Source organism: Pseudopipra pipra, chromosome 1, assembly GCF_036250125.1.
Source record: "Pseudopipra pipra isolate bDixPip1 chromosome 1, bDixPip1.hap1, whole genome shotgun sequence".
Lineage (NCBI taxonomy): Eukaryota > Metazoa > Chordata > Aves > Passeriformes > Pipridae > Pseudopipra > Pseudopipra pipra.
The window spans coordinates 67427560-67499648 of NC_087549.1; the positions used below are offsets into that span (position 1 = coordinate 67427560).

The 72089-nt window shown below is 40.4% G+C and overlaps 1 protein-coding gene across 1 annotated transcript; it reads right to left on the reverse strand.

Annotated features, from left to right (window-relative positions):
* Nucleotides 1-27975: 27975 nt before the first annotated feature.
* INO80C (INO80 complex subunit C) lies at nucleotides 27976-56953 on the reverse strand. Its single transcript, XM_064660094.1, has 5 exons — nucleotides 56743-56953; nucleotides 37870-37980; nucleotides 35180-35291; nucleotides 33426-33493; nucleotides 27976-28750 (listed from the first exon to the last, which is right to left on the reverse strand). The coding sequence occupies exons 1-5, from the start codon at nucleotides 56872-56874 to the stop codon at nucleotides 28619-28621; spliced, it is 555 nt and encodes a 184-aa protein (XP_064516164.1). The 5' UTR covers nucleotides 56875-56953; the 3' UTR covers nucleotides 27976-28618.
* Nucleotides 56954-72089: the final 15136 nt, after the last annotated feature.

Below are 72089 nucleotides of genomic sequence, written 5' to 3' on the forward strand. Positions count from 1 at the left end.
TTCCAAGTGTTTACCTTTGATGAGTTACGTCCAACAAAAAATTGTAAGTGTAGCCAACATAACTTAATTCACAGTGACACCCGGGGAGCTGTGGCGAGGTGCCAGAGGTGTAATGGAGAGCACTTTAGTTTCATGTGGCTTCCTGAAGCTCCCCAGAGCATACTGAAAACAGTCCAGACATTTTTTCCTTTTTATTTAAGGTAAAAATTATTCCCTTTCCAGCTGTGAAAGCAACTGCATAGGCCAGAACAGAAGGTGTTTGTGGTAAAAAGACACACAGGCTTAGCCAGACTATGTTGATCTTTTTTTTTCCTCCCTAAATTCTCCAGGGAGGAGAGATGCCAACATCAGAAAGCAGGAGAGACCTAGAGATTCCACTTATTTTCTTACTTCTGACCCAAGCCATGGAAGAAGTAAGGACTTCTGTCACTTGGTGTCCTCTCTGTCACTCAGTCTGAGACCTGAAGTCAGAAAGACTGTTCCTTGCCGGTGTGACTGAGACAGTGATCAGACCCAGTGAGGGGCAGGAGGGAGTTCTTGGGTCACTGCTTCCAAAACAAACTCTTGTCTAGAAGCAGTGATCCACACCATACCTGTTTCAGAGTCCCTGAAACACCATGGCCCCTACTCCCATGTGCTTCTTCCTCTCCACCATGCAGTCACCTTGCAGCTTCTCCTTCCCCAAAGCACCCACCCAGAAGCTGCCGTGTCAGATCTGGGGTTAAACAGGGTGAAAATGTAGGGTCATACAGAGGAAGCCACCCCTATAGACACCTATGGTGCTGCAATAAAGTCTCAAAAACAAGGTAAGGAAGAGCAAGTGTTAATTTCTGGGCCTGTGTAAACTGTGTAGTTTGCCACCTTGCCTATGTTTCTAGGTTTAATCCTCCACAGTCCTGGAGAAGAGGTAGGACCTGGTTCCCTAGGTGAGAGCACTGTGACAGTCACAGTGGGTCTGGACTTCCGTCACGCTCTCCCACCCTGAGTGCCTGATTGTGGGTGATTCTGGGTGCTGCAGAACCTGAGCCTCCTTCCCTGGCTTCACCCTTGAGGAAAGTCTGTCAGCATGGGCATCACGTGCATCCACAGGTGGCCTGGCAATATCAGACACAGAAAAGCCGCTTTCAAAATGGCATTTGGCAACCCTTTCTCTTCCCCTCTGCCCTTGCCTCAGAAACAGAGAACAGACACCACTGCAGGTGTTTTTCCTGTCTCATTTCAACATCTTTGTGAAGCGGCAGTGTCAGAGAGATGACTTTCCTGTGAAGGAACACCTCCTTTTCTGCTTGCTCCTTGACATTTCAGTGGATGAACTAAGAAGATTCTGTCCTCTATTTTAATCATGTAATACAGATTTCATTGTACAGGCTGGTCACCCTAGAGCTCACTACAGCATATGAGAAATGTCTTGTCTGAAACACAGACTTAAACCCAGCACTTACTGCACAAACACTGTTTCTTTCTGAAGCCCTATGTTTGCTTGTTTATGTGTTTCTGGCCTTCTATAATGTTGAGTGCTAAGCGTCTCCTGGACCAGACCTTCTCTGGTGGGTTGATCTTTCTCTGTCTTGGTCTCTAGACTTCTTGTGTTTTGCACACTAAGGGTTTGTCCGAGACACTCACGAAAGCCAAGACAGATCCTTGACAAAGTAATGTTTGTTGTGGGAATTGTCCATGGTTGAGTGAGATGAAACTGGAAGGGGAACTTTCTGTGAGCTTCATCTATCTAGCAAGGGCAAAAGGACTCTAGCCCATAAGTTGTCGAGGCTGATCAGGAGGGCTTTAAACTAGGTTTGAAGAGGGAAGGGGTTGAAACCAGGCTTTCCAGAGATGAATCTAAGGGTGGAAAGCCTGAGTTAGAACTGAAATCAGCCGCCCAGCTGAAGTGCATGTACACCAATGCACACAGTATGGGTAACAAACAAGAGGAGCTGGAAGCCATAGTGCAGCAGGAAAGCTATGATGTAGTCGCTATCACGGAAATGTGGGGGGATGACTCGCATGACTGGAGTGCTGCCATGAATGCCTACATGCTCTTCAGAAGGGGCAGGCAAGGTAGGAGAGGCGGAGGGGTGGCTCTATATGTTAGAGAGTCTCTTGACTCTGTGAAACTTGAAGTCAGTAACAATAAGGTTGAGTGCCTGTGAATCAGAATCAGGGGGAAGGCCAACAAGGCTGACATCCTGGTGGCAGTCTGTTGCAGACCACCCAACCAGGATGATGAGGGTGATGAATTATTCTACAAGCAGCTGGCAGATGTCTTAAAATCACCAGCCCTTGTTCTTGTGGGCGACTTTGACCTCTGAATGTCTGTTGGGAACTCCACACAGTGGAGAAGAGGCAGTCTAGGAGATTCCTAGAGCATATAGAGGATAATTTCCTGCTCCAGCTGGTAAATGAGCCTACCAGGGGTGGGACCCTGCTAGACGTGCTGTTCACTAACAGAGAGGGGTTGGTGGTAGATGTGGTGGTCAGAGGCCGTCTGGGGCATAGTGACCATGAAATAATAGTTTTCAATACTCAGAGACACAAAGAGGGCCATCAATAAAATTTCTACCTTGGACTTCCAGAGGGCAGATTTCGGCCTACTCAGAAGACTAGTTCAGATGGTACCTTGGGAAACAGCCCTTGAAAACAAAGGGGCCCAGGAAGGATGGACATGCTTCAAGAAGCAAGTCTTGAATGCACAGGAGCAGGCTGTTCCAGTGTGCCGAAAGGCGAGCTGGCAGGGAAGACAGCCAGCCTGGCTGAATGGGGATATTTTGAAGGAAAATAGGGGAAAAAAGAGAGCTTACTGACCATGGAAAAAAGGGCTGGCTACTCATGAAGAATTTAGGAATATTGTTAGGTCATGTGGAAAGGAAATTAGAGAGACAAAGGCACAATTTGAACTCAATCTAGCCACTTCTGTTAGGGAAAATGAGAAGCGCTTCTACAAATATATCAATAACAAAAGGAGGAGCAAGGAAAACCTCCATTCATTGTTGGACATGGAGGGGAACATTGTCACCAAAAATGAGGAAAAGGCTGAGGTACTTAACACCTTCTTTGTCTCAGTTTTCAACAGGAAGACAGGTTGTCCTCAGGACAACTGTCTTCCAGAACTCATAGACAGAGATAGGAAGCTGAATAGCCGCCCTCTTATCCAGGAGGGAACCTGCTGAGCCATTTGGATCCTCAGAAATCTATGAGACCAGATGGGATCCATCCTAGAGTGATGAGGGAGCTGGTGAAAGAGCTTGCCAAGCCGCTCTCCATCATTTACCAACAGTCCTGGGTCACTGAGGAGGTCCCAGATGATTGGAAGTTGGTGAACGTCACACCGATCCACAAAAAGGGCTGCAAGGAGGACCTGGGAAACTACAGGACTGTCAGCCTGACCTCAGTGCCTGGCAAGGTTGTGGAGCAGATCATCCTACGTGCAATCACACAGTACCTACGGGATGGACAAGAGATCAGACCCAACCAATATGGTTTAGGAAGGGCAGGTTCTATCTGACCAACCTGATCTCCTTTTATGATCAGATGACCCATCCGGTGGAAGGGAAGGCTGTGGATGTGGTCTATCTGGACTTGAGGAAAGCCTTTGACACCATGTCCCACAGCATACTCCTGGAAAAGCTGGCAGCCTGAGACTTGGACAGGGGCACTCTGTGCTGGGTTAGGGACTGGCTGTAGGGCCAGGCCCAGAGAGTGCTGGTGAACGGGGCTGCATCCAGGTGGTGGCTGGTCACTAGTGGTGTTCCCCAGGGATCAGTGTTGGGCCCGATTCTGTTTAATATCTTTATTGATGATTTAGATGAAGGGATTGAGTCCATCATTAGCAAATTTGTAGATGACACCAAGCTGGGGGGGAGTGTTGATCTGCTGGAAGGCAGCAGGGCTCTGCAGAGGGACCTGGATGGACAAGCTGGAGAGTTGGGCTGATTCCAACAGGATGAGCTTCAACAAGGCCAAGTGCCAGGTCCTGCACTTTGGCCACAACAACCCCATGCAGAGCTACAGGCTGCAGACAGAGTGGCTGGAGAGTAGCCAGGCAGAAAGGGACCTGGGAGTTTGGATTGACAGGAGGCTGAACATGAGCCAGCAGTGTGCCCAGATGGCCAAGAAGGCCAATGGCATCCTGGCCTGTATCAGGAACAGTGTGGCCAACAGGTCCAGGGAAGTGATTCTTCCCCTGTACTCAGCACTGGTGACCTCTGTACTCAGCGCTGGTGAGGCCACACCTGGAGTACTGTGTCCAGTTCTGGGCCCCTCAGTTCAGGAAGGATATTGAGGTGCTGGAGCAGGTCCAGAGAAGAGCAACAAGGCTGGTCAAGGGACTTGAGCACAAGTCCTATGAGGAGAGGCTGAGGAAGCTGGGGTTGTTTAGCCTGGAGAAGAGGAGGCTCAGGGGAGACCTCCTCACTCTCTACAACTTCCTGAATGGAGGTTTTAGCCAGGTGGGGGTTGGTCTCTTCTCCCAGACAACTATCAGTAAGACAAGAGGGCATGTTCTTAAGCTGTGTCAGGGGAGGTTTAGGTTAGATATTAGGAAGAAATTCTTTACAGAGAGGGTAATCAGGCATTGGAATGGGCTGCCCAGGGAAGTGGTGGATTCATCGTCCCTGGAGGTTTTTAAGATGAGACTGCATGTGGCACTTAGTGCCATGGTCTAGTAACCACAGCAGTGTTGGATCAAGGGTTGGACTTGATGATCTCAGAGGTCTTTTCCAACCCAGTTGATTCTATGATTCTGTTCTATGATTCTGTGTTCCCATTGACCTACTGGTCAGATGGTTTGCCTGCTACAGCCTGCTGCTGTAGAGGTTCCCAGGGAACCTTTCCTTGGGGAAAGTCTTAATGCATCTCCATATGCATGGCAGCTGTTCTTCTCTGGGCAACCAGAGTGTTCTCAAGCTGATTTTATATCATGTCCATTTTACTCCCAACCCCCCTCTCCTCTTGCACATACTTCTCCCTACACCTCTGTATTCCGAAAGGGACATCACCTTGCTTTACCTCCAGATTGTTCTCAGCTCTGAGGGTACCTGCCCTCAGGATTCCTGTGTGCCTTCTTGCTTGGTAGCAGGTCCCTGTCTGCTGTGCTGCAGCTGCAGGTAGAACTGCACCTTGGCCCCTTGCATTGGCTGCTTCAGCCTGTTCACCTGAATGGTTCCTCAGAAGTAAAAACCCTGTTTCTGTCTGAGATCAGAATACGTGAGCATGTTCATTACTGAAAATATTCCATATTCACAAGAAAAATGGGCATATGAAAGCTTTATGTTCTCACAGTCCTGATTCTTCTCTGTGTCCCTGCAGAGAGTACAAAACAATGCCCAATGCTATCTCTTGTATTTACTTTGTGAAGATGCTAATGACTGTGGGAGCAAAATGAAGTGGGCCTTCCCTGAGGAGATAATACCATTTTGTTCTAAGAGGCAGCACATAACAGATGGGATGTACGTGCACTTACTTTCTTGTGTGCGCTTCTCACTTCTTCTTTACTGTTTTTTTACAGAATCAAAGTTGAGTGACTCATACCAACTGATGGTTGTCTGCAAGACAAATATTTTCCTTTTTGAGGGTTTTGTAAGAGAAGGAATAGGAATCACAACTCCTCTGTAGCTCACATCACAGTCTCTCAAGGAGTGGTAACTTTCTTGCAGGTGATGCTCATACTTAATCTTAACAATAGCAACTTGTGATTGATAAATTAAAAGTCAAGTGATCCACCATCATAAAAAGAACTTGGAGCTCATTGGGATTCTTGCTTAGTTTCCTTTGTTGGCTTGTATAGTAGTTGGACAAGCAGTGTTTCCTGGTTCTGATTCTATGGCTCTGTATTTCACAGCTACTATAAAAGCAGGTACCGCAGTGATGGGAACCATATAAATACCTGGATAGATGATAAAAATATTGTTGCTGAGCGCTTCAGGGTGTGTTTTGTATGAGGAGACACTTAATCTGAAGAAAAAGGGATTGTTAACTTTTACTATACAGCATATGCAATACTAGAATTTATTAGTCTGTTGTTCAGTAGAAGCACAGTAACTGAAGCGGTGTTTCAGGTTGTTGTTTTTTTTAATCCGTAACATAAAAGAAGTTCCCTGTCTCAGTTTTCCTGCTTACAATGCTGGTGATACTACGTGAAAATGCAGTAAATTAAACAGTAGAACATAGGTGGAATATGATTCATGTGTGTCCTTGAAAAGATTTGGGTTTTCCCCACGTTAATAAAGGACTGATTTCTAGTTTAGCTACAGTAAGGTAAGGGCGTACAGCAGACACCACTTACAGCACTCCCCACATGCTGCATTTGAGAGTGAACAGGAGAGCTGGTCCAGGTAATCTGTACTGTGGCACTCTTCAAGTTGTCAGTAACAAACAGCTAATTAAACACTGTTGTGTGGATGTCCAAAGCTGTTCCCAACCAAATAACATGCGTGAAGCATTGATACAATCGCTTTTTGTGTGTACACAGGCCCTCAGCAGGCTGAAGCTCACACACCGCCACGGGCAGTCACTGCTGTGGGGAGCTCACTACTGCAATGATAACGGGAAACAAATAGTAAGAACAAAAACAAAGGCAAAAAGATGGTATTACCACTGAGACAATTCAGCAAAGCAGTCTCAGAGAGCTGAGCATTCATTACTTGCCATATACAATAGTAATTAGTAGAAAGTATTGACAACTTTTTGTTTTTTAATGAATGTCATCCAACACAATTTTAGATTTTTGCCTTTACATTCAGCTTCTGTTTTAAATTGACATGTTTAGCCCATAGCTGCTTTCAGCATGCTAGGAGAAGAGAATGCCATTTCTTTACCTCTCTGCCATTTGAGGGAAAAGCAGTTGTTCTTTACACAAAATCCCTACTGGTGGCAGCTTTTAAGGACTTCCTTGTGCGATGTCTGAATTTTTAAAAATTTTGAAGTGCCAGCTTTTTCTGCATAAAAGCTGCTTATCCCTCAATTGCAAGAACTTCAAACAGTTTGCTGACAGCATCTAGACAGCCTCAACTGAAATAATTTGAGATGGCTATAGCTTCTCTTGGCAAGTGGGGGAGATTAAGAGCAAAATCCCACAGTGATGAAGATCATTATGCTGAATTCTCTCTCTGCTGTTGATCTCTCCACATCTTTAGGCACAAACACCAATTCACACATTGCCCTGCCTTGCAGTGAGTGTACGTTGCTGTTGTGCAGATCCATCTGCAGCAGCAGCAGTCTGTCCCTCTCTGTTCTCTTGATGCTGGAACTTGACTCAGCCAAGAGGTAGCCGGTGCTCCGCAGTGGTGCTTACACATGGCTGGTGATTGTCTCACACTGCTTCATGCTAGTTCGCAAAGCTCAAGTGGTTACTTCACCCATTTCAGCATCTGACACTAATTCATCCCTCCTTCATGCCTCCAGAGTAGTAGAGGAGCACGGTCCATTTATGTTTTGTTAAATTTGCATGAGAGGCAGAGAGATGCATTTTTATTGTTTTCATCTGGATATGTGCCGCACAGACAGCGTATTGAATTTTCTGTTTATTTTTTCCATCTCTTAATGAATAAATCTTTTTCACTCAACAGCTGTATGCCCATAACCTCAGGCTCATCAATATTTGTCATCTCAGCTGACTCTTCCCTCCAGATTTCACCTACCTGTTTCATACCTTAAGGATCTACCTTTACTGTAGATGATACTCATAGACTTAAAATATAAGATATACATTGATACCACCCCCCCTGTTTTCTGGAATCTGAAAGGAGAAAGCCACTAAAGGAATAGGGGCCTGCAGCACATGGGAAGCTGACCCCTGTGACTGCAGCATGTATAAGATGCCTGAGAAATATGAAACTTGATGTCCGTGTAAATAGTCTGTTGCAAAAACAGTACCAGAGCCTATTGCATCTCTATCTGTCTATCCATGCCCTATTTCTACTGGAATAAGCAGAGGCTACATAGGTCAGTAGTTATGGGCAAGGAGTTTTCCACTGAGGGCTCTTGGAGGCAGATTTTGGATGCTGTTATAACACAATTTCCAGCAGCAGGTGCTAGTAAGACACAGCCATTCTTTCATCATTCAAGTTGGCATGCATGCACAGACAATGGGTGTCAAACAAGCATTGCAGGCTCAAAGCAAGCTGTTTGTCTCCTTTTCAACATGGTGCAAGCACTGTATGTCTAAGGAAATTAAAACTCCTTTCTAACAACAGGCTCAGTCACAAAAATTTGTTTGTATGGATCCCCAATTTAGAAACTGTATTTTCACCTGGCTCACGGGGAAGTCTGCTTTTCCACCACAGCTGGAATCAAGATAGACAGCTTTCACAAACCTCATGAAAACTTTACTTAGCAGGTAGACCAAGGACTAGTTGAAGACTGAACACAGAAAATAGTTTTTGAAAGGAGTGAAAATGCTGTGAGGTGGGACACTAGAAGATGTGGATGCCCTGCCACTGGAATCATTCAAGACCAGGGGAGGTTTATGTTAGATATTAGGAAGAAATTTTGTACAGAGAGGGTAATCAGGAATTGGAATGGGCTGCCCAGGGAAGTAGTGGATTCTCCATCCCTGGAGGTTTTTAAGATGAGACTGAATGTGGCACTTAGTGCCATGGTCTAGTAACCATGATGGTAGTGGATCAAGGGTTGGATTTGATGATCTCAGAGGTCCTTTACAACCCAGCTGATTCTATGATTCTATGATTCTATGATTCTATGATTCTATGATTCTATGATTCTATGATGTGTCCCTAAGCAACCTGCTCTAGTGGAAGGTGCCTCTGTTCACGGCCAGGGAATTGGAACTAGATGGTCTTTAAGGTCTCTTCCAAACCAAACCAAACCATTCTATGATATCTTCTGGTTTTCATATTTGAGCTGATAGTCCCTGCCTGACTCAGAGGACCCTGGAAAACTCCAGCAGACTTGCTGCAAACTATTGCTTTAAACCTAGAGAAAAATGAGCACCTGCAGCCTTCTGGGCCTTATTTTGTAACAGCTGCTGTTTGCCAGCATGCTCTCTCTTACAGCTTATGAGTATTCATTTCCTTTTTCCCCCTTGAGGTTACTTTTGGGTCCTTTCTTCTTTGTTTTTGTGCCCTCTGTGATTTAAAAGAATAGGTCATGAGAAAAGCAGAGGACACAGCAACTTTTTTTCCAGCATCCTTATGAGGCAGTGTGCTGGGAAACCTTTATGAAGCCCCTTAGCTCTGTCAGAAGATAAAGTTTTGTAAAGCACCAAGTCCCACCACACTTCTCTGCTTTATCTTCTTCCATGGGGTTGTTGGTATGAAGGTGGGACCATGAGCAAAACTTTCTTCCCTTTGAGCAACGTGGTGTAGTGCAAGATGTGTCTGCCCGTGGCAGGGGTTTGGAACCAGACCATCTTGAAGGTCCCTACCTTCTATGATCCTGTGATTTCTTCCCTCTTTGCTGGCAGCCCCACATGCAGACAACCCCAGCTACAGCTGTGCCAGTGCCAGCACAGGGGAAATCTCTGCACTGGCAGAAGGTAGTCCAGTAGTGTTTTTCCTTGTCAAGCCCCAAAGCATGCCAGTCACTGGTGGCAGGTAAATTGTGAAATGCTTTTCCTCTCTTTCTACCAACTCAACATATGAGATGGTGATACTCTTTGGGGTATTTTAGTAGTTAACAAACATTGTGTGTATGCTGTGAGGAAAATCCTACATGGAAATGAGATGGTGTATAACATGTGCTTTCCTTGACAGCACCTTTTGAATTATCCTTTTTTGTTCTAGGAATTCTGTGGAACTGGAGCATAACAGAGGAAGACAGGACAAGCTGAGACGAGCCAACTGAAAGGAAAATCTGCAAGTTTGTGACTATCAGAGCAAAAGGCAAAAAGGTAGAATTGCATCTATGTGGTTGTTAATCTTTCACCAACTCACACTGACTATAATGGAAATGTAGGTTCAGTCTGTGCCACTGCCATCAGATCCTCACTTTTTAAAGGTGGAAGGGGACATTAGAAAGCTCCAGAAATTCAGGGAGATGAGAGTGAGGCAAGCCAGCGAAGTCTTGTACTGCTCTTCATGTAAGCTGATCCTCACAACCACTTTCACCACCCCTGTGTCACTGTCTTTTGGAGACCAGCCCAACTTCACCACCAATTCACATACAAGTATGTGAAAAAAAGCAAACCCTGAATTTCTTTGCTGAAGCAGCTACCTCCTTAGTGTTCAAAATGGTGGCTTCATTTCCATGATGTTAGATGGCAGCATCGTAACCTCTAACAGCACATGTATCAAAAGTTGTCAGCTTTTCCTCTTCTGCCATGAGCCTTGTGATTCTTGCTGTGTGCTTTATTTTCTTGTGGTTAGCCAAAGCTTGCTTGCAAATTTTTCCGGTTTAGAAATGTCCATCATTTCCTGTGCTCTTTAACAACAGAGGAATGCCAGCCAAGTCAGGCAGCCTTTCCACGCAGCTCTTTGCTCATGCACACCAAGGGTTCTCTCGGTAAACAAGGTTACTGCCTCTCCCTGTCTTGAAGCAGACAGCAACAAGACTCCGCTTTATGCCTTTCCCCTGGTGGGAGTGGGGGACTGGGAGGCTAGAGGGGAAAACTGGCCTGAAAACATCAAAAAACAAACCAAACCCTAAACAACCAAAGAGAACTCCACAACTTTTTCACCAGTTGTCAAAAAAAGTCTCATATACTTATGTGGAAATTTTCCTATTACTGTTATTATTTCAGCTTGTAGTTGGCCATGGGAACAATTCCAAAGAAACCAGTACTCTGCGAAATCTTTTGTTTTCCAGAAAGGCTGTTATTCAAAAGCAATTAACATAAAAACATTAAAATTGTCTAACTTCAGAGACAGAAGAATGGAGGAAGGAAATATGAGAGTGTGTGTGTGTGTGAGCATGCAGGAGGGAATAGAGCTGTCTGGGGTAAGGTAAGAGGCAGAAGGGAGAGACCAGGGGGCTCAGGTCAGCATGGGATGGGTGCAATTGCCGAGGAGGGTTGGGGTGGTGAGATCCCACACCTGGGGGGATGCAGGAGCTGGGAGGACTGCTGGGGGCTGCTGTAACCTTGGAGGGTAACATAAGCCAAGGAGAGGTGTGGGGCCTGGGCCAGTGGGAGTCCGAGGAGTAAGGGTGGAGATGCCCAACTCTCTCCCCATTTTTCAGGCCAGGTATGAAATGTGTGTTATGTGTTTTGGCAGCTCTGAGTGCCTGTTGTGATGAGGTGCAGCTGTGGTGTCAAGACCAGGCTTGTTCTCAGCAGCCCAGGGCAACGCTTCCGAATCCTCTTGCTTTCCACTGACAATGCTGGGCCAAGGCATCAGCAGCAACAATGTTAGGGGTTTTATTTTTATTCATCACAATGCAGGTTTTCTCCACCATTTCTCTAGTGGGTTTTGAACCAGCTGGCTGATTTCAGTCTCACTTGAGAGGGCAGAGGGTCAGTAGATATTAAGGTATTGTCTATTTGTGTGGAAAGGGAGGACTATCAGGAATTTTCAGATGCCCCAAGGCAGATCTCTCTAACTTTTTCAAAAGAGTACAACTATTTTAAAATCTGAACTGCACCATACAAAGTCTAAAGTAAGGTGCTTTCTTTTGAAAGAAGGGTGCCACAGTTATGAATTTAGAGATTTTTAGGCTTTCTGACATTTCTATCCATCTTTCCTCCCCCTATGTTACCTCATCTCTGACCCTGTTCATGTCCACATATGTCATTCTCAGCCAGACAGAAACGTGGAGGAAATCTCAGTCCTATTCAAAGGGGACCTGAAGGACTTGAGAATCAGCCAGATGTAATGTTGCAGGCAAGAGATCTGTGGAAAGGAGAAGTGGCAGAAAATATTTGGAAGGTTGAGATCACTGGGAATGTGAGAAACGAACTAGAGTTGCTGGGGTGAAAAGGAGGGATGTGGAAGTTGATTAAATGTCCCAAACCAGCCAGGATTCCCAAGTTCAATGACACTTGAAGGAACCCATGTGTGTACCAGAAACACATTTGAAACAGAAATCCACAAAGACCTTTGATAAATAAAATTCTGAAATACAAAAGCTTGTTCTAAACTAGACACTAGTCTTGTGCTCTGAAAAACACAGAGAAATGGGGCAGGAAGTATTGGATATAAAGGCAAAAGGTGTGTGAACAACAGGGCTGGCAGAGCTGAAGGCAATTTCTAAAAAGCTCAGTGCAGAATGTCATGCCAGTGGAAGGGGAGGAGGCATCTGAAACTGTCCTTTTCCTGCTGCAGAAGGAGGCTTTGCAGGTTTTCAGGGCAATGTTTCTGTGCTGATGTTTTCCTGTAAGCTTTCCCTGCCATTAAAAGGGCAGCATAAACTTTTAATAGATCATCAGTAGTTGGTACAACAGGGTCTCCCCACTTCCATCCTTCTGACTTGTTTCAAGATCAAATTTTAATTGAAACAAGATGTGGCAGACAGGATGAGTGTCTATAAATAGGTTCTAAACTGTCATCTTAAGAGCAATGTATGTGACCCAGTTCAAATACCAATATGAAGAAAGAAAAATTGTTAAACACATACTCCCATTACACACAGGAAGGTCTCCTTGTAAATTGTTTTATTCTTTGACAGATACGTATTTAGGCTGGTTCCAGCAAATGATAACACATTTTCTGCTTTGGTGCCCAGTAAATGCATTTTGATAATAGAGTCCATTTATACTGCACTTTGTACTATCACTGAATTTATGGTACAGATAATGTGCACTATTACTAGTTTCTCCTTCTTTCATAATTTTAAAGAGTTTAGTTTATTTACACTATTACCTGACATGCAGAAGAAATTTTGATTGGGATTTTAACCGCATCCTTATTTAAATTACGTAATTTTTGATGATATAATATTCTATGATGACCATATGACTTATCTGAGAAACCTCTTAGAACATTGCAGAGGTTGTGAAACCCATGTAGGGTTTTATACTTTCAATTGCATTCATGTAACACAGTATTTAAGTTGTCTGAGCCTCCAGAAGATTACCTGCATAAGTAGCAAAGGCAGACAGGATTCAGCTTTTGTTATCCGATCTCTTTTCAACATATGAAGTGCTCTTCCAACAGCTGATTATGTAAAGCAAGGTTTGTCAAGGTTATATATTTCAGTGCTTGACTCTTGGGACTGAATATTTCTCATTTGTTATTTGCCTCACTTTCTGAGGGATTGCATGTATCACCCATATTGCTGAAGTTCTACGGCAGCATGTACATTTTGAGGAAAATATTTATTTGAAGTGTAAGTATGTTTTCACCATAAAAAATACAAAGCTAGGAGTGGCTGAAATAAGAGCCTTATATATATATATTTTTAAGTATGCTTATGCAAGTTTAAATAAATGAAACACAGACTTTTAAATTTTATCCATACTCACTGAGCTTGACGTGGTATTACTATAGATAGTCAGCACTCAGAGCCAGCTACCATTTAAAGACCAATAACAGTAATACTGTGTTTCCAGATGTTTTATTAAAATAAACTGTTCCTTATCTGTTCTATGAAGCTAGAGAAAACTTTACCCTGTACAACAGTGCTAGCTCTTTATGTACATGCTGCAGAACTTTTCAAATATTTTGAAGCCAGGGGGCATTCAGGTTGGAAAAAATTTCTTCATTGAAAAAGTGGTTAAGTATTGGAACAGGCTGTCCAGGTAAGTGGTAGAGTCTCCATTCCTGAAGAAATTAAAAAAACAAGTAGGTGTGGCACTTCATGATATGGTTTAGTGGGCATGGTGGTGTTCCCTTGAAGGTTGGATTTGATCATCTTGGAGATATTTTCCAACCTTAATGATTCAATAAAACCTGTGCTATATCAGCATAAAATCCAAGTAGTTGCATTACATCAAAGTTAAGAAACAACACATTCATAAATGCAGGTTGCAGGACTTAGTATTTAAACTATAGGTTTCTTTTTTTTTTTTTAAGTTGACTGGTGAATTTAGACATAATACTTACCCTAGTGGAAGCTGTGAACTTTAATATTCTAAGCAGTCTCTAGCATGAGAAGTCATAGAGCTTGAATTACAAGATGAAATATAAAGTTGCCTCAAGCCACAGACAGCAAGCAGTTTGTTTTGATAAGGTTTTTGAGGCAGGCTGACACTTTAGTTCATTGTCTTTGCTATTGCTAGAATTTGGGCATTAATCTTGATATCTAATGGATACATCTTAAAATATGTTTTAAAACTTCTAAGCCTGAATACCAAGGTATACAAAAGCAGGATAAGGGTATATGGTGGAGGAGAAAGAGGTCCTCTGCCTAAAAGCACGTATTATGTGTCCTCTCCCTCAAACACTAAACACATATTCTTCAGCAGCAAAACGCCAAAGACAGAAATCTCAGGGGAAAACAGTGTGTCCCTGTTTGACTTTCTCACTAGTTTGGAGACTTCCCTCTGGGAACCACATCAAAGGACCTCAATTGCTTCCACTTCATCATGGTTCCTTGTGGTGGCAAAAATTGAGTGATAGAGAACTTTGAGCTAAATGAGGCCTGAAGTTCCCAGGAACCTAGAAGATCCTTGGGTTCCTGAATGCTCTTGTGCACCTTACACACCTGGAAGTGCTGTACTTAGCCAGCCACACCACAATATAAAGCAGACACCATCCATTCACAGAACCCGTAAATACGTAAAATAGTATGATGTACCATACGAAAGTAAGCGTCTCTGTGAACCTTCAAGTTAGCATTTACATTTGAAAGCAGTAAACTGAGCTGTAGGCACCTTTTGCAATAAAAAACTCGAAGTATACAGGTACAAGGCAGGACTTGAAGTAGATATGTTGGATAAAACACCATCCAGACAGATGTATCTGCAAGTGTAGGAAGAATGTGGGTATTTTCAAGTCTGAACTGCATGTGTCTAGCCTTATATGAGGCATTTTCTTTTGAAAGAGGAGAGAAGATTGCTGAATTTTCTAAATTTGCCTCTCCCTATATCTCCTTTCAATGCCTTTTTGAATTTTCTGGCTAGTCCTGGCCTCTATAAGAATCTGGATAGGGAACAGAAACCATATTTTTTAACATGGGTAACCAGTTGGACGGCATATTTGAATCCTGAACAAAAACACTTGGAGATATTGGTACCATTCAGCGACCCATAGGCAAAAATTGCTTTTATTGAACCTCTTCACCAGATGGTTATAAGAAAAGACTGTAAAAAATGCTATCCATTTGTGGTCAGAAAAAGTATCAAGTACAACACATTACCCTTACTGAATAGTTCGGTTACTGTACTTGGCAGTGAATTTGCTTTAACTCCAGAAGAGCATTGCAAATGAAATCTTTAGAAGACATGTGAACCACTTGTGCAATACTGGACGTTTTGTTCCTCATGCCATAGTCCTGCTCTCTATCCCAGATTCACTGTGCCTACCAAGAAGTACACTCTCTTGGTAGCAACAGAAAATTTAAGCAGTTCCTAACTACAGAAGCCAGCATAGCACATAAGCTATTTGGGATGAAAACAGCATGGGACAACTGCAGTTCCAGCAGGATTTGGCTTGAAGATCATGTGGGAAGCCTTTCCATTGCCAGATCAGTGATGAAAAAGAGACAGGGGTGAGGGGCACACAATTTCCAAGTTGTGAATCACCTCTCGTGTTGACCAAGAAGTCTGCAGATGGAAAGAGGAGGGAACTGACCATTGAGGCTGAACATTGCAGACTCACTTTCCCTGCTTCCCATTAGGAAGAACTGTGCTTTGTTTCCCTCTCTGAGATATGCCTTCTCATACAGCATTCACCCTCATTAATTGGAGCATTTCCCTCCTGCACCCTAATCAAACAGTGCTGGCAAAGCAGAATCAGTATTAAGAGCTATATCTGACATGCTGGCCAAGTCAGTCAGTGAATTGCTTGCCTCAAGCCTGGCAGGTAGAGGTCTCCATCCAATTTTATCCAGGATAAAATTATTAACAGCAATGAACTGCGTGCAGACCATCCAGAAAAGGAAGGAGCCCCTGTCACTGAGAGAGAGCTTGACTCTTAGTTTTTAGTTTTCTCTCAAATACATTTAAAACACTGATGCTTTCTCCCACTGAAGAAAAATACCACCAGGTAAAAGATGGCAGAAAACATATTAAAATGAGTGTTACACCAAAAATCAAGAAGAGGTGAACAAAACAGCTGAGAAAGAGGAGTTCAAAATCAAAACTGCCTGTATCTGGAGATATCCCACATCCCAGCAGGTAAATCTTTCAGCCAGGGAGTTTCTAGTGCAGAGGACAAGTACCTGTTCAGCTCTGTGCTAGACCCAAATGTCCTGCAACAGGAGTCAGCTGGGAGTGGGGTTTTGCCTGGGTCTGCAGTGGAGGTGCATGTCAGCCACAAAGCATCTTCCAAGTCTGTGTTGTAATTTTCCCCAAATGTAGTACAGAAATTAGATTTTCCTCATTTTTGCCTCTCCCTGTTATTGGGGAATTTATCAAGAAATGCTAGGGAGATGCACAGGTACTCATGGAATGAACTTTACTAGAATTTAATTCCAGCAAGGGTCTTGCTGTTCACCCTGTTTCCTGGTCCCTAGAGAAACAAGTGGGGATAGTAAGAGAGCCTCTGCAGCAAACCTGACCCTGTGTCGTAATACATGGAACCACCTGTGTCTGTGTCACAGTGCCCAGGTCCAAGTCAAACAGCTCGCTTCCTGGAGTCCCCAGCCAGAGGGGAATGTCACGGTGCGTCACAGCTTGGAGCGAAAAGCGGATAGTGCTGTGGAGAGCACATGCTGTGACCAGCTCGGATGTAGGCATTGCTCCGGTGAGCTCATGGAAGCAGATGGCTCACTCTTGTACTTGATGGCAGGAGAGAGGCACGGAAGTGGGGGAAGGGACAGGTTATTTTCCCGGAAACCTATCTGTCTGGCAGATATCAAACTCAGTATCTGTGTTCTGGGGGGTTCAGATAGATGTGTTACACCACTGATTCAGCCCCTGGGCTCCCCAGCTGCTTGGCATGGGGACAGTCCTGTGTAAGCCTATTGCAAAAGTTAAAAAGCTATTTAATCAGGTCTTCCCGCTTCCACATCCCCTTGCCAAGGCAGCAAACCTCTGGTTCCTTTCTCAGAGACTAACTGAAGTTAGTTAGTTTTGCTCCACTAAAACTTGGCCACCGCGGAAAAGAAGGTATAAAATATAACGGTTATATAACAAAATTACTTTTCTCTAGAGAAATATGTTGCAGATTGGATGACAGTCTTGTTTCTTTCCTTTTTCTGTTTTTCTCTGTCTTAGCCATACACAAACATTTCTTCTGTAGTAGGGTTCCCACTACTGCAGTTTCAGGCAACCTCCATCACACAGTGCTGTGCTGGGGCTGGAGTAGGACAGCTGGCAGCAGACTAACTTTCTAGGACAGAAGCATTCCCCCTGTATGGAGAGGGAGAGAAGTTCAACATGCCTCTCTGCTTGTCTAAGTCAGCAGATGATTTAGACAATGGTTGGGCACACTGAAAAATGTGTATGCCTTTTAATCTGAGATCACCTGTATGGTCTGTGTAAAATACTGGATTTAGTGAGCTATGCCAGCTCTGGATGGAAAGGAAAAGATTTTGAGGTATTTCTGCCTACCCCCAGTTTACCCAGCCTGGCTCCCTGCAGGATAGTTGGTTTTAAGGTGGGTTTATGAACACCTCCTTCCTCTGAAGTTCAGTAGCTGGTTGATTACTTTTTAGTGTGAGAGTTCAGAAAAACATTCTTAAACCATGATGTCTCCAGAGGCCTGTGGTAAGAAAACAATGTTAATTTGCCCAGTCTAGAAACAGAATGATGAAAAAAGAGTAAAGTACACTGTGTTCTTTGTTCCAAATACCTGGAATTAGTGTCCTTGTTGGAGACAAGTACCATAAATGGCTTTAATGTTTGAGGTTTTTTTTCTCTCATTTATGGAGCAGTGCAGTACTGCTGCCACAGCACTGATGCACTGCACAGCACAATCCTCCTATTTTCACTTTTTAATGAGCAGTGACTCTAATTACTGTAGTTATTGCACTGGGTGTGCACTCATGTTTTATTGCAGTTTCCAAAGGGGAGTGTGTCATATCAGCTTCTAGAAAAGTTCAGGACAGCTGCCTGTGTCATGGAAAAGTAAGACTTGATTAACAGAGGATGTAGGAAGCCAAAGTAAATACTAGAAATGTGTAAAGCTGTTATGGTGGTGTAGATTAGCACATATGAAGGGATGTGTAAATATGAGTGCTTGGCATGATTGATTTTTACATCAAAACGGAAGTCATTGTGTTACTACATTTTTAGTTGAAAGTCCCTGCTGACAGTGTTGGAGCTATTTCAATGTCCCACTTAACTCCAAATCTCAAATATTGTGAAGAGTTGGGCCTGTATTCAGATCTTTCCTGAATTTCAAATATGAAAGGACAAGTAACAAGAGAGGAAATATGAAACTTTAAAAAGTGTGCCTGTCAGCAAAAAGCACTGGTGTGCAGTGCAGCAGCAGCTCTCAGTTGAACCCCATACCTCACGTTTAAAAAAATCTCCCCATGAGAGGTAGATATGATGGTAGCAGTGTAACAGGACTATTTAAAAGGCAGGAGTGCTTTGTGAGCCTATGAGTCTTGCATAGCGTTTGAGATGCTCTTACCCCTTTCTGTGTTGCTGACATAGAGCTGCAATACACACATTGCAGAAAAAAAGTAAGGTGTAAAGCTGCAGTTACTTAAATCACTCGCTGAGACACATCCAGTTAACTTGGTTATGAAGAAAGCATGAATTGTCATATTCTACTCTGTCATTTAAAGATAAATATTTTGCAGAGCAAACCCCATCATTATGTGTACATATTAAAAAAAGGGTTGGTTTTTGTTTGCTTTTTTTTTTTTTTTTTTGGGGGGGGGTTGTTGCTTTTACAGCAATCATAAGACTTTTAGACTTCCTAAGAAGTAGGTCCAACTTGTGGTTAAATCCTGCAGACGATAGTCTTGCTGATCTCAGGATTTTCCAAATATTAAAACACACACGTCTGGATTTCTCAAAACCCCACAAAACTTCAAATACATTAGACCCATTTCACCTTTCCCAAGATATCCAAGATGACCATAAACCACTGGAGCATCCTGGCAAGATTTCTTGTAATAGACAGTCTCTCGAATAGCTCCTAGAGGCTTATTAGCAATTTGACGTATTATATTTTGGCAAACAAAATCAAAGTTTATCCTTTAGCTTTTGCTTAACTACAATAAATTATTTATAAGGTGCAACCCTATGCAGGTGCAATAGTTTTTCCAGTTATGTTGTTTATATAATAGAGTACCATTAAAAATGTCATGTAGAGGGAGGGGGGTGTTCTGTATGGAGATGTGTTTTAAGTCTGAGCCAAGAAAAATAAATCTCCCAGTAAACCCTGGCACTCTTGTGGCAAGTGACCAGTGTGCCAATCCCCAGCGCTGCTTCCTACAGCAGCCTGAGGTCAAGGTGTAGAGGCTGATACCTGCTGGCTGCACAGCTCTGGATGTGGACTGACTGGTCTAGATGAGAATTTGTTTTAGCAGAATCAAATGGCAGTCCTTACCTAGAGATAAGACTGAAGTGCTCATGCAGTACTAAGTTCCTGGCAAAATCCTTTCGATGTACATATTTACACTCAGGGTTTGTATATAAATTTACACTCAGGGTTTGTAGATATAGTTACAGTGTGACAAATATCCCTAATCTAGCCAAGTTGGCAGGAAAGAGGCAGTGTAAGAACAGAGTAAGTGCCTGAGTACCTGCTTGAGTGAAAATCTGGAAGGTCTCAGTGTGTGCCTGTGTCTTTTTCATTTACCCAAGTTGGTTTAAGTTTCGCAAGTGGTAATTGTGAGCCTCGGGTAGCCGTACAGTTCAAGAAACAGAAATATGCTTGCTGAAATACAGTTGTACTATATTAGGACAACTGTCTGGCCCCATGGCAAAGTGTTCTTTATTTTCAGGCGAACTCATTCCATTTTAAGCTTTGCTTCGCTTCAATGGCCCTTTTAACAACTGTAGAGGATGCTTCTGGCTTTGGCCCACCCTGGTATTTTGTTTGTCCTCTGCAGAAGTCTGCCTTTTTGGCAACATAGACCATTACCTTTCCTCTTATTGGTTTCAGCTTTTCTTCTTGCTTTTCCACTTGGGATTTTTCTTCTTCTAGTGCTTCTTTTCTCTTTTCAGCAAGCAGTTTCCGCAGATCTGCAGGTGAATTCTGTTCATTCTATATAAACATCTTCTTTTTATTAAATTGGTCATTTATTTTTCAGTTGTCTTTTTTCTGATGAGTAGCACAGAGCTCTGTTTTCAGAGCAGGAAGGGGAAGTGAGAGGTGGAGAGAATCATATCTCACAGGGAGGGTGCTATTACTAATTATGCCTTGGAGATTATTTCTTCATGGCTCAGATATAATTACTACTTGATCAAACTCATATGTGCTATTTAGAACAAAATAAAGCCTCTCCTTCTATATGACCAAAAAAACAAGCTGTCACTTCAAATATTCATTTTTAGGGGTCAGGAAACTGCATCTGTAGTTCTTACATATCCTATAGCCCCTGAAATCTTTCCCACAGAGGTTACCCCTGCAGCCTCCTTCTTACCCTCTTACCTATAGAGATACAGATGTGCAAAGGAGGACTTTTAGGACACTCCTTAACTGCTGGATTCTGGTTGTTTTTTGAGAACTACTTAGAAATGTATGTTTTAGAACAAGATTTTTAACCTTGTTCATGTCTTATCCAAGTTGGAAAAAGCTGGAGGTAGACGGTAGTGCAACCTAGGTCACAAAGGTAGTAGGGACATGGCCTCAGAAGCGGAGAAATTCTGGAGGAATGACAAGAGGGCCCCTGTCTGCCCTTGATTATTTTCTTTCCTTCTCTAATGCTTTCCTTCTCTAGTGCTTTCATCACATCAGATCCAGTACTAGAAGCAATACCAGGTACCTTCTGGTAACAAGAAGTGCGTGCTAGATGAGCTGGTCAGGTGATACAGGTGCTGAGTCAAAATCCACTGAATTGGTAAGATTCATTCCCAAGTCTTCAGAAAGTTGCAGATCCCCAAAAGGGATCTGGCCTGAGTTTAGACAGTCTACAACTAAACCTCCCATCCTCTGTATCCTCACATGGCTGCTGACTGGATCCTGGATGGTTACCCAGACCCCTGAAGCTCTGCCTTTGAGCATGCCCAAAGTCATGTCAGCCTCAACATAACTGAGCAGCTCGGTGAGAGCCTCCTGCCCATGTTCTGTCCCACAGCAGCAGATGCAGAGCTTTTCTAGATCACACTGTTCAAAAAGGGCTGTTGTAGGCTATCGCCCTTGTTTGAAGTACAGCAGGAATGCCACAGTTCCTGTTCTCCTTATCCAACCACCCAGGGTGATGATGCTTCCCCCCCATCCTGCCTAGTCCTCTCACATAGGCTCAGTCCCTTCTTTCAGCTAACAGATTTAAAGCACCTCTCCCATTCGTTGGAGAATATCTGAACTTCCAGGGCGGTAGAACTGTGTGTAACTGTTTAGCAGTGGGTGCAACCCCATCATTCTTAGAGTTGGACGGGTTAATTGAACAACTGTTAAGCGCAGCAAGCAGAGCATGTGTGCAGAGGTGGGAAGAACAGGATTCCACTGCTTCTTCCAAAAATCATCCTGATGGCTTATGCATACTTTCTATGAAAGATACAAGCAGACCTTGGCATGACGGTAACTGTCTAAAGGCTCTGGAGAGGTCTGTGTGTCCCAGTGAAACTGTATACAGGAAATGTACAGGAAGAATGGCTTTTGCACTCTCTGTCCCAATGTGATCCTTCAGAAGGACATCTTAAGGTCCATGGAGAATTTGGCTTCCAATTAATTATTAGGTAAATTACAACAATGTGGAGAAAGCTGCTGAAATAAACTGTTGAAGGGGGGTGTTTCATAGTGGGGTTCAAAGTGCTGTTTCCCAAGGGTTAAGGAAGCATGGGGCCAAACCGGGGTACTGATATGGAACACCTCGTACTTCACTAAAATGGAGGCAATAGTTCTCAATTTACAAAGCTCATGGGAAGGGCTCACATAACACTGGAAAGGAGTTACTGGTAGTTATTTCTTAGCTCTATGATTTTGTACAGTCTGGCACAAGGGATGCAGCATGACAAAATCTTGGTTGTTAGAGGCGAAAAATGTTTGGTTGATTGTGCTTTGCCATCGGTTTCAGTAACAAAAGCCTGTTTAGTAGGAGGAGAACAAGGCTTGTATCTATTAGCTTCTGTCACTTGTGCACACAAGACTGATGGCAGCCATTGACTCCACATCACCAGCTATGACATATACACACCTTCTTGAAAGGCACAATTTGAAGTCGTGATTTATGCTCTATTTAAATTCTTTATTTCAAATATAAAGCCACCATAATGCCATATGTATTACTTCAAAGGATTACGAATCACCCACAGAATGTTCCATAGATGATTTCTCTTCAGCATAGCCTTATATCATCAGGGTAATCGCTTCTGCAGTCCCACTTTCAGTCCTCCCACCTTAGTCTAAGGCCAGCTCTTGTTGAAACCCCTGCGATTCTCTTTTATTAAGGTTATTATCAAACCAGACACTGCCACTGTTTTCCCCCATGCAAGAACTGCTATTCAGGCACACTCCTAGAGGCTACTGCCTTTTTCCAGTTGTTGGAAAGTGGGTGCCTGCACTTTGGTCCTGAGCTGGAAGGCTGACTCCCACCAGGAGATTGCCTGCACGTATTTATCCGCACCATGTCTGCCTATCGAGCTGGTGAAGGATGCAGGTGTAGACACAGGACAGGAGAGGTGCACGCTGTACTGCCAGCCCTACCATGGCCTGGAGGTTTCACACAATTAACTGCTCTAATCATTGGGCTGGAGCTCAGACCACAGAACACTCCTCTATGTAGGTAGGGTCATTCCTTCATGCCCTTCCATGAGCACACAGCATCCAAGCTGTCTAAGAGAGGATTTGGGTCCACAGACAATTTATTAAAACGTCCTTAATTCTGTCCCCTCTGTGCCATCTTTACGTATTAGTCATGGAACTAATGACCAGACATACAGTATGTAGGCAATGTGTGTGAGATTATGGTGTCCTTTTAGAGGCATCCTTTCCTCCTGGGAGAAAAGAATCAAGGGAAGCTGCTGTCCCTCAGGATACAAATGAGATCACAGACAAAATTCAAACCTCCCTATTTACCCTTGCTTACTCAGTGCCCAACATAGCTCAAGTATCAGCCAAGCAGACAAGGCCTTCATCTCTGCTCACAAGGGTTTATTGCTGTACATTTATCAGATCTATACATCAGCATTCGGTGTGCACATATACCATTTATTTTGATACGATGAGGCAGGAAACACTTTCTTCCCATGCACAGGTAGATAGCTGTCTTCAGAAATTCCAAAACCTGATGCTGAGAACTTGCTTGTGTGTGACCTCTGCTGAAACAGAAGTATCCACACACAAGACATTTATTCTTCTTTACCACAAACTATGCTTTGCATTCAAGACTTGCAGAGAAAAGGGACATTATTCTCATGGGCTATGCCTGGTTAGAGACTTGTAAATGATTTCTTCACTTGAGAGAAGAATAGTTTTTACATCCCAGATTTCGGACACTGGAGAAGAATTCAGATAGTACATGAACCAGATGCAGTTTTCTGGGTGCTGTGCTGGGCGCACTGGAGTCAAGTAACAGAGCCACAGCAGTCAGAATGTGAAAACTGATGGGAGCTCTTGCCTAGAGAACACGCTGGTAAACAGCAACCACAGCCAGCCCCAGAACCAACTTATTGTCTAATCCACTAGTATTATGGTTTTTTATGTACAGATTATTGATTTTAGGCTACAGTGTCAGAGACAGCAATGTTCTGTGCACGTGACCGCATAGGTCATAAACCAAGTGCAATTACATAGGCACTACTTACCAGTATTTTAAACAGTGTTTGTTAATTGTTATTATCTCTCACAAGAAATTAGTGCCATTGCTGTCTGTAGGCTGTGATTTACAGCAGTGTATTCATCTGAAAATATTGGATTTGTTAAGCTTCTCAGATAATACAAAAACAAGTCAAGCAATACTTACAGATACCCAATGGACTTAAAGAAAATGTTTTTCTTTCCTCAAGATGTATTATTTTATTACGTTCCAACCATCCACTGGCCAACAGGCCAAGTGGTCTCTCATTGGGAGACACATACTAAAATGAGAAAAATATGAAGGAATTTCTATGAATTAATATTAGTGGTATGATCATCTTAGTGTGTCTGAAGTGTTCAGTAACAATACATACACCGCTTGACTCTTCTTGCTTAAAAGTCAGGGTTTTTCTCCCAGAACCTCACATCAAGTCTGTGAAAGTCTTCTTCCTTGAAGTTATTCAGATAGAAAAACTGTGTGCTATTTGTTTTGACTATATAAACCATGTACATTGTTAGAGATTGCAAGAGGCCTTAAAACCAGTTGCTAAGTTTTCTAATAAATAATAAATTATTGTTGTATGAATTTATTAAAGATTACTTAGCCCTTCAGAAGAAGATTGTAATCATGCTTTTCAAGCTTTTTTCTTTAATAGAGTAGACTTAGAAAAACCTTTTTATGCTTATACTGGTTAATTTTTACTTTGATATTTTTCACTAGTAAAAAGCCCACCCCTTTGTTTACCTATATTTCCTTGTGGTTTGGTGGGGTTTGACACTTTCAGGCCTCTATCAAAGGAGATCAAGGCACATTTCCTTGCATGTGCCTGCTACTCCTATCCTCCACTGAAGCCCATATATAGAAACTCCATAGGGATCCAGGAGGTTAGGATGGGAGAAAGCCAGGAAATATGGGATAGTGAAATGCAGGGGCTACAGAACGAGCTGGCCCAAGGCCTCTCTGAATTGAATTTTGCTGCTTTCCAGGATGTGGGGCCAAGGTCATTCCTAGTACAGACACAGCCAGGGGAAGGGCTGGGGCAGGAAGTTTCCATGGGTACACACCTGCTGTTTGAACCAGCAGTGAATAATAAAGGCAAGAGCCCTGGAGCTCCTACACCCTGCTTTCCCATCCACTAAAGAGCATGGAGGCAGCAACTGCAGCTGTTGAGAGCTTCATTCCTCTCATAGCTCTCAGTGAACCCCTTTCCTTGGGAGCAGCTGGCTCCGCAGTCCCAGAGCCCCATGGGATCCAGCCTCTGCCCCAGCTCAGCACAGCATCCTTTCAGCACCAGGGTTTAGGCCACATCAGACAGTTCAGCTACAGAGGTTCTGCTGTCCTGGGGCTGACCACTGCAGAGGCAGTTGCCTGCTTTTTCCTGGCCTTTGAGAGCAAGCAGATCCACCCAAAGTATGGGGTAAATACAAGCTACTGCAGTCTTAAATAAAAACAGAAACCCCCACAGTAAGCTGGATGCAACACACCATCTCCAGTGTTTGCTGGACCAGTGGTGTGTGTTAGGTAAGTAGCTGCATAGGGAAACAGGAGCTTGGCCTCTGGGATAGGACAGATGAGGCAAGGAAAATATGTTTTCCACCTGCCAAAAAGACTAAGGCTAAAGCTTTGCCAGTTGGACTGCTCCTTGCAAGTTGCTGGACAAGCTCAATTCCCATTAATGTCAGTGGGATTTCTGTGGGAGCTTAGCAACTGGCGCACTGTAAGCCGTTACAGGGGGACGACAGGGGAACATATTAATGCAAATGCATGTGAGGCTGAAGCCATCCATGGTCTGTATTAAGTAATGCATTCAGGTGATGCTTCCCAGATAGTAACAGTTGTATTAGAACAGATTAGTCCTCACCCTGACTGCTGGCTTTCTGCTTTATAGATGTAGCAGTGCTATTAGTCAAAACATATTCTCCCCAAGTCTGAAATGGTATTTGTTGCTGCTTCTCTTTTCCTTTGTCCTTTTTTCAATTTAAATTCAACTTATGTATATTTATCTAGATAACATCCTGTTTATATATAAATGTATTTCTCAATTTTTACTTCTTCTAAAGCTGTCAATAAGACACTTTAGAACTACTCTGTGGCACTGATAAGCTTTTCACTTATCCATATTTTCTCTTATATAAAGCAAGGGAGGTGTTGGTCTGTTCTCTCAGAGAGGGCACTGATGAGAGCAGCAGGTTCACATGCTGTTCCCAAAAGGAACCCAGCTGGACTGAACAGCATCGTACATGTTGGCCGCTAGATCTATTCTGTCCTCAGCTTCCTGCTAAAACAAATTTGTTTTGATTGTTCCACATAGTAAACAGTCGTTGATCGATGTAATGCTGAATGGTGCTGGTGGCTGATTCATCACTCTTGGCTTGACTACTGCACAGTGTAAGGAGTAAAAGGGAAGTACTAACGACTAGGAAAAAATAGCCAACAATGGAAGAAACATGGAAAGGAAGAAAGGGAATCCAGCAGCCATCATATGGATACAGAGCATTGAGAGAAGAGTCACTAATATTTCTTCCAAATCTAAGATGCATTTACTTTATGATGCTGATTTATTCAGCACGACACTTAGAATTTGAAAATGAAATGCATAAATGCTGTGCAGCAGAAATTAGCCAAGAGGCAACATCTTTAATATAGAGTGCAGTAGTGCATGGAGCCCTTCTGATAGTGGAGGAACCTGGGCTCCTACACAGTCATTCCCAAAGAATGTTAAAAATATTTGTGGGAGAGAACAAGCTCATGAAATTGATTTTGTGAGCTGCTGTCTAGTTATTTAAAACAAAAATGATCTTACAGCAGTTCTATGTGTTTTTTCATATCAATGCTAAGCTTATCTTATAAACACATCTTCAGAATGTAAAGTAAGTTAAACACATCCATTATAAAACTCGGATGCAAAGAGAATGTGGCTTGGATGCTTACAGTAATGCAGAGAGATATCCAGTCTTATTCTTTTTTGTACTGTGATACAGTTGTAGCCTAATCTGATATCTAGGGCTTTGAAGGATCTATTGTAAGCACATCAAAGACTTAGAATTTGTTTTTGGCAATATTAGATCACAAAAACTGAGGAATGAGTCCCACCAACTTTCATTAAACAATGTATGCCATTATTGCTTTTCCTGGTTTGGAGTTGAAATTAAACTAGCATAATAACACTTTGCATATTTATTCTTTCAATGAGAAAAAAATAATCTTAATTGTCATATCTATAGAAATGTGCATTTAAAGTGCAGCTTAGAAACTAACTAGTCACTGCTGTGTGCTGCTTGGGCAGTCAAAGAGAAGAATGTGCCTTGCACAAGATCCTGATGTCCATGATGGAGCTTCTGTGTGACAGAAGTGCTGTCCTGTGACCAGCACCTTATCTCCTCAGTGACCTGGGAAGTCCAGAACTAACAAGCTATGGTACAAGACTTCCACTTGGCAGTTTTATACATGGGAAGAGAGCATTTCCAAAGCAAGGAGTAACTTGCCTAGCAGCCCTTCAGGCTAACACCCACTGGCTCCGAGAGATAAGGGAGGGAAGTGCCACAACTAAAGGGCAATTCACGGAGTATGGTAGTGAAGGCTGTGTGACTGGGGGCTAGAAGCAGTCGAGTCTGAACTTGGAGTCCAGGTCAAAACCCTACATGAGCCTAAGGCTGGGACAAGGATTCAGAAGTCAGAAGATATCAAATCAGCAGCTTGTCATAAGAAAGAGGACAGAAAGAAAGAATGGGCAGAAAACCCTCTGCCCCCTTGGCCCCTAGACTTTGTTTCAGGAAGTCATGGTCATTCTGACACTTGTCAGCCATCACCCCAGCAAGAGTCCAAACTCTCCTTCAGTCTCTTTCCTCAAAAATGTGACAATGTTCACTTGCTCTCAGTTATTCTTTCAGTGTCTCATGGCGCTAACTTCAGTGCTCTCATGTAGAAGGTCTTGCCTTTCTGAAGACCATCTGGGTAGCAGAACACGCCCAATGGACAGTGGAACTCCTGCTCTTTAGCATCTTTTTTTAAAAGTCTGGGATATAAGTACTTTTTTTCATACCAATTAGTACTAATACTGTTCCAACTAGGAAAGGTAGAATAGTGAGGTTGAGAAATGAAGCACTCAAAAACTGCAAAGTGTCACGATTAAGAGTTACCCAGTGATTTGATTTAATCCTGTTATGTGTATTCATTAGAGTACTTTACAAACAAGTATGAGTCCAACTTTATTTATGCTGGCAGTGCTTCAATGGAAATATTTGTGTGAAGCTGTTCATTTCCACAGTGTTCAGTACCATAAACAGTCATCACAATAGCAGTACTTGCCAGGTATTTTAGCTTCATTTTACAGATGGGACAAACTTATTTATAGCCAAGTGGCAAGCGCATCTGGTAGGGGGGTTTAGATGTTTGGGTATCTTGGTGCCTTCTCCTTAATTCAGATGAGGATTCCTTCTGAGCCAGGGCAGTACATAAAATATACAGGGTGGAGATGAAATTCTGTCTCTACAGAAATTAATATAAATGAGACATTATGGTGCAAATACATATCCTTAAGGTCTAAGTTATTCTGTTCACCAAACCAAATTGCTAACAAATTGGCAAACTAACAAATATCAGCATTTATGAAAATTAAGTCCATATGTTCTCAAATGCATGTATCATCAACTACTTCCAGATGTAAAAATCCATGGATTGTTTTAAAGAACCTCAGTTCCACAGTCAGTTTCCATCATGACGCTCAAAATTAGCACTGTTCACAAGCGATGTACGACAATATTTAGTCTCTTCAGGAAACAATGCTTGTTGCTTTCCTTAGAGCTAGGTATCCTGTAACCACATCTGAAGGGAGCATCCGAATATAAGCAAATTCCTCGATAGTACTGAACCTTAGCTTGCTCTGGGGATCTGTGTAATTTGCCTGAAAAACAAACAATGGTAGAGACACTATTCAAATAAAATTTCAAATCATAATAGTAAAAAAGTGTCTTAATTACAAGACCACAAAATAGTGAGTTTCTCTTCCCAGTAACAGCACTGCTGTTCTACCACGTGACCAAAAGTTTGTCTCTTTTTCTTTCTCCTTATGTCAGAACTTATGAGACGTTAACAGACCCCTATAAAATCACATTAGAAATGCATTAAACATAACAGAGGGCTGAAATAAGTTACATACAAAACACAGTGCAAAAGAAATTCCTCAATTCTAAACTCACCCTAGCAACTCTGTGCCTTGTGCAGTCTCTCGCAAGGCAGCTCTCCAAGCAGTCAGGCTGCTGCCAATAAATTACCCACAAAGAGGCTGAATTATGGGCGCTCTCATAGCTTTGGACTGCTTTTCTCTTGCTGCATACAACTTAGCTTTTAATTTACTTTAAAGTGGTTGTTAAAGCTAGGGAGTCTCAGCTTATGGTTCTGTGCCTGAACCGATAAGAAATTTGAACTCAGCACTGTGTTTTGCTACAGATGCCTGCTTTTAGGATAACAGCCTGGCCAGCTCACCCTGGGCTATGCTTGTATCCCCAGCTATATTTGGACCCTGGATGCCTGGGAGTGGTGCCAGTTTCCTTCTATCCTCTCCCCTTCCTTGTTGCTACAGAAACCTGGAGCTCGGATGAGCTCAGGGGTAGGCCAGGAGGCTGTGCTGGGAGAAGGCAGGTTTCAGGGTATTGCCTCTCCACCTTCAGTCTCCAGGACAATCATTGCCTGTTCAGCAATGGATTACCAAGCATCTCCCAAAACTTTGAAAGTGTTTTCCATACCGCTCTTTAACACGAGATGGTGGCAGGCTGCAAGGCACAGGCAGTTGAGATCCCTTAAGACATTGCTACTAAAAATAGAAAAGGCCAGGAAGAGCTGGAGTATTCTCCCCCTCCATACTGTTATAGTGCAGAGGCCTCTACCATTTTTATGTTGGGAAGCACCTGTTGACTATGGTAACAATCCAGTTAATCGTTCGGTGTGATATGACTCAGAAAATTTAGTGTTATTTGTAGCTTGTTTCTTTACAAAGAAATGCCACCAGGTTAATTAAATGTAGTCAGCTAACAGTCAAGTCATCAATTAATTTTCAAACATAGAACATTAGGAATAAATTTATCAGTGGTGGTAACTTCATGGTTACAGCAGGTCTAAATTTATTTTTATTTCAAACTTTACCTCTGGCCTCATGTAAGAAAAGGCTAACCAATTAGACAGCTATTCAAATGTGCATGATTCAGTAATAAACTAGTCAAGCAATATCTGCAATTTGTATTATGCACCAATCTAGGTTAAAAATACTATGGCAATTCTCCACCATTCTGATACTTTGTATTGGGCTGCACTGTTTGCAGACACTAATGTATGATAACTCATTTATGCCATGACTTCAGTCTGAAAACAAACTTTACCAATACTTCAGCAATAATTAAACATCTTGCTTTAAAGCAAGATGATTTGGCAAAGAAAAAAACTCTGTCATGTTTAAAAAACTAAGTCAAAGGCCAGAGAGACATACTCTTAAAACACAATAAACTAGTTATCTCAATCTGTTTCTATAGTAACAGGGCTCATCCATTTTCAGAAAAGGAAGAGAAATATAAACATTTGAAGTTTTGGTGGTTTTTTTTTAATCTCCTTTACAATAAGTTACTCTGTTTTGCATGTTAAAATATCTAAATACATATCTTGCAAGTTTGGAAATAATAGGTTTATTTTCCAGTGTCAATATAGTAAATAATAGCTTTTGAATTCTAAGCTGCCTTACAAAAATATATAGGCTGTTCTGCTGAGAACATTGGTAAATTTAATTCCATTTGTGTTACACATAGAGAGAGAAGAGGATCAGCAGAATTTAATTGTGGCATTTAATACAAGTGCAAGTATACTGATTGAGAGTGTTTTAATATATTTCTCTTTTTGTACCTGCTAGACCATTTAATTCTTCCCTAAATGGGTAATGCTAAGGAATTTATTTTATTTTTTTTTTTCCCCACGGGGAATCCAGCATTTCCATAGAAAATATATTCTTACACAAATGCTTTTAGATTTTACACAGAAGATACAGGGGCACTTTTCTAATACTAGATTTCTAAAATATTCTATTGTCCTACATATCTTTCCACTAGGAAATGATCTTGAAAGTGTATTTAGCACTTCTTATGAAACATTTCTAGACTAGCAATTTAAAGGACACACTGTCTCGGTTATTTTAATAAAAAAGATTTTTTTAAACACAGTAATTTTATCATAGTCTGGAGAACCTTGCAGGCCAGGTAAAATAGGAAACTTGACTCACAATGCAATTAGAGGATGGAAAATTAAGGAAAAAAAAAGTGGAAATAGAGAAGAAGGAAACAAAAGAAGCACTGAATGGATTTGTATAGAGTATTTATACTGAGCTAGAATACTTAGAGCACATAAATCACTGATGGAAAGCGGGAGATGGTAAAGAAAGCTGGGGAACTGAGAGAATGATTTATTTCCTATGACTAAACTGACCCTTAACTGGTAGGGATGTGGTCTCCACTCACATTTACATCCTGCATCATCACCTTGCTATAGGTGCGACTGACTAGTTTTGAAATGCATCAAAGGTCAGCGCTGGAAAGCATTATATCTCCTTGGAGATGGGCCAGTGAAAGGAACTTATGCTTCTATGCCTTCTGCCCCACAGCTTAGCCGCAAACAGAGCAGAGATGTTGCAACAACTTAATAACAGCTGGTGAGAGCACTACTAACACTTGCAAAGCAGCTCTAAGGGGAGAGGATAGAGAAAAGATGAGCACCACTAAGTGATCCAGTATAGAATTTTTGCTATGTTGGTGAAATCTGCTCATTATTATTTCATATGCCCACCTATCCCCCATTCCTCTATCCACTGCATCTTTATATAGAGCAGGGGTACTTATGCAAAGTGCTTTATTCAACTGATCCCTGCTCCTTCTCTGAAAACAAGCTGCTATTATATCAAAGCAATACTGCTACAAGTACAAGAATGTAAGTCTGACTGGCTGGAGGGAATTATTTTCCCTCAGTTTGTGAGCAGTCTCTTCCATTTGCTGTCTGCCTGTTCATCTGTGAGGGAAATGTTGCTTTCCCATTCCCTCTTGAACACCAAGGGTTATCATCTATCTGAGCAACCCACTCCATTTCCAAATCACATTAGGAGGCACAGGCTGCAAACATGCCACCTCCTAGGTGCCTTATTTAAATGTGTTAGTTATAAAATTAAAAAGTCAAAGAAAACACATGCTAGAATGTGCAGGATTACAGTTGGTGCTATAACTGTTCTTTGATGCCTTACACTGTGTATGTACTATAAGGCAGTCCTTAATTAAGGGCTCACTCATTTTGTTTCCTACTGAGGACTTTCGCCTAATTCAGTGTACAGAATGCAAATGGTATGTTAACCTGCATCTACATAACAAATTTGTACATTTAAAGACATCTCTTGTGAGGTGATATCAAGCCTGTGAAGGCGGGCTAGTGCCCTATGGATGAAAAACAGATTAAACCGGGAAAAGGGGCCCCAGAAATTCTGTCTAAGATTCTTTGGCATTATAAAGTCTTCATTACTGTAGTTAGCTAGTGTAACCATTACTTAAGCAAAATACAACATTCACATTCATTTCAATTGCAATAAATACACAGGCTTCTGCAAAATAAATCACCGGGAGCTGATGGTGAAAACTGAAAAGATATGCTGTTACTAACAACTGTTTTGTTTTAAGTAAAATTATTCATGTCACATAGGAACAGTTTCAGCAGCAGATACAAATTTTTTGCTGGGCAGAATTCAATGACTTACTCCTGTTTTGTGCCAACAGAATCTTTGGGGAATTCAGGCACCAAATCGTAACTACTGAGACTTTTTGGAGCATGTGCAAACTGTATCTAAGTCAAACGTGAGGGTGGGTTTTTTTCCCCTTTTTCTTTTTTCTTTAACAAAAATATGTAAAAGAGGCCATATGTGACACATAGGATATACATCTGCCAAACTCCAAGTTCCAGCTCTGAAGCATGAGGGTATTTGAAATTCTCAAAAGTCTACGCCAAGTGTCTGTTTCTGGCTGATTTGTTTGAGGAAAAGTTTGAGAGCAATAACAAAGATTTTTTTTAACCTGGGCCAATCAATATAATTTTGCCTAATCTCATTATTGAAAATTGCTGAGCCATCTTTTTAAACTTCCTCTACAAGATACAATGAAATAGATTGGCCTCATGCAAACATTCACATGGAAAGTTTCAGTTGGTGTGGTTATAGCTTGGCAAAGCTAGCAATCATGAAGACTGTGGACTACCAGCTTTCAGTGCAACGATCTAGAGAATTAGAAATGGTGGGGACCAATGTAGATTCTACAGCTGAGGAAATGGTGTCATAGGAGCCACCTGGCAGGACAAGCTATTTGATCTGTCCTGACATTTATTAACAACCTAAGGATTTTGTGAGGTAGTGATAGTAGCTGGGGTTTGGCCCTAAATCACTGGATAACTATTAAGACCAAGGCTGAATACGAACCTCAGCATGTACATCTTTTACAAAACAATGCACCAGCACTACTTCATTGTGGAAAGTGAGATGCCAATTTTGGAGGGAAAGATAAAATACTTACCGGAAGTCCTGAAATGTCAGAATATTTCTTGGCAGGCTTAAAGGAAGGAGGAGCATCAATATTAAAATCTAGAGACAAACAAAGGGATAAACTCAGTGTTTTATGTATATTTTAATACATAAACCTAATTTCTGAGATCTCTATTAATTAGCAAGACCAAGGCAAAGAAATATGAAACAGAATTACCTCTGAAAACATTTAGCCTGTAATCATTGTAAATCACAGCCTGATCCTGCTCATCTCTCTAATAGAGTTCAGCAAGCAGAATTTCCCTCCCCAAAAGGAAAAATGCAAGACCTATTCAAACTGTGTTGATTTTTTCCAAGTCTTAATGAATTCCCTTACAGTCAGTCACATGCAAAGAATAGCCTTTATCATATGCATGTTATATGTTAAGATCATGAAACATTGCTCAAGATCGAAGCTCTGAAATACTATAATCCACAAAAGCAAAGTAATCTTTTAAATCAGTTAAATCTTTAAGCATGTACCACTTTAAGCCCAGTCAGTGACCTAGAAAATTGTCTGAATGTTTAAATTAAGTGGTGGAAATTGCTGGTTTTTGGTGCCCTTTAGACGGCAACTCTCATTCATAAACATTTTTCAAGATACAGTTGGTATGTTTAAGCAGTTAAATCCCCAATTTTGGATGTTTACAAAAAAATCTTGTACCTGACTCATTTCTTTGTTCTTTTATGATCTCATTTGCAACTCATTCAGATGCTATGATCAATTCAAATGGTCCCTTCACATCAGATTTTTAACATATCATCTCATAATTCAAAAGACCCTAATGCCACAGACAGCTGGTTTTAAATATGAAACTGAATTTCTCCTTCCTCCTTTTTAAAAAAATCCTGTAAATTTATGGTTGCAAACAGAGCATAGCAGAAATAGCAACATCAGCAGATTGTCAGTTACAATAGCCAGGAACACACAGTAGTCTGCATTTTTCTTTAACAGTTGTGCCTAAAACACTTCAAAAAATGGCAAGCTATTTTTGGATAAAGTACCACGTCTGACAAAAAGTATATGCATATGCTCAATTCTGAAATGCCTCCACTTGCTTAAGTAAAATCTGAGGATCCCATTCTGCCTCCAGCTAAGTTCAATAGTATCCTACTTTACAAGTAGACTTGAAGTAAATCTAGATTAAGACCACTGCTGTAACTCTGCTCCTGTGGATGTACACCAGCTAGGACTGCTAATCAGGACTGATAATAATGTAGTTTCAGCTGTGCTGTACTAAAGAGGGGATGCAGGATTTAAATCTCCCAAGAATCTAGGATAAGGGGCTAGATAGGAAGCTTGGGCTAAGGTCTAAGCTTCTGCAGGTATGTGGCTTAGCAGAATCAATTTGAAAATAGTTCAAATATAGCTAATCAAATAGCAGCCACCCATCAGAAGACCTCTGGGCTGTATGCAGAGGAAGGGCAGGCTCCTAATCAGTGAAGAGGTGACAAAAACCAGATGGGAATAAGGGTTTGTGACCTGGTTTGGATAAATATATTTCTTTATTAAACTCTCTGTCCAAATGTATTTGAACTTTGTCGTGATACTCTAAATTATTTGCTTTCCCCTGATTTCCACTTGGGGCTCACCACTGTGATTGGACTAGTCTTAAATATAGTACTGACCCCTGTTCAAGCAGGATATGGCATGCACTGATGAAATAATTTAGATTTGTTTTAAAGAAAGTTATTTGTGAGGATTCTATTATTTATAAATACATGCGAAGCGTCTAAGCAGCTTACAGCTAGGATCATTTAGTTGCCATGGCAATGCCCTTTCAGAAGCAAGAATTTGTTTTAGGTTCTTCCAAGTTCTGTTCTTCTTGCCAGCTGCTGCTCCACCAATGCCGGAGTGCTAGAATTAAAAATATGGTGTTTAGAGAAAAAAATAAACAAAGAATACTAATAACACTTCTATTTCGTAGTCTTTCTGATATGTCTCATCTTGTCATGAACCATTTGTTATCCTCACTTATTTCATCAGTAGGATAATATACTGTGCACTTTAATCTTGGCTGCAAGAAAAACAAAGCTTTTTGGACTGTGTCAAAGCTTCTATGTTTTTGATTAAATGAGGGAAATTAAAATCTGCTCTTCACATGGAAATAGAAAATCAATGTGGTTAGGTTTAGCCTGAGATTACAGGATTCTGTATGTACTCCCTTCGTATTAGAACTTATTACTATGAAGCTGTGTCTGAAATTGTGATTACACAGCTAAATTTCCTCTCTCCTTTTTATGGCATATTACAGGTGAAACTCTAGCTCTTTTATAAATTATCCATGACTGTGGCAAACACAACTGATCTTGCAAAATGTAATAAATACTATGAGAAACTTTCTGGAAATTTTATTTTTCTTTCAAAGGATAAAAGACAGGATAATAGAAAAAGAATAATAAATAGAATGTTGGCTGCCAAGACAATTTTGCATTTTGAAAGGTACATTAATGGAAGGCTTGTCACAGGTACTATAATGGTATTTTCAGTTATCAAATGTGATTGCTAAAGACTAATTTATTTATGTCCCTCCAGAGACAGAAGCTGCGCAACATACTGTAATACTTTTAAATGATCAAAGGACACAGATTTATAGCTCTATGTCAGAAAAGAAAATGTTCTTACAATTGGGGAGTTGTTATTTCTGTTAATAATTACTACCTGCCACATGAGTCTCACAGAAACTCAGCAAAGTTCCACAGTCATCTGCTGTGAATGGTTTCTAAATTAACCTGTTAAATTGATGAGAATCATAGAAGGAAGGATTCAATGAGAAAGCTTTTTTTGTAGACATAAGATATATGACCTGAGCTACTTCTGCACTAGTGAAGTTCAGAGAAAGCTGGAGCTAGGACAGGTGGAGCTACTGCTCTATAGCAGATATTGCTCTATACAACTGTCAGAAAGTCTTCTTCCCCTTCCCCATTGCCAAGGGATGTAAATTCCACTCAGAAAGTTTAGGAAAAGGTAATTTCTTCTTTATTCTATGCTCTTAAGTATATCCTCTGCTGTGAGGTAATGGTTCAAACTTTGGCATATGTATGAGAGATAGACATTATTTGATTTATTTTCTTCCTTTTAATGCAAATTAGGTGAAAGGATGCAAAAAGTTATCCAAATTGTTACTACTAGGTCATACCAGTGAAATACTAGCTAAAACTCAATGCATTTCTTCTCAAATTAGTAATTGTATTGGAGAGGACAATTTCAGATTTTTTATTATAACTGCCTATTATTTCTGCAGCAGTTGCCAAAGGCCCTGTATATTCATTATTATGTTAAGCATGCAGACATTAGTATTGCCCCTTTGGAAATAGCGACATTCTCTAAGAACTGAAGGATCAGCGCAAGGCCTCTTGGCTATTTAAATCCTATATGGAAGCTACATGGAATGCCTCTGGGCACAGAAGGAGCTTTTCCAATAAGCCTCATTTCTCAAAGATGCTGGTGCTTGCTGGAGGATTAGTGAGTAAACTATACAGTCGTTTGAATGCCCCACTCATGACAGAAGTTGTCTGCAAAGCAGATATAGAGTGACTTGCATGTCAGAGGTAAATTTTATACCCCCTGCCAAACCTGTACTTAGTCAGCTGTGCAATGCCCAATTACCCAGGGTTTATGCTGTGAGTTATTGTATCTTATTCATACAGAATGAAATTTGTGATAAAATCCTTCTTTCTAAGTACTGGCTTAGGACCAGCAGTCTGAGAAGTTTGCTTGTCTAGAAAGCATTTGTACAGTGTGCCAATGAGTTAGTTGGCTTTGGCACAGCAAGATAAAAAGATATTAAAAACAAACTAGCAGTGACAGCATTACTAGCTGTAATCTTCCTTCACCTTCTCCCCCAGTTTAAACCTCAGAGTGTTTAGGAGCCTGCATTTCATCAGCTGTCAGCATTTACATGACTGAATGCCAGCAGGTCAGTCTTCAGGCATTTGCTTCTAAATCTAGCAATGACGGGAAGAAGACACTACAAGTCTGTTAAGAGTTTCAGGGACCAGAAGAGGAGCAAATGCCATTCACTATTGACTCTCTGGCTGATTTCTAGTTCAATTGCTTTGCAGCCTGCCTTGGCTGGGAACTGGAACATGGGATTCCTACCTTTCACAGCGGTGTTAATTGTTCCTCTCTAACTTTGGTAGTTTGTGAGATACCACATCATAAAACTTCCACACTTACCTGGATCTAGCAGGTTTTCTGACTCCATTCCAGAATTTAATATAGCTGTTCTATCTCTGGACCAGTGCCATTTTCATGTTATAATGTAGTCTTTGGACCAGAGAATTGAGGTAAATTTCTTAAAAACTGTCAACCTTTTATTTGGCTGTTAAGCTGATTTTGTTAATATTTACATTAGGAATACAGTTACTGGAATCTTAGTTAATGTTTTATGAGAAAAGTTTAGAATTTCAAATTGTTAAAATAATATACTTACGATGAAGTTTGGATCTTTGAATGGTAAGGGCTTGACGGTAGTTTCCACTGATCCTGTGCTGGAGTCTGTGTTCAGAAATTTATTTTCATTCATGGCCTCTCCCCCTGCACCCTGCAGAAAAAATACAATCTTACTGCTTGTTACTCTGAGCAAGTTTAACTGGAGATGGAACAGTCTGCTGTATTACCTACCTGTTGCCTTTTTAGCCTTCCTATGTCTTTTGAATCTTTAAAGATGTTGCAAGCCAAGAGTGGGGAAGCATGAAACAGAGCATTTATCAAGCAATTTACAACTGACACATAAAGGGGAGGAAGGGGATAGAGTGGCCAAAGCCCACTGAGTAAAAAACGCATTCAGTTTACTTCAGTATTAATGAAAGCCATCTCTATATAAAGTGCAAGATGGCATGTGCAACCCGAAACAGCAGAAATGTACACTGGATCTATTTCAGAATGTTCTGTATAAAGTATTAATAGGAATATATAAAATTTATAAAAAGTTTTTTCTCAAGATTCTAGAGAAAAATTGATCAATCATTTTATACTTCATCCTTGGCTTCAACTGTGCCTGAGTGAGGACTGAGAGAAAAAGTATATTATTATATATTATTTTTATATACAAGCCTCACAAAATCTACCTGTGTGCTATAGGGTTTTCCAGGCTTCTTTTATGGTTTATTTATTTAGCAGGAAGAGCAGTTGGAGAAGGTGTGTGTGTGACTGGAAAGCTAAAAAAATTGTGCGGTGTTCTAACCAATTTCTGATAGTTCTGCACGGCTGAGTTTGAGTTTTTCTTTTATTTTGTCAGTGACCTGTAAGTCTCCACACTACTAGAACTAGCCCATGCTACATACGTACATGTTTCTTTTGAAATCCTCATCTATAGGGAAGCCAATGAGAATTTTGTCTCTGAGTTTGGCATTTTAGTCAATAGGATATCATACCTTGATTTTTTTTTTTTCACTTGGAGAACAAAAAGCTTGGCTAAAAGCTAAGTCAATATTTACTGAATGGGTGGTTAAAATGCTCCTTTATATTACCTTCAGACAGATAATACTTAAAACAAAAAATATTTTCCTGTAAAAACCTGTATTCAAAACCTTTTGTGTTGGTACAATACTCATTTAAGTAGGAGAAAAAAGGATCATTATTATTGTGATTTATGGGAGTACTTCTAGACACTGAGACTATATAGCAAAGGCCATGATTCATCATATCCTTCTCCAAGTGATTATAAGGGAAGTGTTTTTACTCTTAACTACATGCATAAGTAATTACAGGATTAGGAACTAGGCAAGTTGAACTCTTCTTTGGGAAAATACTTCAATGATTCTGCAGTGCCTGTTTTTAACACAGCAAAGAGAGATCTTAAACATTGAAAGTATCGTATAAAACAAATGTTTCTAGTGCCTTATTCAAATAAAATATATTAATAGAAATAATCTATTTTCAAAACAATAGTCAGTCCTCTGTAAGTAGGGGGATACTGCCATAATAATATCAGTGGAAGCAAACTGAAGTCTGTACCTTAAACTTGATTCTTCCCTTAAGAGAACAGACAACATTAAAAGGCAGTGACTGTCAGAGAAACAGAAGAAATGCAGATGGATATTTAGAAACACATACATTATGTGGCAGTGAGCAGAGAAAATACCTTAATAACTCCTGAATAAAGTGGTTTTATACAATGAGTTTCTAGGTTTCAAAGTATATTCTTGCACATGCATGCTTCCAGCACTTCAGATTTCAGCAGCAAACGTTAGTCAGTCTTAAGAAAGACAAGGCCTGAGATACAAGATACTTCGGATGGAGTAATTATCTCTGATACTGCTCATTATCAGTGTAAATTCTCTAAGTGGAGGAATCAGCACTCACAGTTATTCTTCAAAGCATTCTTGCCTCTTCTTGGTACCATCTGGTCTGTGTTAAATCCAATCCCACAGATAATTACTTTATCACTTTTGTCCCTTCAGTGATCTTCTCCTAAGTATTCTGGTTTTTATGAAACAGGCTTTGAGTAGCATTTCACCCATATCTCAAAACAGTAACTAATATAGTGAGACAGAGCAAATAAAAACAGTTAAATAGTAAAAGAAACTTCCTTACACATATAGTCCTTAATTTCTGCAGCTGGATATACTTACATACTACACTGTGTGGATTCAGTGATAATCTTGCTAGTGCATTGGGAAGGAAAGTAAGGAATTCTTCCTGGCAGGAAAATTCCTCAATGTAAATTCTATATGTCATTTCTTTTTCGGACCAACTCCTAAGGGATTTCAGGTATTAGTGCTGCTAAGAGTTGGGCTAACTCTCATTACAGGCCAGATGTGATTTTGTTTCTGCCAGTATCCCTTGCACAGTGGCAGAGGCAGCAGGATCTGGAGCAACAACTTCTGCTTTTTTAGGTCATAAGGACACGCAAGTCATACTCCAGTCCCAGTGAGAAACAATGCCAGCAGTAGCTTCTGGATGTGTCATGGACAATATGAGAGCAGAGGTTTCCTCTCCAAGGCAAAGGGTGCAGGCTTGTGTGCAGGACTGTAAAGCATACCTGATTTCAGAGCCCTGTGATAGACTGGGAAGCAAATAAGACTGAGTACTATGATACCAGTTAATGCTGGGAATTGAGATAAAGACATACTGTAGGGCCATGCCAGTTCCCTCACTCAACATTGCTTGTATGAAAACTCTGATTTTTAGCAGTGGCACTATGGAAGAGACACACCCACCTAACATGCTTTTCGTTCTGGAAAAAACATTAAAGAGTTGAGAAGAAGCACTGCTTCCAGAATAATGTGCTACTGCACAGAGCCATGAACTCTGGCAAGTACAGAGCTTTGAAATGCTCTTTCCATGCAGCCTGCAGAAGTCTCCGCTGATATCCTCTGCAGCTTTATAGCCACAAACTGCAAGTGTCTCCAGAATCTACAAATCTGTCCAGCCTATGTTTTAAATGCCAGGATTTAAAGCACAGGAAACATCATGTAATGCTTCAGGACTTTTTTTGGAATGTTTTTTTAAAGTCAGGGGATATGGATCTATCTTTGTACTGCAAAACTCACATTTCCTGAAAGTGAATAATACAGTGATAAAACAAACCATTATTTACAGCCTGATGAAAGATTCCTCAGTGAACAATTACTGCACAGTAAAGGTAATCTTTAACTTTTAACATCAGTTGAACAAATCTCTCCCAAATGTGCTTGTTTTCTTGGTCATCCAGATTGGAAGACAGTACATTCTTCACTGTCATGTGCTGGGACAAACAAACAGAAAGAATTCAAGTCCCCTTTGTAGTCCTGTGAAGTGATGGTGGTCTCACGAGCACAGTGAGGAAGTGCCTGTCACCAGCGAACACACACTACTCAATGTGTGCTGTAACCCCCAGTCACACAGGGGGCAACTTCCCCTTCCTGCCCATTTCACAGCCAATCCCCAGAACATTTGGCCTACCCAGCCAGTCTCTTAGCTAACTCTGTCACCCCCAGAGTTCTAGGATAATCCCAAATGCTTTGCTGTGGGGCTAGAAAGAAGGTGTAATCATGTGCTGAAACTCTCAAAAGCTTCTTTAAAGCTTCTTTTTAACTGATCTTGTAAACAATCTTTATGGAGAATTCAATATACACTTCAAGGAGAGAGCAGCTTTTAACGTGCACTTTATAACTAAATTGTGTCTCTTAAATGGTGGTTTATGTAACTAGAGCTACAGGGAATTTGTGCTACATTAGTCACTAAGCAGTATATGTTTTCCTCCATAGTCTGTTGAAGATTATAGCAACAAAGACTTTGGAGTGGCTTTACATTTACAGGGTACACCTGCATGGGAAAATGAAAGTGTGATTTCAGTACAGCTGAACATACTTATGCTAGTTTTACCTCAGGTAATGATAAAAACACTGCAGTAAAGACTTCATCTAAGCCATCAGTAACTATGTTCATCCTCTCCCATTAACTCTTGCTCTGGCTGTTAATCCTCACTGAAGTCCATGCTGCCATATCTTCTCACGTTACCCTTCTCTGTTCTCCTCCTCCTCCTCCTCCCAGTATCCCCCAGGCATAGAGCAACCTTGACTGGAATAGTATGTATTAAAAATCATAGGCAGTGGGTCAATTACAGGCTTCTTACAGCAGCACTTGTGCAATTTTATTCCCTCTGTAAAGTTGTGTTTATGTGCTTTAGCTGAATTTTAACTACAACCACAGGATGACAGGTTGGCAACCCCTATTGCCTTGGACAGATGAGAGCAATAGTGAGGGGGTCAGATTCTATTCTGCATTTCTTTTCACGAGACTATCTATCGAGTATTCAGTGCATCCCTGCAGAATGGGACACTGCCCTGCCTGGTATGTACAAGGACTGGGTGACAGTCACCCAAGGGAGGAAGCTGGCTGAGGACTTCACTTGGTTGATAGCAAAAATTTGACAGTGAAAACCTTCAGCAAACACTTGGGAGTCCCAATAAGTTGGTTGTAAGAGCAGCCAAGCCTGGGGAAGAGACCTGAGTTAAGCTTTGCTACCTTTACACTGGTTTCTTTTGAGTAAAGCCAAACCCCAGGAATGAGCCTAGTTTGGACCCTGCTGTTTATGCTGTGGGAGAAACCACACTGGGAGGCTGCCTATTCATATACTACTTTCAATATTGGGTTTTGGTAGATCTATTAATTTTTTAATATATTTTGTTCCAAATTCCCTACTGCAGATGTTTTCACATGATTTCCAAAGATTGCTCCATCTGTCTGGTTTTATTTAGAGAGAGAACAAGCAAAACTTGTAGACCACAGAAGCTGAATTCTTTGTTTTGGCTATTTCTAGGTGGAATCAGCATTGTGGGGTTTAGGATGGGTGTCTGTGATGGGGCTAAATACCAGGTGGATTAGCTTATTATGAAAGTGCTTGTTTGACTCATGATTTATTTTTTTTTTTACCCAGCAAGGATTAAAACTGTGCAGTATATCCTGAAGTATCATTTCTTACTTATTTCTGTTTTGATTATATTCTGTAAGAGGTTTTTTTTTATTATTTTAGACTAATAGGATTTTATTAAGTATAAAAAAACCCTTAAAAATATGAAATAAAAAAGTCAAAGACATAAATATGTGCATTTCTGGCATCCTATCACTGCATACCATGCATGTCAAGGCTTAGAAAAAAAAAAGAATTTTCACATCACTGAAGGTACACTATGATCGCCAATGGCCATTTTCACTAGGTGTTACAGTTTTACGTGCTAAAACAAAATTTAAAAACAGAAGGCAACTGAACAGTGTGCTGGTAAATCAAAACCTAAATGCATAAATAAATTCCATAAGAACTGGAAAGGGAGCTTCTAGTTTATGGAACCAAAAAATGATACTGAAAACATTGCTGCAAATCATTCATCAGTTTTAACAATACTGGATATAATTCCTGGATATATATCCCGGATATATATCCAGGAATTATAGATGAAGGTGATTACATATGTTGTCTTTTGGTTTTGTTTGGTTTCTGCATTCAGTATTTCTGAAATGCTGGCTTTGTCCCACAGTGATGACTAGGGTGTTGAATGTCATTGCTGAAAAAAAAGTAATAAGAGGGGTCTGGTTCTAAATCAAGCCCTCACCCTTGGTGATAACTTTGCCCCAAGCAGCCAGTTTGGTTTACTGAGGAACCCACTTGTCTCCAACCTCTGTATGTGAAATTCAATAAACAGTTTATATTATTTTTACTTACTTTTGGTAGCTGGTTTTCATAATCACAATACTAGAACAATATTGTTTTAACTCAGCTTCAATAATGGCATATGTCTAATTATTCCTGTAGTAGGTTACTTCTAAAGCAGCAATATTCAACTTGTAGCAATTTACTCAGCTTTTAGTTGAGTGTAGGTTCTGTGATATCCTGACAGAGCTGTGGCATGCAGCCAGGGAAGAAAATGGTAATTTATAAAATCGATGGATAATACCTGTATTTTCACTAGCAGACAATTATAGTGAGTGAGAATGCCATGTGGAAACAGAGCACGAATGTCACTAGATGACAGCAGCAATGATATGAGCAGACATTTCAAAATTGGGAGTAGATCTTGAATGTCAGCTATTTAACGGACTACCAGCTAATACTGCTCATACTGGAACATATATTAAGCTGTTTGATTAATATATTAGCTCTCACTATAACAAGGCTGGCCCAGGCTCTTGCACATTCTGAATATTTAAATCATTTAACTTTGCATGATGACATGACAGGAGCCATTAAAACTTGAACACGTACCCTCTGGCAGACAAAAATGCAGCTCTTTACATTGCTGGGAATAATTTACAGAGAAAGGTGTCAGAATTAGATGTGCTTAAGCTCAAGCTAAAATGATGGCTAAAAAATTTCTCATTGCCAACATTCTTACCATAGTATATTTCTGAAAGCAAACTCACTGAAGACTCAGAATGTAAGAGTGAGGAAACAGCACTCTTTTGAACAAGGTTGACTCCATGTATGTGACAGAAGGGTTTGCTGGAAACTTACTCAGTAAGATATATAAACATGTCTTCCTCATCTGGTTGCATTTTACTAGTTCTTGGGTTCAGCAGGAAAAAACTTTTCGCTCTTCCTTCCATTCACTAAAATAAAGCCAAATAAAATTTCCCCAGCCTTTTCTCTCTCAGCACTGGTACATGGTAGCATTTTAGGAATGTTCTCCCTTCACAGAATGTCTTACCTTATTTTGGGATAGGACAAAAAATAGTTAAGCTTGAAAATGTTCAAGTGCCAGGAGGGAAAAAAACCCTAATTTTGCATATTCACAGCAAATTTTGTTCCACGGGGCAGTGAAAAACTGAATTTACTAAACAAAAATCCCTGAGTAGTAGCCAGCTGAAACCAGCTATGAAGTACAGTGCAGATCATTGTCCTTGATTTCAAGCAGCTAGTAGGACTGGCAATATATTCATGTATACGGTGTAAATTGGGAGTAAACTCATTTAGGTCAGTGGGTTTAATAATTATCAACTCGTCTCAAAAGACAAAGGTCCTGGTATAGGTTTCTGCTTCCACTGACATCAAAAGTAAATCTCCCAAAGGCCTGACAACAAAAATATTTTTTTTTAAATTACCACATTGTGCTCAGACGCTACTGCTGCTTTCACTTATAAAGAAAGCTGAAGGAAGGTTGTTAAAAACAAATATAACAACATAAATCTTGAAATTAGATTGTTGGATTATTATAATAATAATCTATAATTCCAAGTACGTGTCACTAAATGTACTTCTTCTTCTATGCATTCCCCAAAGGACTTCTGGGTCATGTGCCAAACTACTTATCTGTGCGAGACTTACAAAATCTGCCCTTCCTAAAGTTCTTTCTTTCCAGCACTTCTCTCCCTCTAGCTTGCGGAGTATTTCTGTTGATTATCAGGAGTTAATCAACTAAGCAAATTAACTCCAAACATGCGACTGAAATTTAGCTATAATCTCTGCTGTTAAGTATATAAGAGTTAGGGGGGAGGTTTTTGAAGCAGGACATGGAAAATATTCCAACTGCAATCTAAATAAACAAAGATAATACATAAAGAGACATACACTGTCCAGATAGCACTCTCTACCTTATGCTTTCAAACTTTTGCTGCTTTGAGGTGAGTTAAAACATCTCACATTTCAACTGCCTTAGAAAGGCTGAATAAAATTTTACTCATGCACTAAAAGATTGGACTGTCACAAAGTGATGGATGGCTTTCCTATGCTCTCTGTAGGGCATTTCAATACCATAGACTCAAAGCGCTCTTGATTAAAAGGCGACATTCTCATTTAGGGTCCTGTCACTGCCTGAGCTTCAAACCATTATCATTCACCTGCACTGGTGCTTCCAGTGACAAAATACTTACAAAAATGTATAAAATACTAATTACTTTAGTCACTTTGATAGAGATATAAAACACCCTAACGCAAAGCTCCATTATGCTGTGTGAGGGTTTGAATTGAAAATTAAAAATGCAGCCGAAGGGAGAGTAAGATTTTAATTACACTGCCCACCTCTCAAACATTTCTTAAAAACCTAGGGGAAAAAAATGTAGCAATTTCATGACACAGGATCTCCTTTCATAATGCTCACTTAAAAAAACCCCAAAATAATCCAGAAAAACTCAAGTTTACTTTCCTCTCTTCAAAATTATTACACTATCAAACACAGAAAAAGACTAACAAGCTTCAATAAAAAGCTTGGATTTATTCTCAGGGGATTTCAGATGCCAAACATGTTTTTCCATTTAAAACTTTCAAGTACTGTGATAGGCAAAGTTTTATAACTTACAGATATTTAAAGGAAAAAAAATTACTATTTCCTGTGGGGAAAAGCCTCAAATAAAATGTAATTGGGACGCAACTGTGAATAGCTGCATGCTATCCCAGAAAAGCTTGCTTTAATTTGCATTTGTCACAAAGCTGCCTTCGGCTTAAATAATTGCAAAGGATCTCTTACTTTTAGATTTCATTTGGCAGATTGGGATTACTCCTTGCTTATAAAGCTTGACAGTTTTCTTTATTAGGAAAATTGTAACTTTGACAAATTCACAAGCTGAATGGCACACTGAAGCACCTCTGAAGCTAAAACTTTCAGTATATGTGGAATCGAAAAGCACATGTTAGGTCATACTTTCACCAAGGGTAAAAGTGAGCCCAGCTAACAGAGTATTTTGATCCCTCTAGAGAAAAAAAAGGGCTTTAAATTGATGAGCTTTAAGACTGAAAATGGATGGAAGCATACCAGCAAAAAGGACTACAGTAAATCACAATTGAATTTTTATAAAAACTGCCAATACGTTCCTTTCTCTATCAGAAAAATTCAGTTCAGTCAAGGACTTTGGCTAAACTGCTTCTTAAAGTTTAAAATACATCATCTGATACATAACAGTTAAGGTCAAAGTACTTCTGGAGAAAAGAGCGGAGGATTACAATATGCTCATGTGCTGTTAACATTGTAATGCTGCTCAGGGAGCATACCAGAATCCCTCTGTCAAGTAACAGGCTTCAGCCAAGGCAGAAGAAGGATCCAAGTCCATTCATCTACATGTGACTGAATCAGCAACAAGCAAAGCAAAAAGTTATTGGCTCCTATGACTGATGGGAAAGTAATTTGATTCTGAAAAAAAAAAAAAAAAGAAAAACAATCAGTTTCTTGATTGTAGTTTATTCTGTAAAACATTATCCATTCTGACAGGAAACAATGTTTGAGTAACAAAGAAAAACAAAACAACATTTCTTCAAGGAAAAGCCATTAATTAGTTTCAAGTGAAAACAGAGTGTATCTTTCTTTCAGAGCTCCTATTCTATCTACTTTGCTTAGGAAAAAACACGCTGGGATTAGAATAGTCAAATTTTACCTTCAAGACGTTATGGACTAACTGGTCAAAAACCTATACAGAAAATGAAACTTTACTTTTGTATTTTTCCTATTTTTTTACACACTTTAGCACTTTCTTCTGTCTTTCTTGTAATTTTAAGTAGACAAAAATTCTAATTTTATTTCATTTCTGCTAACTACACTACTACTGCATTGCAGTCTAAAGTTACTCAGAAGGTTTTTCCATTTGTGTACAGTTACATAAGACTGTCATACCTGAAAACTATCTCAGAAAGACAAAGTTTAGGTACACTGATGTATGGAACATTCCACTTCTACAGGAACCAAGAGTAAAAACATTCTTTCTACAAACCTTCAAAAAGTTATCAAAGGCATAACGTATCAGAGAGTAGTAATTGTATCAGATGCCCCAAAGGTCTTTAAGGAAGATAAGAAAAGAAACTATACCTTAGTTTTAAAAATCCTTCAGACTACAAATGCCATCTTTTTTTGTTTGTCTCATATTATGGGACAAAAAATCTGGTTGCACATGCCCTGAATACTGTATTCACTTTCCTTCATCTAGTAAACTTAACACCAACCATTCCAGCTTGAAGAGCACACCAGGTCTCCTGTATTCAGCAAAATTGTAGGTGCATTATCCTATGGATACCTACATTTAATTGGATAAGGAAAAAAAACCCTGACGACTGAACCAAAATAAACATACGGCAAATTCTAATTTAGATGAAAATAAGGTAATACAAGTATCTATTGTAGGTTATTTTGAGGCAGCTCAGGAGGAAAAGGGAGGAGAGAGTTGTATGGTAGAGCTAATTTCAAGGCAAATTTCTGAAATATTTCTGCAGAAACATTTGTACAAGTAGGTGGTTGTTTACTCAACTATAAAAGTTCTGTAGCACTTCACCCTGATACTATATATTGAAGTTGAGGAACTGCAGCAGATCTGAAAAGCGCCAGACAGTTCAGTATTTTGCTTATACACTTCTATCCCGACTGCCTTTTTTGCTGGACTTGAAACAGAACAGAACTATTAAAAGACTTTTCCACTACATTAGAACTAGTGAAGTTTTGCTATCACATCCACTATCGTAGGTGAAAGGGAAACATAGTATTTCATATTTAGTGGTTGGTTTAACAGGATTCTATTTTAGAATATTTCCCACAATGAATTATTCAGCAAACAAACAAAATACCTTTTGGACAGATGAAAAGTATGCTAATAAAAAGGGCAATTCTATATCTGTATAAAAGGCAATTCTGGCTGCAACATATGGGTTTAACAAAAATTTACAAGAAAATGGAATTTCTGACTTGAGAAAATTCAAGGTCAGTAATGTGAGACTCAAACTAGCATTGCTAGTTCTAGACTATGTAAACAAAGGTAATCAATTTAAGGAATAAAGCCTTTCCAGATTATCAGTTTGGTTTGAGGAGCCTGAATACACAGCATATGTCAAGGAAAAATGGCCTTCTCCTATTTCAGTTTGTTCATTTTAACAGTTAATTTTGCTGTAAGAATATTGTCCTGTTCTTTCCAGGGAAGAGCAGTTCTACGAAAACTTAACCATTGTTACAGTGTAGGGAGAATTAATACTGTCTAAATGAAGCCATTGAATTTTGTGGTCATTTTCATATTTGAACCATGGAAGGAGTGTACAGCTGCTTGTTGTAGGTAGAGGACACACACATCTTAATCACATAAAGCAAATGTCTGAAAGTTGACATGGTAACACTAAATCACTGAAGCTGGAAGGAGTCTAAGGAGGCCACTAGCCAACCTGCTGCTCAAAGCAGGGTCAAAGCTGACCTTGGACTAGACTTATAGGGCTTTGTCCCAGCAGGTCCTGAATACTTCCAAGGACAGAGATCGCACAGCTCTCTGTGCAGCTCTCCATCTCCCTGGATAGAAATCAATACCCTATAAAATAGAAAATAGTGGTTTTATTAACAAAAAGATCTTTTCGTCATGAGCAGTCATATAACTCATGTTAATTACTGCCCTAATTTCTCTATGTCCCAATTCAGCAGTATTTTGCTGTAGTCCTGATGGTTTCAGGGCATAATTGTAACAAAGTTTTTAGACAGAGGGGTCATCTTTTATTAAATGTACCTGTTTATCTGGGAAATTAAGACAAGTTGCTGGATGGACTGCATACCAATACAACACTGACTCAATAGAGACCTTTTTATGGCACATAAATTTCACACAGTTTCCTAGTAGGTGTTGACTCCCTACTCCTTTCTGCTAAACGATTAGTGTTTTCACATAACTTTCTCCCTTGCCTGACAACCATCCCCTGTGGTCCTGGGACGCCAGTAACCTTTTCTTCAAATATGTTCTACTTGATACATACCTAACCAAACTTTAAGCAGTCATTCTATACTTAACTTGGGAAGTTGCTGTTTCAGATTTGAAAAAAGACTTGAATGCTTGCAGTGGAAAAGTGGTTTTCCTTGCCACATGGTCGTGTTTCTTTCTTGTGCTACATCCCTGTAGCACAAGACCTCCCTGTGAATCCATTCAGCTCATCAATGCAGCAGAGACAACGCAGTTTTCAGGAGAGGGGGAAAGTTTGGTAAGTTAGTCTTCTGACTGCTGACTTCTATCAGTGGGAACAGGTCTGGTGAGTACCAAAGTTGGCATGATGCAGGCAGCAGAACGCGGCCAAGACTTGTGGAGTGGGATAACAGTGAAGAAGATAGGAAGAGACTTGGACTCTTTCCTTTTTGATAAGAAGAAACTAATGCATTGCCTAACTGAGCCTCTGGAAGTTGCAGGAATGCTTTGCAGTGAGGCAACACATGCTGTTCATGGATATGAATTCTGCTGTCAAGACCAGGTGTATTTCACAACACAGTGAGTGTCACAACTTCACAACTTTTATGGCTTTCTGCAGGTCTAAATAAACAGCTAATCTTTCCGTTTGTTTTCTTGGAATGTTTGAAAAATGTGCTCAAAACCCTCCCAGGCTACCAAACTAATATTTCTATTAGCTTTTCTAATCCAAAATAAATACACTGATAAAACTACCAGTGCCTTGCTACAGCAAGAACTGAAGTTACTACCCAACACAAGTATTATACTTTAGAAAAATGTGAAAAACAGTCTGATACCTCTATAAATCTGCACTATCTAGACAGTTAAGTTATTCCACATTTTCTTTTGCTAATCTGAACCTTTTAAAGAACTAACTGGATTCTGAGACCATTTTTTAGCATTACTACCTCCCAGAAAAAATGTCATTCTAAGGTACATGCATGAGGTGTTTTACATTGCTCTTTCTTTCTCAAAAAATGACCCATCCTATTCTATCTCCTTACGATAGAAGCAGTGAGCCATCTTTATTAACTCTCCTAAGTTTCTTCCATGTTTATTATGAATCCTGAAATTAGATGTGATCACAGTAAGACTCCATTTCCGGTTTGCTAAAAGAAAGATTAAAATTATCTACTAGGATAAGTGGAGAAGAGTAAAAAAACCACGACACCAGCATACTGACACCCATAGTAAAAGCCAACACACATGTGCTTTTGCCTTTCTACAACATAACCCATCTGTGTTTACTCTAAATTTAAAATCTAATCACATTTGGTTGGGGGGTAGATAATTCTCTGAGACTGGCACAGTATGGTTTAGAAATTCACATACTTTTAAGATTGCAGACCATCTGAAGCCTTCAAAATGGGATACATGTCAAGTAAAGTCAGTTCTTAGCTCTGTTTTGACAGTGTCCATTTTAACCAGATTGCTCTATAAAAACAATGCCCTTTTTAAAAATGAAGCTAAACTTAAAATACACACAAATGTTGGCAGATTTCTCTAGAAAATCTGCTAATTGTCTTTTAATTACCATTTTTCCCCATCAGGCACAGAGAGATTCTGGATCTTTAACAGATTTGACTTCAAATGTGCAAGTGACAAAAACTGGATAATCCTGGCTCTCATTAGTGAACTGCCTGAAAATAAGATGTTTTTTGGGATGAGTATTTCAGCTATTCACTTTCAGCTTTGTTGCAGAAAGTATCTTTGTGGTGCAGCATCTGAAAGGATTGGGAGATGGAAGCAGTGACCCTCTGAGAACTTCATAGAGAGAACTGCAGGTTTGGGGAATTTTCAGTGCTCTGTGGTCTGGTGACATGCAGTGTGATGCCAGAGTACGTTACCTATGCGTAGGATAGCTATCTCAATTTAAACACTACATGCTCAAACTCTTGTTGAGACATGCCAATTTGTTTTAAAGTGGCTGCTCGTTTTGTAAGAGCCAAGACTCTTTGGTAGGGTTGGGAATAAGTGTGCAACTGGCTGAACTTGAAGAGCTCCCCTTAGCAGTTCTTACCAGTAACTAGCAATCACCTGCAATGTATCAAGATATCTATAGTTTATCAAAGTGTCATTTAAATCAATTTAATTACGTTTGAATTAACATCCCATGGGAACACATTATATCTTTTAAAGATATCACTCCAAGCAAGCAATAGCTTCAGACTGGCACTGCTTCATTGGTTAAATTCACATATTTTCAGTTACTGTCATAATTCTAAGGGCTGAGAGATGTTTTAACACAAAAAGTGTAGTCTAATGCATAATGACGATAGCTGCACTAGAGCAGATATATGTCCCAGAACATGGAGAACAGTAGTTCACCTCAGTAGTTGCAGTTGTACTTGCCAATTCTATAGTTAAACTCCTTCACCCTAACCTCGTTTTTCAGGAAATTACAGCCAGATCAAAGGGACTCTTTAAAACAAAGTAATTTTTAAACTGATTTGATGGTTTCCTACTAAAAGCGATAGGCTCGGTAAAATAGCGTAACAGGAGAATTGATTAAATTTACTGATGGTTCAGGGTCCAATTCTATGCTATTTATGTACTAGGGTAAGCTCTCTGTTTTTAGTGGGCAGCTTCTGAGTATGTAACGGCAACCATGTATATATTTAAGTCCACTTGTTGAAGTTACAGCTCTCTATCAGAACTTTGAAATCTGATGATCTTCAGTTTATGACATACAATCATAATTTAGTTATCTTTAAAATAAAAATGGATTTCTAAGAGCATCTTAGAGTCACTTGGGTTTTTTTCATGTTGTATATTAGAAGAGTTTATTTAAGAGGATGGTAACTTTAAAGCATTTTGATTTTATTTTCTAATATTGTTGTATAGCTTTTATTTTTAAGCATAGAACAAGAAATACAGAAAGTGTTAAGTATACAAATGAGAGCTAGTTACATAAAATGAAAGTTACTAGTATTGCTGCAATAATCCTAACTGTAGATAAATCCATATATTTAATAATTTAACTTCTAAATACCACTACAGAAGTTTGACCTTTATTTTCTAAATAGTACCAAGATCTGCTGTTATTACAGCAATGGAGAGAAGGGAAGCAAAAAATATTCTCTGTGTATTTCTGTAGTTTACAGGGCAGTTTACATCAATTAAAAATGTAAGACAAAACATGATGTCATTCTCAAAGTAAAGTGTTTATTATACTTCATCAGGTTAAGTCTAAAGTTGTTTCACAAATAACGCAAGCAAATATAGATTTACCAAAATATTTAGCATATTTTCTCTTTTTAATTGTCCTATGAAAAAATCAGAGTTTTTTTTTTTCCAAATCATTCTCTTATCTTACTGGAAATTTTATCTTTAAGCTTGTTGGATGTCACAGGCAAGCATTGTGTTTCATTAACTACGTCTAGAATATACTCTTTTTAAAGCTTCCTGTTGCTGTATAATTTATAAAAATAATAGTGTGAACATTAAGGTAGAAGAACCAGTGGCATTTTAAGATCAGTGTCCAAGATTCTAACCCAGGCTAAGTGATAGTAATTAATAAGACAGAAGACCTGGAGACAAGTCCGCACAAAAGCCAGCAATGGAGCTGAATCAGCACAGCAGCTGTTGGGAACCACTGGGCAGGGACATCTGACTGAATGGTGCTGTGTAAATCATGACACAGTATTGGTTTTGAGACATTAATGTTACCATTTAATATACATAATAATCCTCAACATTGCTGCAGCACAGACTGAGGTCTTTTTCAGTGGCACAACAGCATGGGAGGAATAATTGTGTAATGCTAATGAAAGTGAAGTAATCAATTTGCAATCATACTTTCCTGTAAACTCATTTTTAATTTTACGTTTGGTAAATACAGACATTATATCTAAAAAGCATGTGTCTCCTTCTGCTGACATGACTGACAAGCCCTACGTACAATGTGCTTCCAAAACAAACATGGCTCAATACCTTTGGGTCGGTAACTCACACAAATCCCACAGAATGTTCTGAGTTGGAAGGGACCCACAAGGATCATCGAGTCCAACTCTTAAACTGAATGGTCCATATGGGGATTGAACCCATAACCTTGGCATTATGAGCACCATGCTCCAACCAAATGATGAAGAATGTTTCTTAGTAATGTTCCTAAAGTGTGTCTTAGAGAAAGTAGCAATTCACATGCTGGAGAAACAGAATCAAATTGGAGTTTAAAAAAATCTGTATGCTGTGTAATTCTGTGTGTCTTCTTGTAGGATACACACAGTTACTCAAACTAGTTGATTACATTGCTATGCTTAAGCAAATTTGTTATATAAAAAATAAACACATTTTTTAAATTTACACTCTTACCAGACTGGTCTGTCTTTCAGGGTGAGCACTGTGATAGCTACTTGTAACATAGAGCGCACAAAAGAAAAAAATAAGTATGTGGTTTGCAGAACTTACAAAAATCTTTTTTTGTTTAATTTCACAATGATGGAATCAGAGATGTGGGTATGTTCACAGCTGGAACAATGTGAAGTGTATTTTCACATAGGTTGGCACAAGGTTCTCAGCAAAAGTTACTAGTTAATATAATGGAAAGTCCCCAGATTCTAAGTTGACCCCTGCAAGTAGTTATAAACCTCCCAGTAGGGATTCCCTTACCTGTAGTTTGTTACTTAACTAAGAAATAATTCACTATTTCTCTATCCCTTTCTGAATGTCAGTTTGCTTAAAATAGAAATCATTTAATGCTGACCTATGGCAGGACACATTTAGCTTCTAAAGGGCTGAAAACAGGCTATAAAAGGCTGTAAAATATCAAAGGGGTTAATTAGGAAAGTGAATGGTCAGAAGATTAACAAATGCTACCTCCAAACTTGTGCTGAAACTGGTGTGCATGAAAAGTGTATAATCAGGCTCCAGATGAATGCCACTTGTTTGGAGTTAAAAAACCAAAATAAAATAAAAATCCCACATGATTGGATATTTGGTATATAGTATATTCAGAAAAAGTATTTAAGTCATGGATGACCTAGTCCCTGACTGACTGAACCACTTAAAGATTGAGTATATTATAAAAAAAGAGAGCATTAAGTGCTTGTTGACTGGCTACATTTTGAATAGCTCATTAGACTAGAATTATTGTTTCATTGTGTCACAGGTTCCTTATCCAGAAAAAGTATATTACTCAGCAATTAACCAAGGTCTTTTAAGGACTGCTGGAGATTAAGATTAAATAACATACAGCAGCAGAAGGTGCTCGATGATCAATGTTTTTAAGTCAAAAAATGCAAAGTCCCATTTCATTTCTGTTTGAACTGCCTCACTCCAGAGCTAGTCAGCAACATTGAATGAGATTGCCAGAAGATCAACGAGCTGTTCCTTGTCCCACTCCTGAGGTTACTTTTTCTGAGACTCATTTTTTCTTTTCCTTATTGGATTGATCTGCACTGCTGAAGTCAATCAATGTATACGGTAACTCGGACGCAGTGTTGAGAAATTACATCTTTCTCCACTGAAATCACTTGTGAGAAAAATTACAAAAACTGTTTATCAAGCAGTATTGAAACACAGTTTCAGTAAGAAAAGTCTCATAATACTGGAAGCTGTCCACAAGCTTTAGTTTGGCATCCACTTCAGAAAACAATTTTAGAGGCAGAAGGGTTTGGGGAAGTTTTTTAAATATAAATGATTCTATACACATTTAAATAATATATAAATAAATAATGTTTTATATCTGCATACACATGCACACATGCACAGAGCAGCTTGCTCCACAGGGGAAAATCCAGATTGTTATCTGTATCCCACCTTGAAAAAGTTGTGAAACATGATGTGGTGCAGTTTGTTAGTGACTTGAAGCACTATGGTGTGTACTCCCTCTCCTAGGGATAAGCCCACCAGTCAAGAAACCATGGAACTGCCACAGGGTGAAAACAAGTGTTACAAGAGGATCATTCAAATGAGGAAGGGTTTCTGCCTGTGCTCTGGCATGTGCACAATGGCTTTTATTTGCCTGGAGAGAAGATCTGCTGAAAAACGCATAAACATTCCCTTGATCTGATGGTTCACGTGAAAATAAGCAACCTAACTAGTAGTAGGGCATACTTTGTAGCTACTGTTATAGTTCATGAAATATGACTGAGAAGAGTCATTTCCAGGGGAAAGAAAAAAGACAGCCATTTTTTCCAACCATCTTTTGACCACTTTAGCTACCAAAATCTTTCTTGAAGAAGTAATCTGAGATATATGGCATCTCAAGTCTATACAGGTGTCACATACTGATTCTGAAGACTTTCTGGGACTTAGTTTTGGAGCATGAGATGTTTCCCTTATCAAGAGGCAGATGACATTAACTGGGTGGTGGTGTCACATGATGCAGAAACAGTCTGTACCACCCGCTGTGACTGAGGGTTGGAGTTTAGAAGAAACTCACCTTAATAGCCCTTCTCCCTCCCCTGGCCCTGTTCCTGAAACTCAGGCTCTGAGGTTACATCTTCATTTCACGTTTAAGTCTTCTGCTCACTTAGCCCAACTGAGAGAAGGCCACCTGAGCCGCACACAGCAGAACTAGCAGCTATTGAGCTGTGCTCTGTCCAGCACCAGTGTCTGCTCCGTGACACATCAGCTACCTCGAACTAAAATCGCCATCGCGCGCGATCAGAGGTTTATGCGTGGGGGTGTGTGCACAGAGCTCAGGTACAAAGCTGAAGGCTGAGCGCGGGGAACAATGAACAGCCGCGGGGCGGTTTGATCAGAAAGTGTCACCGCACGCTTGTGTGACCACACGCTTGTGTCACCATACATTTGTGACCACACCGGACATCTCGGTGCTTCCAAACGCAGCTCCCACCGCATCCCGGTAAAGCGTTGCCTCAGACCCACACATCCGGTTGGGGAAGGCGTGAGAACGACACCACCAGTCCAGCTGTACACATCGAGGGGACACAACCTCCACGATACAGGGAGACGAAGGAAGCGGCCCGAAACTCGGCATTTCAACGCCTGGAAGGGACTTGTAAGCCCGAGGGACATGGCGGTCCCCCGGCAGGCACCCAGCGGCCAGCCCTTCTCTGGGACTCGGCAGCTTCCAGCGAGGAAGCAGGAGTGCCGCGGGAACCCGGGCGGGAGGCGATGCCGTGTCCCGGGATACCCGGCGATACCGGGAACGGGGACAATCCCCGCCGAGGGGGCGGGACAGGGAAAGGAAGGGAAAGTAAGAGAAGGTCACCGCCGCGCATGCGCGCTGGTCGCCCACTCCCACCATTACCTGCGAGCCACCCGGCGCCGCCGCTTTCTTTTTCTTGGCGGGACCGCCGCCGGTGCCCGGGCTCGACGGGCGCTTCTTGCTGCGGGACGGGGCGCCGGCGGGAGAAGCGGCGGCGGGAAGCAGGCTGGCCATGCCGCCCCGCTCGGCTCCGCGGCCGGCACAGCTCCCCCTCCCCGGGCGTGGTGGCGGCGCTGTGCGCGCATGCGCAGTGGCGGCGGCGTGCCCCCTCTACCCCCGGCTGGGCCGGGCCGGGGCGGGCGAAGCGAATGGGGCACCGGCCGGAGCTTGTGAGGGACCGAGCTCGGAGCCGCCGCGGCCGGGGCCTCGGAGGGAGCAGCTCGGCCTCCTCCTCGTTGCCCTGCAGTGTCGCAGGCCCCTCCTTGGAGGTCTTGCTGTGTCAGCAGAGCCGGCCCCGGGGAGCCCGTGTGCATGGGAGGTGACAGTGTGTCGAGGTGTGGGTTTGCTCGCCGTCGAGGGTGAGCGATGCTGGAAAGGGCGCTGGGTGTGAGTCTTGTGTGCCACAGAGACCTTTGCAGGTGTGCAATAAAGAGCTGTGCGAGACCCGGCTGAACTCAGGCTGTGGTTTCGGAGATGGGGACCTTGTCACCGCGCAGAGCGGGCGCAGCAGTGTGTGCTGGGCCTGCGGGCAGCTGCTGCCGTAACCTGCCCAAGGCGAGATAAAGCTTATCGAAACGCCCTCATAACGATGAGAATGGTGTGTGAGTCTCAGACGTGTCAGCTTTTGTTCCAGTTGCCTCAATAAAATATTCAGAGGGGTTTAGTTGCTCCCTTCAGTTCTCAGATGGTGAGCTCTGAGGACCCTAACCAGTAAGTGTTCCTTGTGGTCACCCACACTTAACTGTGTAAGCTGTTAAAATTCAAGTTGCAAGTAATTGCCATTGTCATTAAAAAATTCAGAATATAACTACAGATAGCTGGTACTTACTGCCTTTCTGGGTAATTCATACTGTTGCAGATTTGGTTGTTTCCACACTGTTTTGCCATAGCTATTGTCCTAGTCTGGAGTTTTTAACAGTTCTTGGAATCTGGAGTAGTTTTGCCCTGGGGAAACATACGAGAATAAATTTGAGGGGACTTGGACTATGCTTCAAAGTGTTTTCGCAGTCCTTTTACTGTCTGTGCTGTTTCATGCCATGCCCCAGAGAACTGGTTGGTGGTGATATGGGGTTGCACACAGTTCTTAAGCTGTTTGATGACTGAGAAAACTTTTTATGCTTGTGTGCACCTGCATTCAACATGCTGGTCAACTTATTACCATTTTTGTTTGAGCTACTTCAATGCAACGCCTGTCTTCTAGGTTTCTAGCTGCAGCTGTATGAGATCCTGCCCCAGCACATGCCTTGTGGAGAGGCAGAGGTCCAAGAAGTTGATATTCAGGCATAAAAATTAGGTCACATTTATAGACGGTGCTGTAATGAGGACAGAGCTTGGTCACAGTAGGGGTGCCAGGCAGTGCTGTGTAAAACAAAAGCTTTGAAGGTGGCCTGAAAGAGAGTTGAAGACAAAAGCCTGGACTTCCAGGCTGTGTTCCAGGCACCTGTATATGTAGCAGAAAAGCAGGACAAGATTTGCTTTCCAGGGGCATAAGCAAGGCCTTGTACAAACATCCAAGTCCCATATTCTCCTTCCCAACTGTAGTTGCTGTCTTTCTGTGTGAGCACACAGTCTGCCAGCAGCATCACAAAGAAAACTGGTAAACTCAATTGCATTTGCCCCTAGTGATTGTTTCAGGCTTGTGTGTGCTATGCAGTACATGTTGCTTCTCGCTTAAATAGACAGCCTCCCATTGCATGCTCAAGACAGTGACTTGAGTGTGGAATTAGCAGGGGCACTGGGAATTGCAGGGGAGTTGTGTCCCTTGACAAAGCCAGATCTGCTTTGCTGTCTGCTCAAAGTGTTGATCTTGTCTTAGTCAGCCTTTTCTTGTTGCCAAGGCTGGGGCCCATCTCTTTCCCATGCACATGCTGTGTGCCCAGCTCTCAGGCATGACCAATTAAATAGGAAGCATACCTTATCACAGGGATGTTTTTACTGAGAGGAGCATCGTTAATGAAAGTGCATCATGCAGAGAATTAATGTGCTGCATCAGTGAAAGTTTTTAAATAGCACTTAGCCAGGCATTTTCTTACCCGTGCCCACTTTTATCAGTTGGTTTACTAAAAATCACAAGGCCTACATGTATTGCAGCAATATTAAGTACAATAGAATTTTACACGATACCAAATGGTTTAAAGAATCACAGAATGGGTCCAGTTTGAAGAGACCACAGTGAGTCACCTGGTCCAACCTCCCTGCTCAAACAGGGTCATCCTAGAGCACATGGCACAGGATTGTGTCCGGATTGTTCTGGATATCTCCAGTAAGGGAGACTCCGCAACCTCTCTGGGCAACCTGTTCAGAATCACCTGCATAGTAAAGAAGTTTTTCCTCATATTCAGGTGGAATTTTCTGTGCATCAGTTTCTGCTTGTTGCCTCTTGTCCTATTGCTTGGTACCACTGAGAAGAGCCTGAATCCATCCTCTTGGCACCTTCCTTTCGAATACTTATAGACATTGATGAGGTCCCCTCTTGGTTTTCTCTTCTCAAGGCTGAACAGGCCCAGCTCCCTCAGCCTTTCCTCATAAGGGAGGTACTCCAGTCCCTTTATCATCTTCATAGCCCTCTGCTGGACCTGCTCCAGGAGTTCCCTGTCTCTCTTGTCCTGAGAAGCCCAGAACTGGACACAGCACTCCAGATGTGGCCTTGGGCAGAGCAGAGGGGCAGGATCACCTCCCTCCACCTGCTGTCAATGCTTTTGCTAAGGCATCCCAGGATACCACTGGCCGCCTTGGCCCCCAGAGCACACAGCTGGCTCATGGACACCTTGTTGTCCACCAGGAGCCCCAGCTCCTTCTCTGCAGAGCTGCTTTCCAGCAGGTCAGCCCCCAGCCTGTACTGCCTGGGGTTATTCTTTCCCAGGTGCAGGACCTTGCACTTGTCTTTATTGAATTACAGAAAGTTCCTCTCTACCCACCTCTCCAACCTGTCGAGGTCCTTCTGAAGGGCTGCACAGCACTCTGGGGTATCAACCACTCCTCCTGGCTTTGTGTCAGCAGTGAACTTGCTGAGAAAGGATCTGCCTCTTCATCCAAGTCGTTGATGAATAAGTTAAACAATGCTGGGCCCAGTGTTGGATCTTGGGGGACACCACTAGTGACAGGCCTCCTACTAGACCCTGTGCCACTGATTATGATCCTCTGGGATCTGCTGTTCAGCCAGTTCTCAATCCACCTCACTTACAATCCCAGAAGACCCATAACTCATTGAGAAATAGCAACAACGGCAATGTAAATGGTGAGAGTGTCTGCCGGCATGAGTAGGAGAATTGAGGATGGGAGAAGGGCTGTGGAGTTGCACAGTTCCTTCTCCCTGCTCCTTGATTGGCTGTCCAGAACCAGCCCTGAAAATTAAGAGATGTTTTTCTGCTGAATAAGTGCCGTGTGTATTTTGCTGGCTTCCTGTTACACGCTTACATAGGCAGTTGCTTTGTGATATGGACAAGGGCTCACCTGAAGAAGTGCCAATTGCAATTGCTAGTCTGGCTGGGTGTGACATGGCTCTTCCTGCTGTTCATTTTGAACCTGGCTTGAGATGAACACCTTTTCCCTTTCTAGTATGCAAGGTCTATTTTTTTATATATTACCTTTCTAATAAGAAAATTAAATACCGCTCAGCAACAACTCTGCACACTCTGACATGAGCAGTCACCCACCTGTAATAGCCTCAGGGAGCTGGAAAGGCTCCTGATACTTTCTTTCAGTAATATGTGGGGAAAAATGCAGGAATCTCCTGAATTAGGAAAGAACATCTCAGGGTCCTATCCCGGGTTTGTGAGGTGGGGGGTTGGGTTTTTTGTTTGTGGGGTTTTTTTTCACCCTTTGGCTGCATGAAAATTGACCACGATAGTTTTCTTATCATGCAGAGGGAGTTACTCCAGTGTGAAGCTTATTGAGGCATATGAAGAGTGGTGAGTGCCTCATAATTAGGATAATTTAAATCTTAATATTTTTAATGCAGGAAGAAAGTGATGAGAGAAAAAAAAATGTTTGGAAAACAAGCTGAAGGATCTTTATCGTGAGTTGGGATAAGTAGAGTGGAGAGAGCGAGGTCCCCAGCAGCTGTGAAGCCCCTGTGCAGGCTGTGGCCCTGGGCTGCAGGGGTCATGAGAGGGCTCTGCCACACAGAGGGCTCTTCTGTGGACTGAGAGGTGTGACATCAGCCACCAGGACAGCAAGGACCGACTGACCTGGAATGGAGGAGCATGGCCTACCAGTAGAGATGTCAATAATGTGTATCTGGAGGTGCAATGGCAGCTGATGGAGAAGATCCATAGGCAGAAATGGCTGGGGTAGCGTACTCTTGATCAGAGCTGCTCCCTGCCCCAGCCCCAGGTGCAACTTCCTAGTGAGGAGAGAGCTCTGCCAGTTCTCTTCCTATTGGGGAGCTGGCCCAATGGAGTGGCTGGGTGTGGTGGGATGCTTTCTGGCTGACACATTCAGGCTGCCTGGAAGTAAAAGTCTTGGATGCTTTCGGACCAAATGCATGGGTGCTCTTCAGCTCCATCAAAAGGAAAAGGCTGGTCTCTGAAACTGAGTTTATTCTGTTCCCAGCTTTGTTCTTAGATCTCTCTCAGGACCTAATTTACATTGCATCTGGCTGTTTAGCTTTCAGTAATCCTACTATTCATACTTCTGTCATCATGGCTAGGCTTTGCAAACGAAGATTTGGGAAGGGCTCTACCCACGTTTGTTGCAAGCGCGTTGGTACCATGAGAAAAATGGGTGGGTTAAAAATCATATTGTCTGTGGCTTCACTTGTTGGCTATGTTGCAGTTTGTAAGATTATCAGGTAGCTAAAATGGTGTGAGAGAATATGTGTAATCCCTCTGTATATAACTGAATTAAAGTGAAGGTTTTACAATTCTTACAAACCTCTTTCTGCGTGTTGGCTATTTTTTGTTTTTGTTTTGGGGTTTTTTTTGTTTGTTTGGGGTTTTTTGTTTGGGTTTTTGTTTGGTTTTTTTTGTTTGGTTTTGTTTTGTTTTTAATTTTGTTTTGGGGTTTTTTTGTGGGCTTTTTGGTTTTTTTTGCATATCTACAAAGTGGTAATAACTTTTTACTCCTGGGTAGGTTGAAATAATGCTAGGAAGTTGTCATAGTTGAGAAGTAGCTGCTAGTGATTGTAACATAGTGATTTGTACTATTACAATTTCCTAGCAACAGTATCCAACAGTTTCAGACAACTCTGTTAATCTAGGCGTCTCTAGCAGTGTTCCACAAGTGCAATTTGTGCTATAATTTCTAAATTTTTAATAAAAAAGACTTAGCTCTTATTAAAAAGAAGAACAGCAACTGTTTGGTTTTGTGTTTTGGAGTGTTGTTGGTTTTTTTTTTTTCCTTTTTGGTAGTGTATTTGTTTACTGGGTGTCTTTTGCATTTTAATAGAGGCTCTGGAAAAAGTAAGGATTAAAGTTGTTATCTTCACTGCTCTGTCAGGTAAAAAGCAATGGATTCCTGCAGGGTAGCTTGTGAGGTCTTGGTGGCATTTTGTACATTATTCTTTAAAAGTACTTGGAGGCTTTGATGACTTTTCAGAGTCTGCAGTGTGAACTCTTGTGATTTGCATTTGTTCCCTGCAATTTGCAGCTGCAGGCACTGCACTAGCTTTGTTTAAATATAATGCCAAATGCCTTTAAAATAGGTATTTGAACTGTGGATTAAGGAGACTACTTTTGTAATATTAAAGGCCTTTTTACTGCGCACATCAAATATCTAACATTCAGTGCAATCTTCTTGAAGCCTTTTCTATATTCTTAGCAACACAAAAAGAGAAGCAGGGTCTTTAGAAATGCCTTTTGTGTCATTTTCCTGGTAGCCTTTCCTTCTTAAAATTTGTTTTAAAATGTGACAAATTTGACACGTCAGAAATGAGCAATAAGAGTCAAAGTGCTGTTCTGCTTGCAGTTTAGTTGTACTTTACTTGAATTTTTGCTAGTAACTCAAGTGAAGTTATGTTGGCAGCACACCTGCCATTTACCAGGGTTGTTGCTTGAAGTGTGGACTACTGACCAAAAATTGTATTCATGCTGTGCCTGGCAAGTTTTACCAAAATATTGTGTAGGCAAGGGAAATCTAACCCAGAAGGTTTTGTTAAATACAGATTTCACTATGGTAAAATAGAGTTATATGCTGGGAAAAAAAATAAATTACATGTAGTATTTGACTTTGATTTTAGACATTATTCTCTTTGCATACACTGTGAAAGGGAGAAACTAGCCATTGTGCAAGTTAATGGAATCCTGTACTCTCTACATCCTGGATAATTAATTATTACACAATATTTAGCTTATTTACATAGTGTCTCAAAAGATTTGTGAATTAATTTATCATATTAAATTTAATCTTATCTTTTGAAAGTGGAAACGGGTTAAGAATTTCCTTATTTAGTTTGCATTCAGAGTCTGATGAATGTTTTCTGGAGTTATTCATGTGAACAAGTTCTTGATTTCCAAAATGCTCAGCTGAGAAAGATAAAAATGTCGTGATACTCATTTGCGTAATCTTTAGTGCGGGAACCACCTTGAAAATGCTGTGGATTTGTAGACTGAAAAAAATGTGGATTAGCTGAGTAAGTAATCTGGTTTATGAACATAAAATCTTGATGGGATGGCAAATAGTTTGCAAGCAATCTGGAGACTGAGTGTGGTCATGTAATTAATTTATTAATAATTTTAAAGAATAAACCACAGAAAAATATCCCATTGAATTCATTAACAGAGCAGGGCTTGAAGTCACTGAGTTAATTGCTCACAGGGATTAACTCATGCATCTCTACTTGTTAGAACAAGTTTTCTGGTGCTGTAGCACTATTAGTTCTATACTAATTTTTCATTTGCCTGTAGATTAAGGCTGTGGTATTTTTACTGCAATTAGGATATAAATTTGAGTAAGTTAATAATGACAACAGTATCTCTAAGTGTTCATGGGCCATCCGTGAATGTTATCTGCTTTGCTCACTATTATATTCTCAATGCAAGAAAAAAACCCCGAAAGACGAAGATGCAAAATGTAGCCAGTATGTGACATCTGCTTGATGACATCTTGACTTTGTTGGTTATTTGTCAGTCTCACTTGCTTTCTTTCCCAAATGCAAACTAGGAATGCAAGTGCCAGATAAACCACTCTGGTGTATGCTGAACTAGTCAGACCGCACCCAGCGTCTTAGCCAAGATCTCTGCTGAGTTGCTACTGTGCAGACCAGATGATTGAATAGACAAAAAAGCCCTAACTAAATTTACTCAAGATACTCAAGAGGAGCCTAGTTGGAGCACAAGATTAGAATTTAGAGAAAATGTTTCTGGGTTCATTTTTTTTGGTTTAGTTTGGTTTGGGGTTTTTTAGGGTTTTTTTGTCTTTTGTTGGCTTGGGTTTCTTTTTAATATGTGTATATATATATATATATATAAAATAAATCACAGACAAACACAAATTCATACTTTATTTCTACAGCCAGTGATTTTTAAAAGTCTCATCTGTTGATCCTGGGAAATCCTTAGACTCTGTGTAGCCAAGAGAAGCAAATTGATACTGCTTAGCATCAGTGCAATTTTTGAGACAGTCCTAAAAAGATCATTTCTTCTTGAGTAAAAAGGTTCCATACGAAAGAAAAAAAATTAAAATCATTGAAACTACATAAATCATGGGCTGGGGTAAAAATGAGTGGATAACAGTTGCAGTAGAAGGCATGGCAGAGCCTGGGTGATTTATGAGCTGGCTATGAATCAGCGCTATTGCTGTGCCTTGAAACACACACATCACACAAGCAGGAAGCCTGCAAGGCACACGCTGTAATCCTTTTGCTTGTCAAAGCTTTGGTTAGGCTCAATTTGAATGCTATGTCTAGCTTTGGGCATTACACTTCTGGACTCCCTCCAAATCTTTCCTGTCTTTCTTGAAGAGAAGAGGATACTCTGAGGTCTAGCGAGCATAGTCTGTGAAGAGTGATTGAGAATTTGGGTTACCTATGTGGTAAAGGATAAGGAGAAGAAGGGGACTAGGGGACATTTCTGCAGAAAAGGAAGACTTGTTCTCTGTGCTTGTTACAAATGAACTCAATTTATTAGGCACTATAGGCCATTCTTTATATACTAACCATACTTCACACGTTTGGGGGTTTTTTAGTTGTTTTTTAGTTTTAGTTTGGTTTTTTGGTTGGTTTTCTTTTTCTTTGTTGTTTGGCTTTTTTTTTTGTTGTTGTTTTTTTTGGTTTTTTTTGGACTAGTAATGACCCTACTAGAAGAGTCTGTTTTTTTACTTTCTGTGATACACTCAAGTGGGTAACATGTAGAGAGGAATTTTGGTATTTGCAAGGATGAAGTTTGGTTTTTTCTTTCAATGATTAGGTGACTACAATTTGAGAAGTCTTAGGTTTTCTTTCTAGGTTTTGATAGATAAGTCCAAGGATATGAAAGGCCACTGCAAAGGGGGAGGGACCGTCTCTCTCTGTATCTATAACAATGAAGAAATAAAGGGATTAACTTTCCAGCAAGGAAGATTCAGGTTATATCACAAAGAACTTTTTTCAGAGAAGGCTATTCACACTAGAATAGCTTGCTTTTGAAGGTTTTGAAAAACAGGTTAGACATCTGCCACAAAAGATCATGCACAACTGATTTTACCAAGAGACAGGAGAGGAGATTAGATGACCTCTCAAGAATTTTTCCAGTTCTGTTTTCTGTGATTCTGTCAATTCCATCGTTATACATTAAAGGCATGTGCCTTCACACAGAGGAGCGAGTACAGAGGCTGGCTGTATGGTCAGACTGTTTAACCCAGTACACTGTCTCCAGTGGGAGCTGAAAGCAGATGTGCAGGGAAGACTGTACAAACAGGGTGACTACACAGGATGATACTTTTTCTGTCGATGGCTTCTGTGTATTTAGTAGCTTTTGTTAGATTCCAGTTCCATAAATTTATCTTGTGTCCCTTGAAAAAGTTTGAGCTGTTAGTGTTCCTGGTAGGTATTCCACAAGCAGAAGCTCTTGTAACTCAACCATGCGTGTGAAGACCTTTCTCTTGGTTTTAACCTGACCCCATTTTAGCTTCATTTGGTGCTTCTTGGTTCTTATTTTTTTAGAAAGACATTAAAGACTCACTCTCTCCATTGCAGCTAAAGACTTTATAGACCTTTACCTTATTCATTCTTAAACATTTCTGTGTCTAGACTCAAGAGTTCTGGCTTACTTAGCTATTTATTATATGGTAGATGATGCTTGGATTCTCCTTGTTGCCCTCTTTGGATCAGATGGAGGGAACAAACTGCAAGCAGAAGTTAAGATGCAGACTATAGGTAGCAAAGAGATGTTTTCTCAATTTCTTTTCAAATAAGTGATTTTTTTTTATTGTACTTCTGTTGAGCACTAAGTTTATGTTTCCATTATCTGGCTGTCCTAACCTCAAGGCCCCCCTTCTTAAGTAATAATGGTCAACTTATTGTATATATGAAATTTGGACAGCTTTATTCTCCTGTGTATCTTTTACCGTTTGTCTGTAGCAAATTTCCTGTGCTGGTTTATTGCTTAATTTCTAAGTCATATAAGGTGATTGTTTATTATGAGCCTTCACTTTCACTACCCTAAATAATAAAGTAGAGTCAGCAACTTTTGCCACCTTGCTACACCCCCTTTTCTAGCTTGCTTATAAATACAAGGAGCAGCGTGAGTCCCAGGATAGATTTCCGTGAGGACTGTTTACTTCCCTAACTCTTGTAGGTAATTATATTCTAATTTTTGACAAGTTCTCTATCTGTGCAAGGGCCTTCTTTATTTCTTGGTAGGTGCTTAGGTTCCTTAAGCCTTCTGGAAATCCAGATAGATTGTATCAACTGGATTTCCACTGGCAATGTGCTTTTGGGCATAAAAATAAGACAGTAGTAGCAAACAAAATTATTATCTTTTACATGAGAAACTGTTCTCTTCACCAAATACAAATTTGTTAGTTTAATCACACTATCACATTTCCAGTTCTGACACACGGACTTGCTGTGCTTTTTAATTTTCAGAACACAATTTCATCATCTGCATCTTCATTTTTTGAATACTGGAATTGGTAATAATAAAAAAATATAATCATAAATGGATGCATTTTACTGCTTGAAGAAAGATTTTGATGAAGAACATTGTTAACTGAGTGCTGTTGAGTATTTCATGTTATACAATAAACAGTTTGCAAAAACATTTGAATCTTTTAAATACTAATCGTGCCTATTGAAACAAACAAGATTGTTTTTTCAGCACTGTTTAGTGTTGTGTTATTGCTGGGATTATTGACAAAAAAATAGGTGTATTGTCTTTTATATTTCCTAATTTGTATTTGAATACTACTCAGCAGACTGTGTGGGTGAGGAAAAAGAAAAAGTAACTTCAAGTCAGGGTTATGCTCTCCTGTCATGTTCATTGCTCTGAGTTTGGTAAAAAGAGTGAGTTTACTTGCTTGTATTAGGTAGACATATGCAGCCCTTTGCAAAAAAGAAATTTTGCTAGTTATGTCATTGTATGAGCAAGCTAAGATCTCTGCTCCTTTAATGAAAAAGAGTCAATGATTAAAAGTTTAATGCACATTTTTAGGTAATTAAAAATGATGCATCTGAGTACTTTTCAAGGTTTTTCCCTTCCCCCAATTCCTTCCTTCCTCCAACACACTCCTGGCATGGGAATGTGTTGTTTCCTGTAGCAAATACTGAGGGCTGATATGAACAGAAGATATTGTCTTGATCACCTTTCATCTTTTATGGTTGAAAGCAAATGTTTTCTGCATGGTTTTGATTAAAAAAAATCCCAACATGCTACAAATATTTAAATTCTTCTCTTGAAATGTTCCAAGGAATTTGTCTTCTCCAGCTAAGGATCTGAAAATGCATATAATTATACCTAATAATTTCACCACTGTCAGATTAGATTGATTTTTAGTCACTTTTGTGCAGATTAGATTCAACTCAGGTGCTCAAGCTGAAAGGAGGTGCATTAATCTGCAGTGACGTTCAGTCTCTTCCAATTAGCAAGTTCTAAGAGATGTTAGATAATGCAAGTTTGATGATGTGAAACATTTTTGTTCTGCCATGGTTTAGTAAAGTTAAGGACGTTTAGGCCTTCAAAGGCAACCATCAGCAACTTAAGTGTTGGGCCTACAAAAAAATAATAAAAAAAGAATGAACAATTAGTGAAAATAAAGAATATTCCTGACAAATTAAAAGGCTGGAGATAAATGATGGTGGTTAAATCAAGACTTTGAGGGAGATGTTTAAAAAAAACCATTTCCTGTGATATAAGGCTGTAATGAACACATCTTTGTGCAACCAAAAGGTGTCTTTTAAAATTTAGGTTAGTGTATTGACTTTTATAATGTGCATAACTTTGCATGTAGTGGTTTTCCTAATGCTGCATAACCTGGTTATCTGTCACGTATGTGTTTCTGTGCAGTTGAAGGTCACACATTAATTTCTTCAAACTGCATGTGGTCAGACCATAATTTTAATTATTTTCAAAGCAATAGTGCATTAGCATTACAGAAGCGAACAGTGAAACACATAATACTGAAAAATGAAGTGTGAAGAAATGACATTGCAATGTGTGCATGTCTTCTGATTTGGCAGAATTAATGCTGGCAAGTCTTTGCTGTAGCTTAAAGTATATGTGTGTTGCTTAATTATCTCAGTTACTAAATATGCTTATTGCATAATCTGGGGTAGCAGTAATTGAGTCCGTTACTGTAGATAAACAATTGACAATTTATAGTACTTCAGGAAAAAATCTTGACCGTAAACAGATGTCACAGAATCTAAAATATTGATGCTATCTTACTTTTACTATGATGAAAATCTTAATGTGTGCTCTGCCAATGCTTGTTGAAAACTGACAATACTTCCTTTTTATTTCTTGGAGAAAAGAGTCTACTCCAATTATATTGATTTTTTTTCCTTTTCACGCTTCCCTTAATTTTTGAATGAGCTATTAATTTATTTTTGTTTGTTTAATGTTGGTATTAGCTAACATCAAAAAGCCAATTTGTTTTAGTAACTTAACAAGATTGGCTTTTGATTAAATGAGAGCAATATGGGATGTGATTTTAACTGGTGGAGCAATGATGATTTTGTAGGTGGGTAGGCAGTTTTCAATCTCCTACTTAAAAACATGTAATAAGTGGATTGTATTTCAGGAATGTTTGCATAAATCTCAAATTAGTGTTAGAACAAACAAAAATCCAACCTAGTAGGAGCTCAATATGAGTACCAGAAACTAGTTTGGAAGGCATGGCAAGGTATAGTTGTTCTCCTGCAGATCATAATCCCTTGTAATTTTAAGATTGAAGTCCTTATATTTTTCAGAATGTTAGCCTGCCTAATCCCAAAGCAGTGGTCAATATCCACTTTCCCACTTCCATAAAACTCTAACTGATTGTTTAAAATTGTACGTTAGGTTGCAAAGAGGGAATTTTGCTACATCTGAAATAATCCATATAAGAAATAGGCTTAGTTAAGTGTGGGTTGGGTTTTGTGTTGTTTGCGTTTTGGGGGTTTTTTTCCTGTATTGGTGATTATGGTGATTATGAAATATCTGCTGCTTTAAAATATGTAACTTCTGCATCATAATCTTGTCTGAGTGATTTCTGTTTGGATGGAGCAAGGCCTAGGCTGATTCCTCATGGAAGCAGTGGAAAAGTCTCCATTGACCATGGCAGAAGCTAGAATTGCTGCAGAAAGAGAAGCTACTTCATGTGCTTAAGAAGATGTCTCTAAAACTGGAAGTCTCTGATGTCTTACGGGAATGAAGTTGTAACTTGTATGAAAGACTTTGTATCTAACCATCCCCTTGCTTTGTTAGGTTATTGTATTCTTATTATACTAGATGCCATGCAGCAGTGGTAGATTGGATTTTAATAAATATATATATCTATATGAATATAGAGGGACTTCAGTATTATGTGACTGGAAGTCACATGCCCAGACACAAATATATATATATATATATTTACACACAAAAAAAAGATAAAATATCTATATATGTATATAGAAGTAAGTGTATGTAAAAAGCACTTCAGAGGGCTCTCCTACCATCATTAAAGCTTTGCAATAGAGTACAGTAAGAGTCAGTACATGCCTCCTGTCATGCATAATTATTCTCCCAGTCTCAAGGGGCAATTCTCTATTTTAGGTCTGCAGTATGAAACTGATCTCACAAATACTTAGCCCAGAAGTGTGCATTTAATCTTGGAAGTAGGCCCACAGAATTTAATGAGCCCTCAGATGGTAAATTCTTTGGGGCTTTTATTTTCCTTTGTGCCTTATTCAATGGTAAGGACAATCTCCATTAGCTTTTACATTAGCTTCTTCTGTTACTTACAGCAAAATGCTTTTAGGTTTTGGCTTGAAAATGTTAATTGAAACACATAGGCACAAAAACTCTGAGGCAAAAGACAACAATTAAATTAGAATTATTCCAAAATTATATCTGAAGAATTTGAGTTGACTTTCTGAAATTTCAAAAGCTACAGTTTTAAATGTTGCTCCAGGAGTTGTCTGATTTGGCCTTCATTGAAAAAGGGTCTTACAGAAATAGGAATTTTTTTTTAGAAAGGAAGGATTGTAGATCTTGAATAGTAAAGATTCCAACCTGCGGATGAACACTGATAGTGAAGGTAACTTTGGCTTCTGTGTAGCTGGGAGTAAATGTAGAAAACCACAGCTTTCGTTAGCTCTGTTGCTGACAGCCAAAGGTATCCGTTCTTACCCATCAGAGTCCTTTGAACTCCATCCAGTTAATAGGATTCTTCCAACTGATTGCACCGGCTCTGGGTGAGCCTTCTCTTCTGCTTGCTTCCCAAATCACCTGCCTAAAATAAGTTTTCTGCAGGCTGGGTTTGCTCAGTAGAATTGCTGTGGTCTGACTATATGTTTATTAATAAGCTGTATGTAAAGCACAAGCTTGTTTTAGATAATTGACACCTCATTTTTTTTTTCTTCCCAGAAGGTTTCAATCTTTCCTTTTGGAGCAGGGGGTTATTTAACCTTGCCAGCAGAGAATTTCTAAACTTTGTAAGTTTATAAACTTTGCAAGCTTTTTGATACAGTTGGAACAGCATTTCTATTCTACTGGTGTAAAACAATGTCCCATGCTGACCAGAGCTCAGTTATGAGGCTTACATGATGATATTCCTTTAGGAGCATGATTTGAAAGAATTCATGGGAAATCGTGCATGGTTTCTTACGTATTTTTATCTTGAGGGTTACTCTGCTAGCATCTGTTTATCTTCTCTTTTGAGGAAAAAAAGAGGGGGGTAGGAAATGGGAGGAAGATGAAGTTTTTATTTTGGCAATAAAAACAAACTAGTCTATCATTGTTATGAGGGAATTAGGTGAGATGAGTTAGTTTGTATATTGGTTTTTATTTTAAAACTGTATTTGAAAGGCACATTATCTACTGCATTGGTTTTCTTGTTAAAAAATGGTGTTCTGGCTCAGCAGTGCTGTCAAGGAGTACAATATGTCCCACCTCATTAAGTACTACCTTTTTTCTTCTCCATCTGTCTAGAACAGCAGGAAAACTTGTTTTCAAACAGAAAAATAATCAGTTTTGTGCATTTTCTTTCTTCACCTCTGTATCTGTGTGCATCCAAAAATTCAACCAAATTTCCAGGGAAATGCCTCTAGAACAACAATCCTAATAAAGGCACCATTCAGAACATCAGGGCCTGTTTGGTATATAGCAAGGTGATCAACTATGAGAGCCCAAACAAAAAAATATCATAGAGTCACAGGTTGGTTTGGGTTGGAAGGGACCTTAAAGATCATCTAGTTCCAACCCTCCTGCCATGGGCAGAGACACCTCTCACTAGAGTAGGTTGCTTTTACTGGACACATGAGGGAAGGAAAAATCTGCCTATTTAATAGAAATAGAAACTGTGGTTGATTGACAGCATAGCTGAAAGAAATATAGAAAGGGAGGTATTTCCTGCTCTATTTGAATATGTGATAAGGAATTCATCACTGTTTGGATGTTAGGAGCAGCGCAGCACTTGTATATGGCAGTTATTTACTTCCATATAAATCAGGCTTTTTAGGCACAAGAGAACTGCCCTGGAGGTTATTTGGTTCATTACAGAGAGTACTATTCAGATTAAGGGCCTGATCCACCATAACAAAAGGGCAATACTTGTCACTTGCTTAGCTGGGTAGAGAGCAGCAAACTGCAGATGCTGGTTTTACTACTGGAACTAAGAGAAAAACAACTCCA

Excerpts from the sequence above, each read along its gene's own strand:
- INO80C (XM_064660094.1), bottom strand. The coding sequence starts at position 56,874 with ATGGCCAGCCTGCTTCCCGCCGCCGCTTCTCCCGCCGGCGCCCCGTCC. Across the intron at positions 33,494-35,179 it reads GCAACTAAATGATCCTAGCT|ATTTTAATATTGATGCTCCT; the intron begins GTAAGCTGCTTA and ends GTTTGTCTCTAG. Across the intron at positions 28,751-33,425 it reads CTGACATTTCAGGACTTCCG|GCAAATTACACAGATCCCCA; the intron begins GTAAGTATTTTA and ends TTTGTTTTTCAG.